The following is a 72,089-nucleotide window of genomic DNA, read 5'->3' as shown; positions in this document are numbered from 1 at the left end:
TTCTAATTCTATCATATACATAATTCTACCATCGTGGATGAATTTGAGCATTCTAATTGGATTTTTTGCTATCAAATACCATCTAGGTCATTGTAGCACCTGGTTCCTGGTACGTAAAATTTACCTAAGTATTTTACATTTTTAGCCTTGGACTCAGCGAGTTGTAGGCCCGACTCGCTGAGTGGAGACGGGTTTGGAGCACGTTTAAGTTGGTGACTCAGCGAGTCCAGATTCTGGACTCGGCGAGTCCCAGCTGTCTGATGAAACCCTAAATTTCAAGGGTTTTCACCCTATTTAAACCCTCTTATCCGCCCCCAAGCTCGCCCCCATTCACCCTCAGAGCTCTCTACTTCGTCCAAGCCTTGTTCCTTGTGAGATTGAAGCATTTTGGTGTGTTTTCTTGAATATTTTGTGAGGGAAGGGGAATAGATCAAGAAGAGAAGAAGGAGGCCAGGCATCCTTGTGTTATCTCAGTGATTTCCTTGAGGAATAACTCAGTTTCCCTCTGTTTTCATGCTTATAGTCCCTTATAGCTCCATGAAAGTCCTTCTTGAACCTTTCCCCAAGCTTGATTGTGTATTAGGGTTTGTAATATGTTGTTTAGCCTCTAGATCTAGGCATGATTGAGCTCCAGGAGCTTGGATCTACTGCCTTTATGGAGCCATATTGCATGAAAGCCCTAGATCTACTCTTATGGTCAGACAAAGGGATAGGGACTCGGCGAGTTGGCAAGCCAGCTCGGCGAGTCGGGTCAACTGGCAGTTGACTTTGACTTTGACTCTTGGTTTGGTTAGGGGTAAATGGTCATTTTACCCTGAAGTCGGTTGGCAGTATTTGACTAAGTGTTTTGTGGGAATTATAGCCGGAGGATTTCCGGATCAGCAGCAGCAGAAGACAGTCAGTTCCTACACCGATCAGCAGCTACTTTGAGGTGAGTTACCTTCCAGTAGCGGTAGGTCTACGGCCACAATGCCGACCCACCAGTAGGAGTTGTATGATAGATGATTGTCTCTGTGATATTCATCTAGGGTTGCTACTACATGTGTTATGTTATTGTGCTAGTATGATACGATGCTATGTACAGTGACAATAGGGGGGAGATAGTCCCCCAGATTACCGGTCGATAGGGCCGAAGGGGTGGTCATGCCCAAGCCATGCTAGATAGATTATATGATATATATGTTATGTGGTAGTAGTAGGGGGTGAAATAGTTCCCAGTACCCGGTCGAGAGGACCGAAGGGGAGACCAACACCCAGATATGCTAGTCAGTATCCGTTCGAGAGGACCGAAGGGGAGGCAAGCTCCCATATATACTGGTCAGTATCCGGTCGAGAGGACCGAAGGGGAGGCCAGCTCCCAGATATACTAGACAATATCCGGTCGAGAGGACCGAAGGGGTAGGTCGGGCACCCAGATATGCCTGACAATATATGTATGTTATGTGATTGTATGGTATGTGGTATGTTGGGGGAAACTCACTAAGCTTTGTGCTTACAGTTTTCAGTTTTGGTTTCAGGTACCTCTTCTTCGAAGGGGAAAGAGCTGGCGCGGTAGTAGCCCATCACACACATGCCTTGTATTCTGCACTATGAGATCTTCCTGGGGATTTGTACTCTGACGTTATTATGTTTTATGAAAATGTTTTTCTAGACATGCGATATCTTTATGAAATGTTATGATCGGTGAATGTTTTATTTCGAATGTTTTGCTAAGTATATGTTTTAAAAATGAAATTTTTGGCTTGTATTTTTGGGATGTTACAAGTTGGTATCAGAGCCCTGGTTTGAGGGATTCGGACACACCTTCGGGGGTGTCTGAACTCAAATCGAGGGATTAAAAGATTTTAAAGAAGAAAATGTTTTCTAAAAAAATGCTAAGTGAAGAGTTTTAAGAAGGAACAAGTGTGTGATGTGCGCGACCGGCCGAGCTCAAGTAAATATTCCCGAAAATACCCATACAAGCTTATGTTATGTTTATCAGTTTCAGTAGAACAGCATCCTAGACTAAGACTAAGGATCTAGGAGTGATGCCTTATGTGCCTGCTTTATGTGCTTCAGTGTATGAAAACTGCATGCTAGAATTGAGTAGACAGCAGTAGGATAGCATGTTTAGGTTATGCCTGATAGTATGAGTTTGGCATTGTATGCTAGTCAGTTTCTCTTTATGAGGGCGGATTTGCTTGAGATTGTTTCCTGTTGTCTGAATGTTGCTTGCTTTGTGCTTCGTGGGACTCTAAGTGATGGGAGTTAGACATTAGGTGAATACGTCACGTCACATGTGATCAGGGTTGAATAATCTTAGAGTGCTGGATTTGCTCTATTGCGCAGCTCTTGTCTGAGTCTAACTGTTGTAGAGCCGAGTCTGTTACTCGAATGATTATCTGAGCCTCACCACATGTGATGGTATTCAGTTAATGGCTAACTGGCATTGCAAGGAGGCCTTCAGCAGTTGAGGATCGGGTAGAGTGGAGTTAGAGATTTTCCTAGGGCAAGCCTAGGATGAGTATAGCGGTGATCAGCGGTAGTGAAAGGGACCTGCTGGAGTCAAGGCAGTCCTTGGAGAAGGTACGGATAGATGTGGAAGGTAGTATGGGCCCGTACTACTGAAAGCAGAGGATCTGCACCCGAACCGAGGAAGGTCAAGATAAGACCAGGAAACTTGTAGTAGGTGTGATCCCTCCAGAGGTATCAGTATCGCTAACAGTTATTATTTATGTATTTCAGAATGGTGGTACTACGCTCGAGGCCAGCAGTTGGCAGTACAGGAGAAGGATCGGGTTCGGGATCAGGTTCCGAGCCAGTAGATGAGGGGCTACGCGAGTTCATCGCGTCAGAGATCACCAGAGGCATCCTTGAGTCGACCCCGATTATCTTTGGGTCAATCAAGGAAGGGATATTGGAGTTGATGGAGGATCGCCTCAGGGCATTCAGGAGCGACATGGCATCTGGCCAGTCGGGATCTCGCACACTGTCCTTCAAGGACTTCTGGGGCAGTGGTGCGCCGGATTTTCACGGGGCAAAGGACCCCATAGCTGCCAGACGATGGATTGCAGACACTGAGTCTGCACAGTTTACTAGCTTTTGCTCTGTTGGGTCGAAGGTGACATATGCAGTAGGATGTTTGAGAGATCGAGCTAGGGATTGGTGGGAGTCCGTTGGTGACTCGTTGCGAGCCTTGGCTGTTGAGGCTATGACCTAATCGGACTTCGTGACCAGGTTCAGGGCAAAGTTTGCGCCGGATGTTGAGCTTCAGCAGCTGGCCAGGGAGTTCCTATATATGAGACAGACGACGGAGACTGTGGAGGAAATCACCGCCAAGTTCCGGGAGACGGCGTTGCTGGTGCCCAGTACGCGGGTGATGAGGATATGAGGAGGACCCGTACGAGCTGATATTCGGGAGCATGTCAGTTTTTCAGCTTTCCCTACCCTGGACTCTATGATTGTCAGGGCGAGAGAGAGGGAGATAGATCTGGAGCACATCCGGAAGAGGAAGGCGGAGGAGGGGCATGTTATGGGGGCTTCGGGGAAGAAGCCCAATGGATCAGATGCGGGGCCGAAAGGCCAACAGGGGTGGGGCCGCTGCAGGAAATATGGCAAGACGCACGAGGGAGCGTGCAAGTTGGGATCGTCAGGCTGCTACAAGTGCGGCAAGTTAGGGCACTTCAGTAGGGATTGTACCACCCCTGCACCTGTGGTTCAGTCATCGGAGTTGTTGTGTTTCCACTGTAACCAGAGGGTCCACAAGAAGGCCAATTGCCCCCAGTTGACAGCATCAGCGCCGGTTAAGGTGCCAGCTCCAGCTACCCTACGGATTACAGATGGCCGGCAGGGCAAGGCAGAGGCTCCAGTGGTGAGGAGCCGGGCGTTTCAGCTGACGACAGAGGAGGCACGCACCGCACCCGATGTGGTGACGGGTATGATTCTTTCCCTCTACTTTATTTTTATGATGTTATGATATTGATATGTGCTCTGTGTATATGCATTAGGATCGTTCCATGTGAACGGTATTCTTGTTCAGGTGTTATTTGACTCAGGTGCCACCCGATCGTTTGTTTCCCTTGCGCTTAGCAAGAGGTTTACTGAGTCTTCGGGCATGTTGGATTGCCCTTTAGAGGTAGAGATTGTCGATGATCAATCGGTGCGAGCGTCACCAGTATTCAGGGATTGTGACCTAAGGTTATTTGAGGAGCACTACTTGGTGGATTTGGTTCCTATTCCGTTGCGTGGGAACAAAGTGATTATAGGCATGGATTGGTTGAGCCCTAATGGGGCGGTGATAGATTGAACACAGCAGTTAGTGCGGATCAGGACCCCAAGTGGGGGGGGGAGTTGGTGATCCATGGCGAGAGGCCACAGCGTGGACCTGCAGTGTGTTCAGCAGCGAGAGCTAGGCGCTACCTTCAGCAGGGTTGCGCGGGATATGTCGCGTATGTTATGGATACCCGGGAGACGGGTAAGGCGACGGTGAGCGAGGTCCCAGTGGTGCGAGACTACACTGATGTGTTCCCGGAGGAGCTTCCTGGAATACCTCCGGAGCGTCAGGTAGAGTTCAGGATCGACCTAGTTCCTGGTGCGGCTCCGATAGCCAAGGCACCCTATCGGTTGGCTCCTCCCGAGATGCAGGAGTTGTCTACGCAGCTGTAGGAGCTGCTAGACAAGGGATTTATTCGACCGAGAAGTTCACCCTAGGGAGCCCCGATCCTGTTTGTGAAGAAGAAGGACGGGTCGCATCGGATGTGTATTGATTACCGGGAGCTGAATAAGGTGACGGTGAAGAACTGTTACCCACTCCCGAGGATTGATGACCACTTTGATCAGTTACAGGGAGCATCTTGGTTCTCCAAGATCGATTTGTGTTCAGGTTATCATCAAATAAGGGTCAGAGAGGATGATGTACAGAAGACCGCATTTCGGACGCGTTATGGCCATTATGAGTTCGTGGTGATGCCGTTTGGGCTCACCAATGCTCCTGCCGCGTTCATGGACCTCATGAACCGCGTGTGTAGACCGATGTTGGATCGTTCTGTGATAGTTTTCATTGATGACATCTTGGTTTATTCCAAGACGCAGGAGGAGCACGAGGAGCATCTGAGAGAGGTTTTGGAAACCTTGAGGAGGGAGATCTTGTACGCCAAGTTCTCCAAATGTGAGTTTTGGTTGCGCGAGGTGCAGTTTCTTGGGCACCTCGTCAACCAGAACGGGATTTCAGTAGACCCGGCCAAGGTGGAGGCCGTGATGAGGTGGGAGGTTCCGACGTCTCCATCCGAGATTCGGAGTTTCCTAGGATTAGCAGGCTACTATCGGAGATTCATTCAGGATTTCTCCAAGATAGCCATACCCCTGACACAGTTGACTAGGAAAGCCGTGGTCTTTCGATGGGGACCTGAGCAGCAGGCAGCGTTCGAGATTCTGAGGCAAAGATTGTGCGAGGCGCCAATCTTATCCCTGCCTGAGGGTGTAGAGGATTTTGTGGTATAATGTGATGCGTCTATCTCGGGCTTAGGCGCAGTATTGATGCAGAGGGGTCATGTCATTGCTTATGCCTCGAGGCAGCTGAAGCCTCACGAGGCGAACTACCCGACGCATGATTTAGAGTTGGGAGCGGTGGTTTTCGCCCTCAAGATTTGGCGGCATTACCTCTACGGGGTTCGATGTACTATTTACACGGACCACAAGAGTTTGAGGTACCTCATGGATCAGCCGAATCTGAACATGAGGCAGCGTCGGTGGTTGGACGTGGTGAAGGATTATGATTGCGAGATCCTTTACCACCCGGGGAAGGCCAATGTGGTGGCCGATGCGCTTAGCCGTAAGGCAGCACCGATCAGGGATGTGTGTATGAGGATGAAGGTGGTGAATCCACTGTTAGAGCAGATTCGGGAAGCCCAGCGGGAGGCTATGAAGGAGGAACATCGGAAGAGCGAGCGAATAGTGGGTCAAGTCACCTCCTTTGATTATGATAGCCGAGGATTATTGACACTACACCGTAGGGTGTGGGTGTCGTATCACGAAGGTGTGCGCCAGATCTTGATGGAGGAGGCGCACAAATCCCGATTTTCTATTCATCCAGGGGCGACGAAGATGTATATAGATCTTCGTCTAGACTATTGGTGGCCCTGCATGAAGCGGGATGTGGCGTGGTACGTGGAGCGGTATTTGACCTGCAGGAAGGTCAAGGCCGAGCATCAGAGACTGCACGGAAAGATGCAGCCGTTGGACATCCCGTTGTGGAAATGGGAAGATATTACGATGGATTTTATCACGAAGCTTCCCAGGACTACGCGAGGAGTAGATTCGATTTGGGTCATCGTGGATCGATTGACCAAGAGCGCCCACTTTATTCCGATCCAGGAGAGTATCTCGGCCGAAAAGTTGGCTGATATCTATATCAGGGAGATAGTGGCGCGGCACGGGGTGCCAGTGTCAGTAATATCAGACCGAGATGTGCGGTTCACTTCCAGGTTTTGGAAGAAGTTTCATGATGAGTTGGGCACTCGTCTGCATTTTAGCACCGCCTTTCACCCGCAGACGGATGGTCAGAGCGAGCGGACCATCTAGACCTTGGAGGATATGTTGTGGGCATGCGTGCTAGATTTTGGTGGTAGCTGGTATACTTATCTTCCCTTAGCTGAGTTCTCGTACAACAATAGCTACCACGCGAGTATTGACCGTCCTCCATTCGAGATGTTGTACGGTCGGAGGTGCAGGACCCCGATATGTTAGGGTGAACTTGGCTAGAGGGTCATGGGGAGCACCGAGGTGGTGCTCAAGACGACCGAGAGGATCCAGCAAGTTTGAAGCAGGCTTCAGACTGTGTAGAGTCGGCAGAAAAAGTTACGCCGACAAGCGTCGTTCAGACCTGGAGTTCCAGGTCGGGGATATGGTTCTCCTGAAAGTGTCGCTTTGGAAAGGCGTCATTAGATTTAGGAAGCGGGGCAAGTTGGGCCCGAGATACATTGGTCCGTTCAGGGTTGTAGCCCGGGTGGGCAAGGTGGCATATAGGCTGGATCTGCCAGCCGAGCCCAGTCAGATCCACAGCACTTTCCATGTCTCCCAGATACGGAAGTGCCGAGTGGATGATTCAGCAGTAGTGCCGCTAGAGGATATACAGGTTGATGACAGCTTGAATTACATTGAGCGCCCAGTCGCAATCCTCGACCGGAAGTCGAAGGATCTGAGGAACAAGAGGGTGGAATTAGTAAAGGTGCAATGGCAGCACCGAAAGGGTTCAGAATGGACTTGGGAGCCGGTGGAAGAAATGATGGAGCATTACCCCGAGCTGTTTCATGATCGAGCAGCAGACTTCGAGGACGAAGTCTAAAATAAGTGAGGGAGATTTGTAGCACCTGGTTCCTGGTACGTAAAATTTACCTAAGTATTTTATATTTTTAGCCTTGGACTCGGCAAGTTCTAGGCCCGACTAGCCGAGTGGAGACGGATTTGGGAGCACGTTTAAGTTGGCGACTCGGTGAGTCCACATTCTGGACTCGGCGAGTCCCAGCTGTCTGATGAAACCCTAAATTTCAAGGGTTTGCACCCTATTTAAACCCTCTTATCCGCCCCCAAGCTCGCCCCCCTTCACCCTCAGAGCTCTCTACTTCGTCCAAGCCTTGTTCCTTGTGAGATTGAAGCATTTTGGTGTGTTTTCTTGAAGATTTTATGAGGGAAGGGGAGTAGATCAAGAAGAGAAGAAGGAGGCCATGCATCCTTGTGTTATCTCAGTGATTTCCTTGAGGTATAACTCATTTTCCCTCTGTTTTCATGCTTATAGTCCCTTATAGCTCCATGAAAGTCCTTCTTGAGCCTTTCCCCAAGCTTGATTGTGTATTAGGGTTTGTAATAAGTTGTTTAGCCTCTAGATCTAGGCATGATTGACCTCCAGGAGCTTGGATCTACTGCCTTTATGGAGCCATACTGCATGAAAGCCCTAGATCTACTCTTTTGGTGCATTTTGAGCCCTAAAACCTTCATTGGTGTTTATTTACACGTAAAGTTGGAAACTTTACGTGTTAATCAAGCCCTAGAAACCAAGATCTATGAATGGCATGAGCTGGATTCAAGCAAAATCGAGTTTATAGTATTTGCATGTTGCAGACTCGGCGAGTCGTTCATCGGACACGGTGAGTCGAGTCGTGAGTCCCCGAGTTTTCCCCCTTTTCGTGTTGCGGTTTGGAGTAGTGAGTCATGGGGTGTGACTCAGTGGGTCGGAAGCCAAACTCACTCATGAAGTAACTCGGCGAGTCAATGTCATGACTCGGCGAGTTCAAGGCAATCTTCTTGCCTCAAGAACAGACTCGGCGAGTTGTCCATACAGCTCGGCGAGTCGCATCATAGAGTGTTCTTCGGATGAAGATGAACTCGGCGAGTTGTTCATACAACTCATCGAGTAGGATAAAGGACTATTGGCCTTTGGTTTAGAAGGAAAACTCGTCGAGTCAATGCCTAACTCGACGAGTAGTGACGGGTTTATGGTCAGACAAAGGGATAGGGACTCGGCGAGTTGGCAAGCCAGCTCGGCGAGTCGGGTCAACTGGCAGTTGACTTTGACTTTGACTCTTGGTTTGGTTAGGGGTAAATGGTCATTTTACCCTGAAGTCGGTTAGCAGTATTTGATTAAGTGTTTTGTGGGAATTATAGCCGGAGGATTCCCGGAGCAGCAGCAGCAGAAGACAGTCAGTTCCCACACCAATCAGCAGCTACTTTGAGGTGAGTTACCTTCCAGTAGCGGTGGGTCTATGGCCACAATGCCGGCCCACCAGTAGGAGTTGTATGATAGATGATTTTCTCTGTGATATTCATCTAGGGTTGCTACTACCTGTGTTATGTTATTGTGCTAGTATGATACGATGCTATGTACTAGTGACAGTAGGGGGGAGATATTTCCCCAGATTACCGGTTGATAGGGCCGAAGGGGTGGTCATGCCCAAGTCGTGCTACATAGATTATATGATATATGTCTTATGTGGTAGTAGTAGGGGGTGAAATAGTCCCCAGTACCCGGTCGAGAGGACCGAAGGGGAGACCAGCACCCAGATATGCTAGTCAGTATCCGGTCGAGAGGACCGAAGGGGAGGCAAGCTCCCAGATATACTGGTCAGTATCCGGTCGAGAGGACCGAAGGGGAGGCCATCTCCCAGATATACTAGACAGTATCCGGTCGAGAGGACCGAAGGGGTAGCTCAGGCATCCAGATATGCCTGACAATATATGTATGTTATGCGATTGTATGGTATGTGGTATGTTGGGGGAAACTCACTAAGCTTCGTGCTTACAGTTTTCAGTTTTGGTTTCAGGTACCTCTTCTTCGAAGGGGAAAGAGCTGGCATGGTAGCAGCCCATCACCCACATGCCTTGTATTCCGCACTATGAGATCTTCCTGGGGATTTGTACTCTGACATTATTATGTTTTATGAAAATGTTTTTCCAGACATGCGATATCTTTATGAAATGTTATGATCGGTGAACGTTTTATTTCAAATGTTTTGCTAAGTATATGTTTTAAAAATGAAATTTTTGGCTCGTATTTTTGGAATGTTACAGTCATAGAATCCAATCCCATTTCATCATCAATTTAAATACCCCTAATTTGGGTGTTTTAGGGTTTATGTAGCTTTTTATCGAAATCATCAAATCCATCAATGGGATGATTGGAATGAGATTAAAATCATGGAAACCACTCAAGGGATGTTAGAAAACCAAAACCTAATCATCAATTCAAGCAAAAATTGATATTGGGGTTCAACCCCAATCATGAACTCAAAAATAGAGTTAGATGAGGAGAAATTATGCCTATAAAGCATCTGATTCCTCTTCCTTTTGCTTGGATGCACAAAACTCCACTTGAATCAAACTCTAGAAGCTCTTGAGATCAAAATAGCCATTAGAGGATGTGGTGAGATGCTCAATGACGTTTTTCTCCATATGAGGGGATGGATGCATCTTATTTGTCCAAAGTTTACAATTTAGTCCCCCAAGTTTGCTTCTTTTAGCCAAAACCCACCAATCCTCAATACTTGTGATTCTAATTTAATTTTAGACATAGTAAGTCCTTCACCATCCATTATGTAACTTTTTTAGTCCATCCCTTTAATTGAGTCAACCCTTTGGTCAAATAACTTTATCAATTTGACATTTTTGGCCCTTTAACTTTTAAAATGCTATTATTTTCACTTTTAATTTTCTAAACTTCATATAAAATAATGATATGATTATTCCTTGCTGATTTAAATATATAAATCATCTTTTATTTATTTACTTTATTAATTTAAGAACCTAGTCTTAAATTTTTGGTTGTCACATACATACTCCTACCTATGCCTATTTATATTCGTAGTCGTTGTCATGAACCTATAAGTACTATATTATTCATTTATTCCAGTAAAATGTTCTTATTGGTCTACTTAAGGAAGAGGTGTCTAAAATACACACGTTGGTGAGGTTGTTGCATTTCAGAAAAGTTATATGCCAAAATGTTTCAGCCTACCTGACTGTCTTGACGTGTTGATCCTTATTTGATAGCCATGAAAGCATAGTTTGGGATTAGTGAGGTGTAACGCCCCGATCTTCAGGTATTAATTAATTAAGAATTTATGGATAAAGCTCTACTCGACGAGTTGGTTGACCTACTCGTCGAGTAGCAGCGGGGTGAGAACGCGTGTTTAGTGACCTACTCGGCAAGTCCACTATTGGGACTCGGCGAGTAGGAGCTGGCAGCTGAAACCCTAAATCCTGGGGTTTTCACCCCTATTTAAAGGAGCCTCAGCCTCCTTTGGGCTTCCTTACAGTCTTTGAGAGCCCTTAAAACCCTAATTCGTGTGTGTGTGCCTTGGTGTGGGTTTGAAGCTTGGAAAAGAGGATTTTGGAGGAAGGAAGCTAAGAGTGCAAAGGAAATTGAAGCATGAAGGAGGGGGAAAGGGGTTTTGCCTCAGCTAGCATCTTTTGAAGGTATCAAAGTGACATTCTAACTTCCTTTTCTTTCCTCTTGTTGAGTTCTAGGGCTTTTTATGGATTTTCAAGTTGGGATGTTGAGCTATGGGCTAGATCTGAAGTTGTAACTTCAGATCTAGACCCTCCTTGGGTGCTAGAGTCATAAAGTTGCTGTATTGGGTGTGGTTGAAGTCCCTCTTGGACTAGAAGCTCCAGTAAGAACTTAAAATAAACATTTGGAGCCTTTATAACCATGCATGTACGTAAAGTTTGCAACTTTACGTGTTAAGTATGCCCTAGAAGCCTGGATCTGTGATTTGGAGCCGCTGCATGGCTCAAAACAACTCTGTATGGAAAGAGGACTGGATGGACTTGGCGAGTCGCAAGGATGACTCAGCGAGTCACACGAAGATGGCCATTGAACTCGACGAGTTGGATGAACAACTCGGCGAGTCCGATGAAGATCACCATAAAACTCGACGAGTTGAAGAACAACTAGGCGAGTCGGATGGCTTTTCCCTTGGATAGTCATGCGTGTGTACCCATCGAGTTGCAAGGAGGAAACTCGACGGGTGGCCCTTAAGGATTTATCGGGATTCGAAGGAACTCGACGAGTCACTCCGATGACTCGGCAAGTTGGAATGTGCTCCGTGGACTTGGCGAGTGGCCGAGTGCACTCGGCGAGTTGAGGTCAACATGGACTGTTGACCTTGATCAGGAATTACTAAGAGATTATGGGGTGTCTCATAAGAGTAAGAACTTATGAGTATATTGTGTTGTGGTTATAGGTGGTGGAGTCGGTGTCAAGTGATCCGATAGTTGGAGTTTGCATTTCAATCGACATATGCGAGGTGAGTTATCCTCACTATATCGATAGGGTCTACGGCACCAAGGCCAGCCCTTTATGATTTACATCCTGGTTTAGGATGGTTGCTTTGTTATAGCCATGCTAGATTTCATCCTGGTTTAGGATGGGTGTTATAATATTGCTTTGTTAGAATTTATCCTGTTTAGGATGGTTGTTATACTAGAGGTCGGTTAGATCGGTTGTTATGGTATGCTACATATGATTCTGATCTGTTAGATCGGAATCAGGATAGATAGTATGTTATGCTTTTATGATCCGTAAGGATTGGTATGTTAGTGACATGTTAGGCCGATACTCTAGTTACGAGTGAAACTCTATGATTAAGGGTCAATGAGATAGATATGTTTGCTATGTGTATATGCAAGTATATGATATTATGCGTACATGGTTAGTTTCTTGTTGGTTGGGTTGAGGCGGTCCTGCTTTGTGCTGAAGGCCAACACACCCTCTGAGCGGTCCGGGGAGACTGTAGGCCCACGCGGCGGACCAGTCATGCCGAAGGCTCGGGATAGATTCAGATAGACTGTAGGCCCAGTAGGGCGGACCAGTCCGGCCGATGGTCCAGTATGTATGTTGTTTGACTGATCGTTATGGCTATGGTTTCTGCCAGTGTGGTATTGGTATTTTGGGGGTAGCTTACTAAGCCCTCGAGCTTATAGTTTCAGTTTATTGTTTCAGGTACTTTAGGAGAGCGAGGGAAGGTGAAGGCGTGACCGTATCGCTCCTCATCCTCGTGGTCTATTTTGGGACACTCTGATGATAAATGAATTGGAAATGTTTTGTAAAAACAATTACTATATGACTCTTTTGTTAGTATTAAAAGTTTAAATTTGGCGTAAATTTTATGGGTGTTACATGAGGGATCTAATTATATAGTTTCAATGTCCAAATGGTCAGTAACTAGTATAGTATATTATAGGTTGTGTTCATCTCGAGATGTCTACAAAAATACCTACATAGTTGTTTCGAGATTGTTCAGATGACTTTTCTCGTTGTACTATAGATTACAGTATGTATCCTATGTATGTTAGGAGGTATTTATACTTTGTATGTTGTTAGCAAGTAGACTAGCTTAGTAAGTTGCTTGTTGGGTTAGACTATTTATATATGTTGTGTGTGTATATATATATATATATATATATATATATATATATATATATACACACACGTTGATATTATGAGGAGTTAATGACAGAACGACGAAAGGTTGTGGGCCTATAGACTCGTGTTGATAACGGAGCAATGATAGGTTGTGAGTCCAAATACACATGTCAGTGGTGGAATGATGAGAGGTCGTGAGTCGTTGTGTATATTCACTGTATATGTATTGTGATATATGGTATTTTGGGAAACTCACTAAGCCTCGGCTTATAGTTACGAATTAATTCTTTTTAGGTTGTTCCTCTGCTCATGGGAAGCCTCCAACATGAATGTACTCGCATCGAAGAAATAATACGTTTTATACTTCCACTTTTATGTTTGATAAATGTAACGAATTTGATCTTTGAATATAAATGGGCTTTTGGAGTTATTTTATGTATATTTTCAAAATGAAAAATTTGTGATGAAAATCAGGACGTTACAAATTGGTATCAGAGCCCTAGTTTGAGGAGTTTGGACTCACACTTGCATGTGTCTGAACTATTAGAAAGTGATTCCTAATATATCCATACTTGCTATATGTGTTGTTATACGAACTATTAGAAATGCATGCTAGTATGCAGGCTAAGCATCTTTTTAGGAATTGCATATTACAATTTCCTTAGAAATTGCTTGAATGTGCTACTTAAAACATGTGATGATATTATGTACTTGCTAAGTGTATGCTTTAGAGTTATACATAACTAGGATCCTATAGCCTTAGAATACTTGATTTAGTTTTACTTAATGTTTCTTCTTTGGTTGTGGGCTTAGAGTAGAATCATTAATCTTACCACCTATCCTATCCTGGATTACGTACGAATTGCATACACAAGGCGGCTATATGCAATTTAATAGAGGATGGGATAGCAGCAGCCATAAAGGAGATAACTCCAAAAATGTTCAGGTCTATCAAGACCGAAATGATCGCCATTGATGTCGTCACAGCAGTTGTTGTTTTTGTTGATGGACCATAGGGAGGTAAGGAAATGCCCTATCAAGAGTTCACTAACACAAAAACCTCATAGTTTTGTGGTTTCAAAGACCCAATTTCTAGCACGAGATGGGTCGCAGATATTGAAGGATGTTTCTACACATGCTCTTTCCTGGAGATCCAAAATTTCAAGTTCGCATTGAACCTTCTTCCCACGAGAGAGAAGGATTGGTGGGGTTTAGCTTCTAAAGCTTTTTCTCCTGCCGAGAAAATTACAGTAACATGGGAACCATTCACTAACATGTTTACCATGGAGTATGTTCCATAAGTAGAGAATGAGAATCTAACTTAAGAGTATTGGTCGTTGAAGCAGACAATGGAGTCGGTGAGGGAGATCACCAAGATGTTTACTGGGAGGGCACTGTTTTTTCTAAAATAACCAGCCACTGAGCAGTTATAGATCAATATCTAAGTATGATGAAGACCGAGATCAATGAGTTCATGTCGAACAGTCAACACCAGACCTTATTAGAGCTACAGTCATATGCTAACAAAAGAGAGATAAAGATAAAGACCTAGAGAAAGGAGAATAGACAGACTTCGGTCTAGTCTCAACTAGCGGCTAAGTGATTTAAGCCCGTAGATTTGAGGTCTGAGGGATAAAAGAGTCACATGTGTGACAAGTGTGGGAAATCACACGAAGGAGTTTGTCCAGCTTCTAGATGCTACAAGTGCGGCAAAGAGGGACATTAAAGTCAAGATTGTAAGCAGGGGATGCAGGGGTTGCGTGTTTTTTAAAACTGTAACCGGATGGGACACTTCAAGGTTGAATTTTCCCTTCTGAGATCAGCAGTTGAAATGCAAACTCCAACACTTTCAATTTTTAGGCTCACTGGTGGACGCCAGGAAAAACTGAAGCTCTAAGGGCTAATGGGTGAGCTTTTTAGCTCATGGAAGAGGAGGCCAGAGCGGCATAAGGCGTTGTGAATAGTATGTATTCCTTGTTTTTTATAATATTGCTTTATACCATTTAGTAATTATTTACTGTTATATATGGGATTAGGTACATTATTAGTCAATTATATGCCTACCTTAGTATTATTAGATTCAGGGGCGACTTATTTCTTCATACCACTTAAGTTTAGCAAGAGCTTTGATGCCACCGTATTAGAGCTAAAGCATCAAAAGTTTAACATAGTTGTACCGCAAAGATTTATGGCGTCAGTTTTCTGATAGATCTCATTCCCATTCCTATGAAAGAAATGAATATAATAGTAGGCATGGACTGTATTGACCAATTCAAGGCCCTGATCGATTGTAGAAAAAAGTTGATGTGTGTCTATACTCCAAGTGGGGGAGAGCTAACCATCTGAGGTGAGGGTGCTAGAAGTAATACAACTTTTTGTTCCACCTCAAAGGCCAGGAGGTATTTATAGCATGGTTGCATGGGATTCTTGGGTTACGTTGTCGACAGACGAGAAGAGAAAAAAGGGTCCATTGTGGAAGTACCGATAGTTTGTGAATTTACTAATGTTTTTCTTGAGGACTTATCAAGTGTGCCTCCGGAGAGGCAGGTAGAGTATAGGATTGGTCTAATCACTAGTGTGGCACAAATAGCCAAAACATCATATCGTCTTGCACCACCAAAAATGCAGGAATTGTTAACTCAGATTTAGGAGTTTATGGAAAAAAAAAAACATTCATTCGACTAAGCAGTTAACCTTGGGAACCACCAATTATGTTCGTTAAAAAGAAAGATGGGTCTCACAGAATGTGCATCGACTAGAAGGAACTTAATAAACTCACCATGTCGTCTATGTATGACTCAAAGATTCTTCCTATTTGTTGTTCAAACACCTTATCCACCAACCTATGGTATGTCGCCCCGCATTTTGTAGTCTGAAAGGTATTTTTGTATAACAAAATGTGCCATTCTCGGTATAGAAAGTTGTCTTATCTTCATCAGTCGCTCCCATTTTTACCTGATGATAACCTTTGTATGCATCTAAGAAATATTTCTACTTGAACCCTCCCAACGACTCAATTTTATGTTCGGTTTCTAGAAGGGGTAGCTATCTTTTGGGCACGCTTTGTTGTGATCAGTGTAATCAACGCACATTCGCATCATACCATCTACAATTTTTGCCTAACACTGGGTTGGCAATTCAATTCGGGAATTGTGTTGCTCCCATGACTCCTGCCTCTACCTACTCCTTAACATCCTTATTGACTTTCTTTCCTTCTTTGGCAATGATGTTTTTCTTCTGCTTGATAGGTATATATGATGGGTTGATGTTCAAATGATGCTCTATTAATGATCTAGGGATCCCTGTCATGTCCACGGGTTCCATGCGAATATGTCTGTATACTCCTTCAATACGAAAACTAGACCTCTTTGTAAAGCTTCAGGCACTTCGGAACCCATTTTAATCTTCTGGTCTTTGTTCTTCTCAGAGATAACTACTCCATCGGTGTCCACCAAGGAACTTCTTTCTTCGAACATTGGTTCGCTCAGGTTGGGGTGGACAACATGACTACATTCAGGTGGGCCCTCCTCAATAAAAAATTTGAGTAGACCATGAACTTCTTTCTTCAACATCACGCTTTGGACTATTGCAATGCCCTCCTCGGTAGGAAATTTGACTAGACCATGAACTGTGGATGGGACTACTTGTAATTTTCACAGTTCGGTTCCTCCTAACAGCATATTATAAAGAGAGGGCGCTTTTATCATGATAAACTTTGTTAGGATTGTTTTTTGAATACTATCTCTATAGTCTTCTAGTGTGAAAGGTAGCGAGATTTTCCCCATTATCCATACAGATTGGCCAGCAAAGCCTACTACCGGTGATATAGCTGACTTGAGATACTTTTGGACATCTTTAGGTAATCCTCTCAGGAAAAGCTTGTATATGATGTTGACGGATTTCCCATTGTCCACATAAACTCTTCGAATCAAAGTCCTTCCTATGGCTACCTTGATTATCAGGGTTCGGTTCCTTGGTGAGCGAAAGGTATCGAGTCGTGATGATGGAACTTTATGTTAATTATCTTTGTTTCTTTGTCGACTCGGTATCATTTCTGCCTCCACCTTGTATCATGGCAATCCTAGTGTCATATGTCTGAGTCTCTTCTTTTTTTCAAGGTTCGCTCCACCACTTCAAGTGATCGGTTTTTCTCCTTCTCCCTCTTGAGGCTTTCACAATCTTTAGTAGCACGCCCTAGCTACTTATGAAACTTGTAGTATTTATTCGGGTCCCAATGATAATTTATGCTCCTCTCATTATTCCCTTTATTCGTTTTCCGTGGGGTATATGCCTCCTATCAGTATGGTTAGAAGCGATTATTCTGCTTACTTCTTCCTTTGTGGGGAAAACTTTGATTCTATTATAAAGAGATCTATTGTTAAATGGGGTGAGTATGGTTTAATCCACTCTTCTTGTCTTCTTTTTCCAACCATTGCCTTTCATCCTTGCTTTTTTTGCACTCTCTGCTTCTTGGCTTAGGAATCGATTAACTTTACGTATCATTTCTTCGAAATTGACCCATTCCTTGCCTACCAGTTTCCGAAATAATTCTCCATCCATGGGACCGTAGGTGAATGTGCTATGATCATAGGATCGTCCCTCGCTGGCATCTTTCTACTGATCTCGTTAAATCGTTTAAAGTACGCCTTATTCGATTCCCCTCCACATTGACAACAAGATAATATTGCATATGCTTGTTCTTGGAACCTTTATTGGATGAAGCTGTTGCAAAACTTATGACATAGTTCTTCAAAAGTTCCCATGCTTCAGGGTGGCAGGCTTGCTAACCAGTATCGAGCAGATTCATCTAATGTTCCTGTGAAGTATAGACTCTACAATTTTGGATCCATTTGGATCATCTTTATGGCCCACTTGAAGTTCGATACATGATCATCTAGGTATCCCGTTCCATCATAGGGCAATACTTTTGGCCCTTTCAATCCTTTTGGGATGAGCGTCTCATTAATGTCATCCATAAAGGGTGAACGGAAGTTTAGATTCTTGAAGGCTTGATGGTACTGTTTTGCTTATACCACCTTCGGGGGGGGGGGGGGGGGGGGGGGGGTTTCTCGCTCCTTGTGAGTGTTCCTCTTGGTCTTTGCATGGCCAAAACTTATCTCCTTTATTTTTTATTTTTTCTCATATTCCCTCGATTCTCCTTCTTCTTTGTCTCAGTCTTTCGTTTGGTCAATGTGAATAGAAATTCGATCTCGCTACTTTTCTTTTTGAGTTTTTTTTTTCTTTCTATAGTCTTCTCATAGCCCTGAAGCTTTTAAATGCTTCAAACTCTTCTAACTCCAATTATTTTGTTGTTTTGCTTTGCTGACTCGTTCCTCCTTCTTCAACTAAACCCCCTGTCGCTGCGTTCTTATGTCTTACCAAGGTGGTAATTTTCATTGCTTCTCCTGGACCTTCTAGGTTCTGCATTCTCGTGACAGGACTCACATTAGCTACTGGTGTTTTTTCGTCGACTATTTGTGGCGGAGTCCAACGGATGACACCACTGGGTCGTCTTCCATTGATTATTCTAGAAGTGTTAGCTTGACTCTTTCAATTAACCTAGAAGATACAAACAAGTTGTAAGCCAATGACCGGGAGGGGATCGCGGGCCAATGCTCTGGCGATCAATGAAGACTCTGAAAGATAAGTGAGCGATAGGAATTAGGTCGTTCTCTGAGTGAATTGAATATTGTGTACCTTGGAAGTGAATCGAGTCATCTATTTATAGTAGAGATAAAATGGTGTCGACCTCTTTATGTTACGAACAAGCATGTCATCTTGTCGCATTTACGACTATATACCCGAAGGTAAGTTTTATCATTAACAAGTTCTTCTTCATTGGTTCGAGAACCTATCAATCATATATTCATATAAAGGTTGTATATTTAAAGTTCATATGTACTATACTAGTGTTGTGATGTCGCATCAAACTTCTTCTGTCGCTTTCCATACCCTAATAGGTTAATTTCGGTATATAGATTAGTTCGGTACATATATAGTTCGGTACACATATACTAGTTCGGTATATATATACTAGTTCGGTATAAGAAGGGTGCATATAGCTATTAAGCTATGTTATACCCTATTAATAATCAATCCTTCAACCTATTTTCCAGAAAGAAAAAAAAAATTCACTTTAAAAATCAAATAAACCCAAACAAATGAACATTATTCAAAAAAAAAAAAAAAAGTTAAGGATCTTATAATCATGTAATTGTAACTGAAAAAAACAAAAATAAGAACTTTTAGGCATAGCTATATTGAAACAAAGGTGTTAAACTTGGTCGGATGCGATAGTTAAAAAAAAAAAAAAAATCCTGAAGGTTGGTTTTCCTCGATCTCTTACGGAAATTAAGAATCGACTGTTGAGAATAACTTAGGACCCGATGACGATAACTCTTTAAAAAATCAATCAAAAGTTGGCCAACGTTTCGATTTCTGGAAAATTCTTTCCCGCTTTCTATCGTAGCAGTCACTGATATTTGCTTTTCGAGTATCAACAGCGTAAAGCAACAACCAGAGCAAATAATTGAATTGCCCACTTGTCCAAGTCCATTAGTCCAATTCTCGTTAAGAGTGTTTATCATATTGGGCCCACTTTATCAGATTAGGCCTCTTATTTGGGCTAACATATTATACAAGACAAGTTTTGGGGCCCTTAAAGAGTTGGGCCATGAACGGTTGCCCGGGCTGCCCATGTCCAGGGTCGGGCTCCCGGGCTGCCCATGTCCAGGGTCGGGCTCGGGCTTGGGCTTGATGATGACATTTGGTCACATATTCGATCATGGATCGTATTTGTCATAATTCTTTTGTTAAATTGTGACTAAATCTGTGAATATAGTTGGAAATCGTAATGACAATTAAGATAAAATATGGATAAAAAAAATACAATAATTACATCAACGACCTTTAGCCATAAAACGATGCCACACTGTTTTGACAAAACTGTGACCATTTATCATTTTTGTACCGGTGCTATATATCTAATTTTAAAATCTATTTAATATCTTTTAATAAATACTAAAATTTAATAGTATCTCATACTAACATAATTACTCTTGTATTTATATAGTTGAATATTAATATATTTTATAAAAGGAGCATTAATTTCAAGTATCTAACATTAAATGCATTCATATATATACTAGTGATATATCAAATTTAAAAATCTACTTAATATCTTTTAATAAATACTTAAAAATTTAATAGTATCCCAAACAATTATAATTACTCGTTTATTTATAGTTGAATATTAATATATTTTATAATAGGAGCATTAAATTAAAGTATCTAACATTCAATATATATATATATATATATATATATATATATATATATATATATATATATATATATATATATATATATATATATATATGTGTGTGTGTGTGTGTTTGTATGTTCTCAGAAAAGCATATAAAGCAAAATGAAGAATGCCCAACGCACTTTTCTTTTCTTCATGTTGCTTATTGTTGTTTCATATGGTACAATCACTTTTACTTGTTTTTGAATTTATAAGATTATTTGTTTATTGTAAATTTTAAGCTTGTTTTATCTAACATTTGAGTTATTGGAAATATGTTTGAAGCGATGACATTAAGAGTAATGGCAGTTCGACCCACTTCTCTACCAAACTGCAATACTAAAGATGATTGTGCACCGGTTTGCCGTGGTTGTGGGTTTTGTGCTTGCTTAGGCGGAACATGTGTTCGTGGATGCCCGGGCCCACCAACAACAATTTAGTTGATGGAGGTGTTTTGTAAGAAAATTGAGTTTGATTAAAAAGCTAAAATCCTTTTAATATATATGTAATCTTAGTAAACTTTTGGAGTACTGGAATGATTTTTGTGGCTTCAATCTGCACTAGAATGTGATTTCTCGTATACCTCATAATTGGTCTTTCATGACACATTAGGAAAACACCATATTTATATATTTGAGATTACATAAGAAGATTAATACAGCCTCGACACCCACTGTAATCAACCTTAAGCTTTTATATATATATATATATATATATATATATATATATATATATATATATATATATATATATATATATATATATATATATGTGTGTGTGTGTGTGTGTGTGTGTGTGGAGCAGTGAGCACTGATCATTCAAAGTGATCATTCAAAGGCAAGTTTCACATCTAGAGGAGTTTAAATGAAAGTCAACGACGTTTTTGCATTCTTATTATAAACAGCGATAGGAATGATTAAATAAGTAATTACCAGGTGACATAGTCAATACGCATTGAGTTTTACTGGTCTATCTCATAAATAGGTGAAACATCACAGTCACATGACATCAGAAATTTTAATATACAGGGTGAAGATTATTTCAAGTATAATATTTTGGTTAGAAAGCATAATACGTACGCACTGACTAATTCAATCCTGTGGTCATCAGCCACCATGTCCAGTCCTTATTAACTTGAAATCAAGTTTCAATTAAAGAAGTTGCAGAAGTTGAAAGGTGCTCAATATGTCAACCAATGGCGGCTCTAATTGGTTTTCTTTGGTATGATCATGTTCTTCATATCTCTATATATTATCTCTATATATCATATATGTGTTTCGATTGTCTTTGTCTCCTGCTATTTGTGTACTTACAATCCTCAAAAATATTGAAGTTTTATCATTCTTTAATTAAATTGTTTCTATGAATACTATCTCGTTTGTCATTTAATGATCCAACAACACGTATGAGCATGTAATAGTCGACTCTTACGCTTTTTCAGGGTTAAAACAAGCAAATCTAGAGGAATAAGGATATGAAACAAAGATGTTTGCTTTTAAAGTATATAAAATCTCTTTTTTCTGCTTAAGGTGTACATGAGGTCAAGTGCAAATCATTTGAAGTCTTTGCTGCTGTTTATTTCTGAAATCACAAAATTATCACTTATGACAGAAAACAAGAATTTCATCAAAGTAGGATGCTTATTTATCGTGTTCCTTCCATCATCATTGATTTGGAATCCTCAGAGAATACACCAACAAATGCAGAAGAGATCTAACTTTCCCTATCAAAATTGATAAACATATATATAGCAAAAACCTGTTGTCAAAATGCAACATTACGCGTATCAGTATGATTACACAAAAACAAGAAGCCGAAAGAATCATAAAACAGATGGATAGGGTAGTTAAACACATGGGTGAAGTTCTATAATCCATAAAATCAGCATCAGGAGAATATTTCCACTATATATGCAATTCAATCAATAGTGAAAGACATCAAAGGTTTTTATTTTGAAGCTAGTGAAATGCAGACGATAGGAGACATATATGTTCACAATGAGAAAGATCTTTACTCCATTAATGTTCTTCAAGGTTCCATGGACCATGAATCGACAGAAATAATAGATGTTTACATGGAACCACTCTATGAAACTTTCTTTTGTCCATTGACAAATAAGATAATGGATGATCCTGTTACAATCGAAACAGGAATCACTTATGAGAGAGATGCGATAACAGAATGGTGCAAAAAGTTTGGTGATCCTGCTGATATCATTTGTCCAAAAACAGGCGTTAAGATAACCAATCAAGTTTTCAACAGAAATATTGCATTAATGGAAACGATCAAGAAATGGGAGGAAAGAAATGAACAAGCAATTATAAGGGCTGCAAAATCAACTCTATCTTTAGTCAGTAATAAGACCATGATTCTTGAAGCATTGCATAATTTGCAGACTTTATGTAGAAAAAAACAGTACAATGTGGTTGAGATACGTACTATTGGTGTCATACCACTTCTTGGAAGAATCTTGGGACATGAAGACAAAGATGTGATCTTTGAAGCGCTTGAGTTACTAAAAAAGTTGGCTGAAAATGTTGATGATGATGATGATGATGATGGAAAAGTAAACTTCTATCTCAAATTATGTTGTTATATGTTATAATTGTGTAAGATTTGAAGAAAAATTGAATCCTTTTTGCAGGAAATGATTGTCAAGACAATGGACTTATCTGTTATAATACAGAATTTGTCGAGTGAAGTTGAATGTATTAGGCATGCGGCTTTGCTTCTTCTTGTTGATCTTTCAAAAAGTGGAGATTTTTGTGATAAATTTGGTTCGGTTACTGGAGGATTTTTAATGCTGATTACTCTGAAGTATAGACAGCCCATTGATGAGTTGGCTTTAGAGAAAATTGATGAAATTTTGAAAAACTTGGAGAGGTCATCAAGTAACATCAAGTGTATGGCAGAAAATGGACATTGGCAGCCCCTATTGCATCATTTTCTTGAAGGTATAACTTTCAGTTAAAAATGTTTATAACAAAATTTATATTCCCTTCTATCAATCTCTAAGGGTATGTTATGTTTGATGAAATGGAATAACGAATGAATGGAATGACTAGAATATTGGAATGAGACAATGAGTCGTTACTTTCCATGATCATATTCGGTTTGCAAGTATGAATAGGATGAATTTCGTATGAACTTTATACATTAAATGTGGATATAAAAATATATAATTTTAACTCTATTCTATACATTAAACGGACTTTTATTTACAAAAAGATAAAATTAAATAATCAAAGCTGAAGCCCAAAAAACTTATAATAAAAATAAGAACTTTTTGTTAACAGAAAAATGACTAAATTAAAATAATAACATACTTTCGTTGAAAAATACATAGATAAAAACCGGTTATTTGCAATTTTTCATTGCCTTTTATGGAACAAAAGTTTACAAAATGGAGGGAAACATATTCCTTAGCAATGGTCAATTCCATTTCTTTGGGTAAAACAAATGGGTTTTCTATGAACCATTCCATTATTCCTCTATGCTAATTCGATCGTATCAAATACTATCTAAAATACTTTACATTTTGTGTTTTTTCCGGATTAAACCTCAACTTTATTTTTTTCATGAATAAGACATTGTTTTTTTTTATCTTTTTCAGTCCGACCCTTTTAGTCTTTTTTTTCCAAAAAACTTGTAAAATGGGCGGGTTTTTTCGAGAAAACTAAAAAAGTTTAGAATGTGCTTGAAAACAGTTAGAAAGTTGATGGTTTTATCCGGAAAAAACATAAAATATAAGGTTTTTTATGAGATTAACCCATGATTCAAATTAACCCATGATTCAAATATACAAAATCAAACAGGTGATGAAGAGACGAAGATGGAAATGGCGAGTTTCATTGGCGAAATTTTTCTTGGAAATGATGATGATAACAACACTTATGTCGCAGAAACTGCTTCACATGCTCTAATCGAAATGGTGTTTCAAGGTAACTCACTAGCAAGAAATGTTGCATTTAAAGCACTGAAGCAAATCTCATCTCACCATGAAAATGGAAAGATTCTTGTGAAATCAGGTGCAATAACCAACATGTTGCATGAAATGTTCAAAAGAACAATCTATAATGAGCCAACGAATTCGAAAGCAGAAGCAGCTGGGATACTTGCAAACATACTTGAATCAGGAGAGGTTGACTTAACTGACCTTCAAGTTGACCACACGATGTCATTGGATTACATCATTTACAATTTCGTAAAGGGTGTCTCCAATTCAACACCAGATGAATTGAGCATCAACTTTGTTAGAATCCTATTGTGCCTCATGAAATTCCCAAAAACGTCGGATATTATTGTGTCTTTGGTAAAAGAGAGCGATTTATGCACAAATTTGATTGAACTTCTGAATAACCCAAGTGCGAAACTTCAAATCTCTTCTATCTTGTTTTCAATTTCTCTATCGCCCTTTTTTGGTCATACATTAGCAGAAAGGCTATGTAAAACAAGAGGCCAACCTCAAAACTTGCTAAAAGACTTGCCAAGAACAATGCCACCAACAAAAAAACAAGCGGTTTCAGTCAAATTTTTGGCAACACTTCCTCACGAAAATCTTACTCTCAATCTTGCTCTACTCAACATGGATATCGTTCCTTTAATTTTGACAGAAATAGATCGTGTTCAGAAATCTGGCATGAGAATAAGCAAATATGGAAGTGATTATTTTGAAGGACTTGTGGGTATTCTTGTTAGGTTTACTTCAACTCTATACGAGCAACAGTTTTTGATTCTAGCAATGAATTTTAGTTTCACAAGAACGTTCACAGAATTGCTTATGAACACAAGTGATGAAGTTCAGAGGTTATCGGCAATTGGGTTACAGAATCTTTCATCAAAGACTGTTTCTTTATCAAAGCCAACCGATATCAAGGAACACAAGTTGAGAAAGTTTTCATTTTTACAGAAATGTTTCCCATTCAATTCAGGAAAACTTAAAACCACACCAATGTACATGTGCCCTATTCACAAAGGAGCTTGTTCTTCTCAAGAGACCTTTTGTTTGCTTGAAGCAAATGCGATTCAGAAGTTATTGACTTGCTTTGACCACAAGAATGTAGATGTAGTGGAGGCTGCATTATCGGCTATTTGCACTTTGTTAGATGAAAGAGTTGATTTGGAAACAAGTGTGAGTATTTTGATCCATGAAAAGGCTATACAACATGTTTTGAATGTGGTGAAGGAGCATAAAGATGAGTCTTTGAGGCAAAAATCGTTTTGGATTTTAGAGAAAATGTTGATGAAAGGAGATGACAACTCAACTTCTGAAATATCACAAGACAGGTTCTTCCGTGCAATGTTAATCACTACTTTGCATCATGGCCATGCGGACATTAAGTTGATGGCTGAGAGAATCTTGAGGCATTTGAATACAAGGCCTAACTTTAATACGAATTTTACAATGTAATTCTACATACTTTTTTGTATAGCATACAATACTACTTGTAAAGTTTCCATACATCAAGAATCAAATTATTGTTTGTGCATTAGAGACAGTTCTCATGGGATCTGTTGCCATGCCTCACAGCTTTGAAACATGTCTTTGGAAGAGATATTCAAACCCTTATAAGGAAAGTTTCGTTTCCCTTTCTAGCCAAATAGTAAAAAAATGCCACAATAATTGATGAATTAAGTAATTAATAGAAAGTATAGAAAACAAATATATGTTAGCAAGATGCAAACTTTCTCTAATTAAATGGCCGGCATACAAAGGCACAAGTCGCAACCAAAAGAGTCATTGGACGTTTTGTCTTGTTACACCAAATCCATGATTAATATTTTATAATTCAAGATTAATGACACGCATCAAGAAATATAAACATATGTTATGATCGAGTACATAGCTGTTGCCAATTGGCTTTGAGATAAAACCCCAAATCATAGTAAAGATTAAAATATAGCACAGGGGGTTAAGGCCGGCAAGTAAGATGACGTCATCATCAACTATTTTGCTGCTTTTCTATTTCATGAAGAACACGTCTTTCTGTTCTCTAATATCAAATTAACTAAACCACCATTGATATTGTCAAAAAGACACAAGTTTCTACTTGTTTTATAGTACTATATAACATGCAAATGGACGTCTCTTGTATTCTGAGATGGGATTTAGGCCTATAAGTTCATCAACTTGATCAAGTTTGATACAGTTTTCACATTCCATGGCTTCTTTCTCGATGGAGGATTTTGTGGGAACCGGGTCTCTAAAGAAACTTCTTCCAAAGCTATTAGATGATGGCTGGGATGATGTTCCAACTTTAAAGATAATGAATACAGAAGACATGAGTGCAATCAACATGAATCAAGCACAAAAAGTAAGCTATAGATATCACATATTGTTCTCATTATCTTCTATGAAAGTTGTACTTTTTTTCCGAATATTTTCTTTTGTTTTACTGAAGGATGCGTTGGAGATGAGGTCATACCTTCATGATCGATCACTAATGCAATACGCAGATAAGCTAGAAGCTTCAGGAAAATGTCTAGCAGAGCTTCTAAACCTCGGAATCTCAGACCTTTCTTCTCAATTCGCCATGAAAAGAGGACACATCGCACGCTTCATGGACAGAACCTCACAATGCGAAGCTGATCCAATCCCATCGTCGTTTTCTCTCCCTGCAAGAAAACCAACGAACCCACCTTCGCGAAACCCAAGTATGTTCAAGAATCCATCGATTTCTACTCGACCAAAATTACAGGCTATGTCAACACGAAGCAACATAGCTTATGATTCAACAATCGAGCAATCAATCGCTGATTTCAAGATCAAAGATGGGTATATCTTCAAAGGAGTTGTCGCTTCCTTACCTGATGAGCCTAGGGCGTGTGGTTGTATACAGCAACCTCCCATTGTCGATGATGTCGCTCCATATTCCAGTATCGAGAATATTTCAGTTCAGAAGCTAACACCGGAGTATAAGATAGGTATGGAGCGATTAGTCAAAACCAAGACACCGCCGATGAGAGTTTCCGACTTGTGGCGGGACAAACCATCGCTCCTCCTTTGCATCCGCCGGCCGGGATGCATCATGTGCAGAGCTGAGGCGCATAAACTTTACTCAAAGAAACCCATATTTGATGCACTTGGGATCAATCTCTTTGCTGTTCTTCATGAACATATAGAATCAGAAGTAAGAGATTTCTGGCCACGATATTGGGGTGGGGTTGTGCTTCTTGACAAGAACATGGATTTTTTCAAAGCTCTTGGTGGAGGATCATTGCTTAAAGACAAATTCATATCAGGGTTTCTCTTTAATCCTCGAGCTCGTGCAAACTACAAGCGTGCGAAAGCTATGGGAATCGAGCAAAACTTCAAGGGAGAAGGCGAAATAAAAGGTGGACTTTTTATTGTTGGCAAAGGGAAAAGTGGAATTGCCTACCAGTTTATAGAGCGAAACTTTGGAGACTGGGCACCACTTGCTGAAGTCATTGAGATTGGTACAAAGTTGCAGGTATAATTCAGGAATGATTGATAGATCAATTTTATACCTCTTGTTTCAAGAATGTTGTTAATTAGTTTTGCTAACTTCATGATATTTATGCAGAACCAACAACTGAATAGGGAGAATTCGATAGCATCACGGGACTTTGAATGAAGGGATATGAAACATGGTCGAATCCATACTCGTCGTTACGTTAGTTCTAGTGAGGTTATACAGCAACCTCCCATTGTCGATGATGTCGCTCCATATTCCAATATAACCTCCCATTGCGTAGTCAGATTACTGGCTTTGCACTTCAATGCAGATCTCCTATTTGTTTGTTTTTTTTTCCTTTTCTTATGATTAATTATTTAATTAACTACTGTTTATTCTAGTTCTTGCTTTAATTAGAAAATCAAATTGTGTTGGGGATTTCTTCAAAGGATGTGGTGGTAGTTAATGTAACTTAGATAGCCAACTAAATCGTGTTTGAGACACTATTTGAAAGTAGTATTTTGATCTTTAACACTATGTTCCCGAGGTTAATTTAACAAAGAAAAAAAAAATTGATGGAAGTGAGAAGAAAGTAAAATAAATTGGTATTCATCATATTTATTAAATGATGAAAATGGAAAGAAATGGAAGGAAAAGGTTCTTTCCTAACTTTCCTTTAATTCTCAAAGTATTTTGAGATAAATGAACACAACATTTAATTTTACTTTCACTTCTTTCCAACTCAAAAATACAAAAGACAATTTTTTCCTTTCATTTCCTTTTTCTTCTTCTCGCCTACTCTCTTTCTCATTCTTTTTTTTATTTGCTCAAACTCATGATCTATGCCTAATGATAATCCAATTGAATAACAACTTCTGAGTTTAGGCAACAAGCTAGAAGTCAAATGACTAAATTCGTGTAAATTAAAGGTTGTTTCTTTTAAAATTTTAGAATTAGAGAACTTGAATAATAATATATGCCAAGAAATTTATAAAATATGCACTTAGTAGTCTTCAAAACTGTTTATATTTCACAAGACTACCCCTTGACCTGCCTGGACATGTCAACATGACCGCTACAAGGATGTGTTCATATGTGAAGACTTGAGAAAATGTGTTCTTGGTGAGCAAATGTGCTCTTGGTGAGAAGGTGCTCCCAAGATGAAAAGATGTTAAATCCTGAATTTGTTGGAGCATTCAGAGAATGGGCTCCAACCATGCTAAAAGGCACTCTAGCTATAGGATGTGTTCAAGGTATGTCAGAGTGCGCACTAGGCTTGTCAGGATGCACTCTAACTTCGCAAAAGCAATGCTTAGTTGTTGAATGCGCTCCGACAGCTAAAGAATGTGTCACTTGTGACATCCTCTAGTTTTCGGAACCAAAAAAAATTCTTTACGCTTTAAAAATCATGATACTTTATTTGCGGAAAAATACCAGTATATAAAAATCTTTTGAGTATAAGATTATCTCAAATAAAATCCTAAGGATATCATAATCGATACAAATACATAATTTACAGCATAAACACCATTGCATACTTTCTCTTAATCATTTAGCATCCTAACCAAGTTCCAGTTGCTTAAGTCTTGATACATGTGATACGTACAAACTTACCGGTGATATATATATATATATATATATATATATATATATATATATATATATATATATATATACTGCAAAACCAAGTGTTACCAAACAATATATAGATTTATCTCCGACTTGGATATTTATAAATCCTCATACCTATACATGCCCACCTCAATCGATCCTCATAGATCCTAGTCCATGATTATCAAGAAGATAAACCATTTCAGAGCAAGGGTTTTACTACACAGCTAGCGGCTTCCTTGGCTAGTAAAATTCATAAAGGCATTCGAGCCATCATAGTATTTGATGAATATTGTATTCCATTTCATCTACGTCTGTGGGTTATGAACCCACACTAGTAACGTAATTCATAAGACCATCTAGAATGATCAAGGATTGTCATCTTACTCTGGTAGATGACTAGACATACAATTGTAGTTGCCTGATATGGACCCACCATTCATGGTCATCCAAAGAGGAATACTAGGTGTACTCTGCTTTGTATTTCGTATCATCGACACCTGAAAGTATCACGGAACATAGGTTTACTCTCCATTCCTAATTTACACACATTCTCTTAATGAGACTAACCAATATACAACTTAATTAAACTAGGAATCTATAATAAGTCTTATCTCATTAATGGCCAAAACTACTAAGCTCCCAATACCATCTCTGTTTGTTACGGAACCGAACTCCACTCTCCCTTCCTAACTTACACACATTCTTCGAATGAGACTAACCAATATCCAACTTAGCTAAAGTAGGCTTCTATAATAAGTCTTATCTTATTAAGGGGATCGACAACCACCACGATCCCAAGATATGAGAAACAGAATCGTTTCCCTCATCTTATTTCCTTTTCCTTTCTCACCTTCTCTGATTGTTTGTTTCTCAGGTTACATCCCTAAAAATAAAGGCTTATGATTTGAATATGTGTTTACAAAATATTATACATCATGTGGTCACATGTCTTGGTGGTTGCTTTATTGTCATATTTATTAATGTTTAAGTACTTTCTTGGGGATTGGTTGTTGTACTATTAGACTTTAGCATGGTAGCTTGAATTCATCATAAGTTGCTTCAACGGGTGTGTGACTTCCTCGCAATGTTATTATTATCAAGTAATGGCTTTTCAATATGTCATTACTTACTTATGAATTACTTTTTCAACTGTATAGATTGAGTTAATTATTATCATTTCTTTTGTATTTATTTCAAAATTTTACTTTAAAAAATGCTTAATGTTTACACCTTGATATTTAATTTTTTTTTAATCAACATGCGTAGTACACATGTCTCATGCCTAGTATTTAATGATTTTCAACTAAAAGAATCGTTTGTCATCCTGTAGGATTAAATAAACCATATCAAGAGAATCAACAAACCTCATCTTGTGGGTAACTATAACCGTATGCATATGTGATCCATCATCATAAAAAAATCTCTCCTACACCAAAACTAATATTACAACCGTGATAAAAACATGCATTATATGGTCTATTCACATATTCATAAGCATTCAGTGGAGCTTAAAAACTATGTTATGTGGACGTCCTCAAAGAACAACAGAGATAAAAGTTAGATATAAAACAAATCTCTATAAATAATGTGTAAAACCTATGAAAAGTTGTGTGTCCAAACACTCGGTTGTGGTAATAACCCAAGAAACTTACGAAAATTCACAAAAAACCCACAAAACTTAAATATGAGATTCTTTCCAATAAATACAAATGCAATGTGCATTTAATTCTAATAAATACATTAGGTGAGAATATCGTGAGACGTGCACAAGTAATATATTTTTTAATTATCTTATTAGAATATACAATAGTGAATATAATTCATAATAATGTTGAATAAAAGAATGAAGCGTTATATCAACAAACAAAGCAAACCAATTTCTTGCTAGTGTGATGTTACTTGTTAAATAATGAACCAACAATGCACTTACTAGAGAATAACATAAGTTATATATATTCTAAACAAGATCACATCCAAGGAAATTCATCTTCGTACTAGCTAAGATACTTTTAATTTATTTTTATTTTAAATTATTTTGAGTTGATCTAGAAAAGTCATAGCTTATAGTTCGTGATTGCTCTTTGAGTACAAATATGGATTAATCATTAATGCTGTTTGTTGGCCTTATTTTGCAGCATTAATAGTTTTTCATTTTTTTCTTTTAATTTGGAGATCATTATGTTGGAGTATGTGACTAAGCCAATAACTAAATTGGTATATACTTAATTAAAAGCAAAGTCCTTTTTAAGTTACCCTCAAAACTAGTAATTAACGGGATGACTTTTGGAGAGAGAGAGAGGTTGATTTATTGATTTATTATATGATTAATAAATAAATATTTTGTTAATATATTATGAGATTAATATATTAACTATAAATAGTATCATTTAATTAATAATTAATAAGAAATTAATTGGATTTAATGTTGGGATTAATTTGATTAATTAAAAGTGCAAGGACTAAAGTTGTTATTGTTCAATAGTTGAACAAGAGAGGAATTCTAGAAAGTTCCTAGGGTTGTTCGAAATTTGGAGGCTCTTTAGGGTTTCTAGATTATTCCATATGGATAATATGGATAATTAGGAAACTAGATAATTCTATATTTGAAATAATATTATTTCATTTCAAATTAGGGTTTCTAGGGTTTCCTATCAGCTATAAATAGGGTCCTTTGGCATCATATTTTCATCCACTAATATTACAAGAAGAAGATCCAAATTTATCATCCTCTCTCCTCTCTCCTCTCAAGTTTTCCATTGCTAGGGTGTAGGTACAAACCATTAGAGACATCAAGCTTTTGGTGTTAGCTTCATGGCTTCAAAAGAAATGAACTACTTTGGTTATTTGCTATAATAATTAAGAGATATCCCTTGTTATTTTCGATAATAGTAGGGTACTCTTAGCTCTTGATATTCAATAGGTTATTGCTTTCAATAGAAAAAATTTAGATCCAAATAGGTTGCATGTGAACTTAAGGGTTAAATTTTTCCGCCACATGCTCTAATTATAACCTATAAAACCTATCAGTGGTATCAGAGTCATAGTTTTCAATTGATTATGCATAAAGTTGAATAGATCAAAATTAGGGCTTATAGAAATTAAACCCTAAAGGCTTGAAAATTTCGATTTTAGCTAGGGTTTCTGAAACCCTGGCCTCCACCCTCAGATTTCGAAACTTTGCTAGGGTTTTTAGGGTTTATCTAATTTCCTTAATTATTACTTTAAAAGCCTTAAAATGGAATAATTAAAATTGTATAAACCAATCCCTAATTTTTGAAAATTATTAGGGTATTGGATAAGGATTAAATTTGAATTATTTAATTAATTTTTTAATAGTAGATAATTATTTAATTCATAAATGATTTAATTTAATTTAATTAATATTTAATTATAAGATAAAGATTAAATCATCAATGATTTAAATTAATTTAATTAATACTTAATTAAAAGATAAAGATTAAATCATAATTGGTTTAAATTTAATTTGAATTAAAAAGTTTAATTTAGATAATTAAAAGTTTAAACCTTGTATTCTGAAATGTTTTAAAATACACCTTATATGTATATTATTAAAAGTTAATTACTATATGTATTAGAAAAGTCAGTCAAGTCAATAGTAGGTCTCATTCACGAAATTAGTTATAAACATAATATAAGGAAGCGTCCTATAAAATGGTCGTTGAATGGGTGTCTATTTTTATCCACCTGTCACGATCGAGATTCTAGACTCTTCCGGAGTACTCAAGAAAATGGGAGAACTTACAAGTATAGCACATTAGACCCTAGAACGTCCTAGATTTCTCTAGGACATCAAAGAATGATTTAGAACATTTCATGAAGACTTGTAAATATATGTAACTTGGTAGAATATTCTAGATTAGTCAAGAATATAGGACTAATGTAGTAATATCTAGAAACTTCCCAAGAGGGGGAAGGACAAGTATAAATAGGGAGGAGCTCATTTGCTCCAAACCATTGGAAGTTCTCTTGTATTCTCTCGAGCTCTCTAATAGAAGTTTTCTTTCGTTTGTAGAAACTTCAAAACCTTTATTCTCTTGCTTACTTAGTCGTTTATTCATCCAAAAGAAGTGTCGTAGCCTGACTTAGTCGAAGTTACACTAAGTGGCACACGGTGATTGTGTTGTCCCGTGACACGTGGTATCAGAGCCAGACTTCGTACAAGCAAGAGATCATGACTATGGAAGCAGGAAGTAGCAAAGTAGCAAACCTACCCCCTGTCGTCGAAGAGAGAGGAAGAAAGTCCAAGAAGAGGGAACAATCGATAGATGCCTTGGCAAGCTTAGAAAACAAGCTTACAAGGACGGAGATCAACGTCGGGGAGATCCTTGAATGGAAGGATACCGTCGATCAATTCGTTGCGGAGATAAGTGACACGAGCGATGGATTGAAGGAGACCATCGGTGTCATCAAGGAAGAAGTCCTTGGACTTGTCAACACCTTGAGAAATGAGTTTCGTGAGAAGATAAACGCTTTGGAAGATGATGTGAAGCTATGCAAAGCAGCGATAGCCGGAGGATCTGTCACGAAGATGACGCCACACACAGAAGCACCTAAGCCCTCGAAATATGGAGGTAAGCGTGATCCTAAACTACTTGAAAAAAATTTCTGGTCCCTAGAATGTTATTTCAATGCTATCGGAGTAAAGGATGACAAGTACAAAATAGACACCGCCGTTCTATACTTGAGTGAAAATGCGGCACTATGGTGGAGGCGGAAGCATGGCGACATTGAAAAAGGCTTATATGTCATAGACACTTGGGACGAGTTTAAGAGACAACTCAAGAAACAATTCTGCCCCCATAATGTTGAGGACGTTGCCATGAAGAAACTCCGAGGATTGAAACATGTCGGGTCTATCAAAGATTATGTAGCAGAGTTCACCGCCTTGATGCTGGAGTTACCCGACTTACAGGAGAAAGACAAGTTATTTTACTTCCAAGATGGACTACAATCATGGGCTTACAACGAGCTCAAGAGGAGGAACGTCCAAGATGTTGACGAAGCTATAGCAGTAGCGGAAGACCTTATGGACTTCCGAAGAGATACCCCGATTAGGAAACCTAGTGGGGGAGAGAGACCGACAACTAGGCTGCAACAGAAGGATGATAAACCCGCTGCAAGACCATCAACTTTCAAGGGGAAGGTGAGTGAAGGGGGGCCTCGAAGGGAAGTCAAGTGCTACTTATGTGACGACCCCCACCTAATCAAAGATTGTCCCAAGAAGAAAAGCTTCAATGCGATGGTCTTCGAAGAAGAAAAGGAAGGGAGAGACGAGGCACAACTAGGCTCAATGCAACGCCTCAATTCGGTGGCAAAAGAAGAGACCCACTCAAAGAAGGAAAGAGGACTCATGTTTGTTGAAGTTAGTATAAACGAGAAAGTCACTAAAGCCTTAGTAGACACAGGTGCGTCCCATAATTTCCTTTCTAAAAATGAAGCTGAAAAGATGAACATTCAATACACCAAAGAAATAGGCTGGTTGAAAGCTGTCAACTCTCCTTCCGAGCCTATTCTTGGAGTCGCTTATGGGGTAGTTATTGAGATCGGAGGATGGAAGGATCCTATCGACCTAACCGTAGTACCCATGGATGATTATTCCATGGTCTTGGGGATGGAGTTCTTCGACCAGGTATGCCCTTTCTCGTTCGAAGATCAAACCATGCGTATCACCAAGGATTCAACGATACACATCGTACCCTTGGAAAGAAGCAAAACGGAGTCCCGGATCTTGTCGGCCATGCAACTCAACAAGGGACTAAAGAAGGGAGAAATGACATACTTAGCAACGTTAAAAGAAGAAACCACTCCTCTCAATGAAGAGATGCCAGAGATAGTGAAAAAAAAGTACTAGAAGAATTCAAGGACGTGATGCCGCCAGAGTTACCAAGGAAGTTACCACCGAGAAGGGAAGTGGATCACGAGATAGAACTCGAGCCCGGAGCTAAGCCACCAGTGATGCGTCCTTATAGAATGGCTCCACCGGAGTTAGAAGAGCTAAGAAGACAATTGAAAGAGCTACTAGATTCCGGATTTATCCGCCCCTCAAAAGCCCCATTCGGTGCCCCAGTCTTGTTCCAAAAGAAACATGACGGAAGTCTAAGAATGTGCATAGACTACCGGGCCCTGAACAAAGTAACGATAAAGAACAAGTACCCAATCCCACTGGTAGCTGATCTATTTGACCGACTCAGGAGTGCTCGATGGTTCACAAAGCTGGACTTAAGGTCGGGTTACTGGCAAGTACGCATAGCAGCAGGGGACGAACCAAAGACGACGTGTGTGACAAGGTATGGCTCCTACGAATTCTTAGTCATGCCTTTTGGATTGACGAATGCCCCTGCCACATTCTGCACTTTAATGAATAAGATATTCCACTCATTCTTGGACAAATTCGTAGTGGTGTACTTAGACGACATAGTAGTTTACTCTGAGTCGTTAGGGGAGCACGTTGAACACTTGCGGTTAGTCTTCCAAGTACTCAGGGAAAACCAATTATACATATAGACAGAAAAGTGCTCCTTTACCCAACCAGAAGTAACGTTCCTAGGGCATAGGATCGTTAATGGGAAGATCCATATGGATACCAACAAGATACGAGCGATCCAAGAATGGGAGCCACCAAAGAATGTTTTTGAACTACGATCGTTCCTAGGCCTTATAAACTACTATCGAAGATTTATATTCAGATACTCAGCTAAAGCCACTCCCCTCACCGACCTTCTAAAAAAGAAAGTTTCATGGGAATGGACGGAGAAGTGTCAAATGACGTTTGATCTTCTAAAGAAAGTTGTCACGGAGGAACCGGTCTTAAAGCTACCAGACTACACGAAACCATTCCAGGTGCAAACGGATGTGTCAGGCTTCGCGATTGGAGGAGTGTTATTACAAGATGACCATCCAGTGGTCTATGAAAGCCGGAAACTAAATGATACAGAACGGAGATACCCGGTACACGACAAAGAAATGACAGCAATCGTACATTGCCTTCGAGTATGGAGACACTATTTGCTTGGGAGCCGGTTCGTTATCCAAACCGATAATGTGGCGACTAGTTACTTCCAAAATCAGAAGAAGATAAGTCCTAAGCAAGCTCGTTGGCAAGATTTCTTAGCAGAATTCGATTATGTCATGGAATATAAGCCGGGACAAACCAATGTATTTGTCAACAAGATAAGGTCGAACAGGCCAAACCGGCGGGATTATTGGAACCACTACCGATCCCCGAAAGACCATGGGAAAGCATATCGATGGATTTTATTTCAGCATTACCGACGTCCGAAGGGTGTGGATCAATAATGGTGATTGTAGATCGATTCTCCAAATATGGAACGTTTATTCCAGCCCCTCGGGATTGCACAGCTGAAGAAGTAGGGCGACTATTCTTCAAGCATGTTGTCAAGTATTGGGGACTTCCTCGAAGCATTATAAGTGATAGAGATCCCCGCTTTATAGGGAAGTTTTGGAGGGAGCTATTTAAGCTAATGGGATCAGAACTCCACTTCTCGACTAGTTTCCACCCTCAAACCGATGGCCAAACTGAAAGGGTGAATCACTTGCTCGAGATTTATGTAACATCCCAAAAATACAGTCTGAAAATTTCTTTTAAAATTAGTAATAAAACCATATTCATCAAACGTCATATAAGAGTCATAAAGAATTTATCTCAAAATATGTTAACAACTGTCAAATATATCAGAGTATAAACATCCCAGGCTGAACAAATGGTGTGTGCACTGCAATCTTCCCGAGCTCCTCTTTTAAAAACTGAGTACCTGAAACCAAAACTGAAAACCGTAAGCACGAAGCTTAGTGAGTTCCCCCAAACTACCACATACCAAACAATAACATATCAAGCACATACTGGGGCCTTGCCCCCTCCATCGAACCGAAGTCCGAAGCTGACTGACTGGGACCTTGTCCCCTACATCAGACCGAAGTCCGAAGCTAACTGACTGGGGCCTTGCCCCTCCATCGGACCGGAGTCCAAAGCTAACTGACTTGGGCCTTGCCCCTCCATCGGACCGAAGTCCGAAGCTGACTATCTGGGACCTTGTCCCCTCCATCGGACCGAAGTCCGAAGCTAACTGACTGGGGCCTTACCCCTCCATCGGACCGGAGTCCGAAGCTAACTGACTGGGGCCTTGCCCCTCCATCGGACCGAAGTCCGAAGCTGACTGAACACAACATATTATAACATATCAACTGGCATAAACTCACATATACTGCATACTACATCGGGTCGTAGCCCGGAACACATAACACATAAATCCTGTCTGAGCCACGAAGGCATCAAACATAATAACTACTGCATCAGATCAAAATCCGAAAATTACTGCTAGCTAAACGGGCCGGCATTGTGGCCTTAGACCTGTTCCTACTGGAAGGAAACTCACCTCACACTGCTGAAGTCCCGTAGACACAATCCCACACTGCTGAAGTCCCGCAGACTCCACCCCAGCTGCTGGCTGACAGATTCCCGAACTGTCAACACCCAATAACACCCAATTAATAATTGGGTTCTAACACATAGCTAAAAATACATGCTTTGGATAATTACTACATTACCCCTAGCTTGGCTTACCCAAGCCCAAGGCCCAATCCATAGGCCCAAAATCAACTAGGGATCAAAGCCCAACATATGGCCCAATTTTCCAAATTGGGCCCAAACCTCTACATGGACATCCCTTAAGGCCCAATTGATCAGTCCAGTCCAACATGTATCATTCTAGGGCCCAATATCTTACAACCATCTAGGCCCCAACTATGGGCTATCTATGGCCCAATTTTCCAAATTGGGCCCAATCCTTCATATGGGCCTTACCCTAAAGCCCAACTAATTACTCCAACCCATTTGATTATTCTCGAATGGCCCAACACAAGCCCAAGTGAAAATTAGGGTTTCACATCAAATGATAGCTAGGGTTAAGTGTTTCTTACTTAACCCGCTAAGGACTTAACACACTAGGGACTTAATCCATTAAGGACTTAATTCATTAAGTCCATTATTGCTTACATTAATTCCTGCCAATGATTATTATTTAATATTCACTTATTAAATAATTCTCGTGTGTGTGCTAATAATCTCTCAAATATTAGTATTTTCTCAATTAGCTCATTAAGGACTTAGTCCATTAAGTTCTTTACTCTACTAGATAAATAAGATGGAGTGATTGGGCTAAATACATAATCCCATCTCAATGGCCCAAAAGTGGGCCCAATAAGTCTAAGGCCCAATTACTCACAATTAGGGTTTTCTAAACCCTAATTAGGGTTTTCACTCAAACATGGCCCAAAAGGCCCAAAACCAATCTCTAAGCCCATTAGGGTTTGCTAGCGGGGCACCACCCACTACCACCTCGGGTAGTGGTGGTCGATGGCGGCTCACGGCGGCGGCCACCACCTTACGGTGGTGGTTTCTAATATTTTTATTAAATCTTTTGGAAATTACAATTACAATGAATTACACACACACACACACTAACTAACTAGCACACACACACACACAACCACCCTAGTGGTGGCCGGCGGTGGTACAAGGCGGCAGCCACCACCTTAAGGTGGTAGCTGTGGCTATTCATCGAGAATCCCGACTAAACAACACCCAAACACCACTAACTGCAATAAACACACCCACACATACGTCTTCTGTTGCGAACGAACTCCGGCCACCTACTTGGTGGCGTACAGTGGCGGTGGTGACAAGAGATGGCGGCAACAAAGGCTTCCCAGTGGGACAGCTATACCACGAACACTACCACAACATCGACTGAGCTATCCCCGAGAACCGACGACCTATTAGCTTCACAGCAACGCATAGCAGCGGCATAGTCGGCCGATGGTAATGACGGCAGTGGCATTATTGGCAGTGCTACAGCGGCGCTCATGGTGGCTGGGGCAGCGACACAAATCAGTAGACCTTCGAGATGGAAACCGCTGACCGGAGCAATGGAAACGAGCCTTCCATCGACGGTAGCAACGATGTAACAGTAGCGACGGCAGCGGAGAGTGGATGCGACTTGACGGCAGGAGGGTAGCGGTGGTCACTCGGCGATTTCCGGATTCACGACGGCTAGGGAAAATGATTGCGGTGGCTGGAAGGGAGGTGGGGTGAGAGCGGCTGCCGGAGGAGTTCCGATGATGGCGGCTGCATAAATGGTCTGTAGGGTTAGGGTTTGGCCGGATGTCACGCTTTATACCCGACTCCACATACCTCTTTCCCATATTTACAGTTCTAGTCCCTCCCTATAGAATCTTTTCAAATCTCATCCAATAGTTACTCTTTTGACCCCAACTTCTAAAATTCTTTTCATAATAAGGCCCAAAATTACTAAACAGCCCCTCCTTCATAATTTCTTCTCAATTTGAATCCAATACTTACACTTTTAGCCCTTGACTCCATAAAATCTTTTCAGTTTAAATCTTTAATTTGCCAATAAATCCTTAAGCCTTCACTTCTTTTCAATTTAAGTCCCGAACGTACACTTTTAACCCTCGACTTTCAAAATTCTTCACAACTTAGTCCGGGACTTAAATTTATTAATTTATTTAAATAAACGGGGCGTTACAATTTATTTGAGGCACTTTGTCAGTGCAAACCAACGGGATTGGGCCAAGCTAATCGATGTGGCCCAATTTTCATATAACTTACAACAGAGTGAGGCTACAGGGAAGAGTCCTTTCGAGATTGTAACAGGCCAACAACCATTGACGCCCAAAGAGCTAACAAACGGTTACAAAGGATCAAGCCCACCTGCATACAAGTTTGTCAAAGGATGGGACGAGGAACTCGACATAGCAAAGTCTTACTTACACAAGGCAGCTAAGCGAATGAAGAAATGGGCGGACGAGAAGAGGCAGCCAAGAGAGTTCATAGTAGGGGACGAGGTGATGGTAAAACTCCCACAAAGGATGTTTAAATCCACCCGAAAGGTACACAAAGGCTTAACACGAAGATACGAGGGGCCATACAAAGTTCTCGAAAAGGTTGGGACACGATCATACAAGCTTGAATTACCATCCTACTTAAAGATCCATCCAGTATTCCATGTAAATCTTCTCAAAACTTACAACCGCGATGAAGAAGATCCATCGAGGAGCAAATCACATCGAGCCCCAGTAGCAAACGTGGTCTCATATGACAAGGAGGTGGATGAAATCCTAGCAGATAGAACAGTTCGTAAACGAGGCTTACCCAATTGGATAGAATATTATGTTCGATGGAAGGGACTACCCGATAGTGAGTCCAGTTGGGAACGAGAACAAGATCTGTGGCAGTTCCAAAGCAAGATCGAGGAGTACATATCTAAGACTTGACGAGGTCGTCAAGAACTTAAGTGGGGTAGGGTGTCACGATCGAGATTCTAGACTCTTCCGGAGTACTCAAGAAAATGGGAGAACTTACAAGTATAGCACATTAGACCTTGGAACGTCCTAGATTTCTCTAGGACATCAAAGAATGATTTAGAACATTTCATGAAGACTTGTAAATATATGTAACTTGGTAGAATATTCTAGATTAGTCAAGAATATAGGACTAATGTAGTAATATCTAGAAACTTCCCAAGAGGGGGAAGGACAAGTATATATAGGGAGGAGCTCATTTGCTCCAAACCATTGGAAGTTCTCTTGTATTCTCTCGAGCTCTCTAATAGAAGTTCTCTTTCGTTTGTAGAAACTTCAAAACCTTTATTCTCTTTCTTACTTAGTCGTTTATTCATCCAAAAGAAGTGTTGTAGCCTGACTTAGTCGAAGTTACACTAAGTGGCACACGGTGATTGCGTTGTCCCGTGACACACCGCTCTCCTGTGTGGAGGGCCGTTAGTCAAACGAGTTTGATAGGACATAATCTCATTAAAAATATAATGATATAAGAGAACTAGAATCCTCTTTAAATAAATCTCACTCTAGTTACTTTAGGAAAAATGTGAAAAGTATGTTAATCCATAAAAACGCACATCATACTTTAATATGTCGTTAGTGGAGCATGTGTGGTTAACCGGCACACTAATAGGGACTTTAATGAGAAACGATGGGCATCTTGAAAATTATCATTGTTACTGGAGTTTGTGCGTCTAACCGACACATTAATTGGGGATGATAAATGACATTGAGGTTACCAAGCGTGTTTGCATGGTTATTCACATCTTGCTTGTAATCCTTGGCATCCCAATCACAAATGGAAGAGAATAATCTGATACTAAACATGTCATTGATAAGATTCAATGAATCTCAAAAGATATAGGAATTTCATAGATTGAAATTGGTGAATTGTTTTACCTACCCTCATAAGTTCATAATAAGATTACGACATCCCTCTTCTTAGTTGTGAAGTTTTATCTTGGATCCTAGCCTTGAATATTAATTTTGGGTTAAAATATTAAGGATTTTTATCAACTAACTAAAACTATTTCTTCATTGTAGATGTCGACTCCCGTTGATGCTACTGCTACTTTGTCCTCCAAGAACAACTCAACATTCACTCTCCTCTCGATCCTTTCCAAAGAGATACTAGTTGATCCCAACTATGTGGATTGGATGTGAAATCTCAAGATGACTCTTCGATATGAGAGCAAAGAATATGTCCTCGAAAAAACCCTTCTTGAAACTGTTGAGTCAACTTCTACTCCTGAAGAGCTTACCAATTATAAGAAACACTATGACGGCGCAACAAAGGTCGCTTGTATCATAGTTGCAACCATGGCACCTGGGTTGCGAAATTCCTACGAGGACTACTGGGCGTTCAAGATGTGCTTGGATCTTGCAAAAAAGTTTCACAAGATAGCACGTCAAGAAAAGTATGAGGTCATCAAAGAATTAATGGCATGAAAGTTAAAGGAAAGATAACATGTCTGCACCCATATGTAGAGAATGCAGAGATATGTGGAGCAGTTAGAAAAGCTCAATGTGTCTTTTGACCAAGAGTTTTCCATTGACATGGTTTTGAGCTCTTTAACTCCCAGTTATGACCAGTTTATCCTAACTTATCATTTGAACAATATGGAGACCACATTGACTCAACTCCACAACTTGTTGCAAACTGCTGAGTCGGAGATGAAGAAGAATCAAACGCCTTCTGCGACAAGTGCTCCTGTCCTTTCCATTGGATAGAACAGAGGAAAAATGAGAAATGATAATCTTCAATCCAACTGGAAGGTCAAGGCCCATGTTGGAGGGTCTAGCAGTGGGTCAAAGGCAAAGCCCAAAAATGATATTCCAACGGTGTATGATCTAAAATACGCTACTTTCTACTACTGCAACAAAAATGGCCATTGGAAAAGAAGTTGCCCAACTAGTTACAAGACGTCAAGGATGGTAGTAACACCCATTTCATGTATGCATCAATTCATTTAATTTTCAGAATTTTATTCTTAGGAGACCACGGCCCAATGTTATTTTTCTTAACCGCAGATTTAAATGACCCGCCACGGCGTGGTAGCCGATTTTGGAGAAACCCTTATCCCTGGGCTTTGTTCTCTATATAAAGGACATTGTGGATAGGGTTTCATTATCTTTCAGCCTCCATCTCCCTCTCAAGACCAGAAACCCTAACCCTAGCCTCCCTTGTGTGATATTGAGCTTTTTCGTGGTGTTTGGTTGCATTTTGAAAGAATAAGGAGAAGGTGCTAGCCTAAATATCAAGCAACAACTCTTCCCCATCCTTGGAATCACTCTTTGGACCATTTGTAAGCACTTAAATTTCCATCTTGATGATTCTTTGGTTATAGATCTAGCTTATTAGCTTATTTTGGTCCATAAGTGATGTTCGGTAGGTTTGACGTGATAAAGGTTGCAACTTTATTAATCTTTTGAGTCCCATGAGCAATATATCTTGCTGATCTAGACTTTGATTCAGATTCTTAGCCTTGCATGAATTTTGGTCACCTTTTTGCTCATTTTGACCTAGAATGAAATCTTGACATGCAATGGACATGCATGTCTATAAAGCACCCAACTTTATATTAGATCTGGTATTAGAAACTCCTATGGAGTTGGTTGGACTAAGGAATTTCAGGAAAAGTGCTTAATGGTTAACCCCATGTCATGATTTTGCCTTTATTAGACCTTTGATTAGAGATATTGTCTTATTAAAGTGTCTTAAAGGATAAAGTTTCAAAATTTATCCATTAAGCATTGAGAAGGAGTAGATTCGAGTTTTTGAGCCTTTGGTTTTGAGTTAAAAGCAGCTTAACTTAATTAAGCTAATCAGATTGTTCCCCATGGCATGGCACTAGGTTTCCATAGCGTGACGAGTAGGGACCAGTCGACTATTTTGTCATCTTACGCCCACGGTGTGGCCAAGGAAGGCCATGGCATAGAGGATTTTTTTGATGGCTTGTTGACTTTTTTAACTTGGGTATGGATCGAGTTTAGACTCGTGGGCCACAGCATGGCCAAGGTTGGTCATAACGTGGAGGTTAAATGAATATGAGTTTGACTTTGACTTGAGTTGACTTTTGGCCAACCCTTCGCTTGGGAAGTTAGACTAAGGGTGTACCTTGTATGACTATCTAGTTGTGGACTAGCACTTGTATTGTTGATAGTGAGAGCATCAATAGTTGAGTATCATCTGAGAGGTGAGTCTTTTCACTATACTCGAGGGTCGAAGGCACCAATGACGTCCCAGTAGATTATGTTTGTAGGATGATAATTTTCTTTGTATCACTTGTTGATATGCATGTATGTGTTGTTGTCTTTGTGACTCTTGCTGATATAATTGTATGCTTAGTTGTAGGGGTGAAATAGACCCATTACCAGTTAAAAAATACTAAAGGAGGTGAAATAGACCTAGTATCGGTTGAAAGATACCTAAGGGGTAAAATATACCCAATACCGGTTGAAGGATACCAAAGGGGGTGAAATAGACCCAGTACCAGTCAAAAGATATCGAAGGGGCGAAGTAGACCCAGTACTGGTTGAAAGATACCGAAGGAGGTGAAATAGACCCAATACCAGTGGAAAGATACCGAAGGGGTGAAATAGACTCAGTACTGGTTGAAAGATACCGAAGGGGGTGAAATAGACCCAATTTAGCTTCGAGCATTTATGTATGTTTGGTATGTGGTATTGTGGGGAACTCACTAAGCTTCGTGCTTACGATTTCATGTTTATGGTTTTAGGTACATCTGGTTTCAAAAGGAAGAGTTGACTTGATCGCACTACATCCCCTGAATATTTTATTCTGCTATGATTGTTTATGATCTTACTCTGATGTTTTGAGAATACTTATACTCTACTCGTTTTTTGGGATAATGAAAGAATGGTTTGACTTGGTTAAACGAAATTTTTTACTCGGTAATTCTAGGATGTTACAAGTTGGTATCAAAGCCTTGGTTTGAGGGATTCGGGCACACTCTCGAGTGTGTCTGAACTAAAACTGAGGATTTCTAAAAATCTTTTAAAATAAAATGATTTTCTAAAAGGTTTTCTAAGAAAAGGGGTGCGATGCCTACAATCAGACGAGCTCAAGTAAGCTTTCCCAAATTACCGATACATGTGATATGATTATTGTTTTGGTATGAGTATGTGAGAATCACATGCTAGAATAGGGCTAAGGATTTGCTCTGGATTTGCATGATAGAATTCTAGGAGAGATACCTTTATATGCCTATTGATTGAGCTTTTGGAACTTCATGCTAGAATGGATTTAAGATTGGTTGATAGAATGGACTGATTAAGTGAGGCATTGGTTTAGATTACTCGATGCTCGAATGCTTCTTGCTCTGTGCTTTTAGGGACCTCCAATAATATCGGCTAACTATTAATCGAATACATTAGGTTACATGTCATGGGGATTAGATAATTTTAGAAGGTTAGGTGTAACTCTGTTCCACAACTCTTGTCTGATTCCGACCGTTGTAGTGTGAGACCTTGCAGTCGAAGAATTTTTTTCTAGTGCATGTGGCATGTAATTGTATTTGTGAAGTAGTTAGGAGATATTATAGGGTGTCTCTTATGCAGTTTATGGCAAAGAGTGGAGTGAAGGGAACCCTAGGAACGCCTAGCAAGAATGTTAGAATGTGATTCTGTGAGCATTTTCAAAAGAGAGATTCTAAAAGGAGAATCTAGGAAGATTGGCAATGTTGGTAGAAGCTCCTATCATCGCAAAATCAAGTTAGTTGGAGGATGCTCTATTATGTTTAGTGGCCTATATAATGTTACTGCCCAAATGTTGCTTGCTTTGTGCTTTATGGGACCCATATTAATGTGGGCTAACTATTAAATGAATATGTTAAGTTACATGCTACAAGGGTTACATAATCATAGAATGATTGATTTGGCTCTGTTGCACAGCTCTCGTCTCAGTCTAACCGTTGTAAGGTTAGGTCTTTTATTCGAAAGATTATTTAAGTTTTGTTGCATGTAATTGTATTCATGGAGTAGTTAGCTGATATTAGTAGAGGTTCTTCAACACTTAATGGCAAGGTCATGTGGGAATCCTAGGAGAGCCTAGGAAGTACCTTAGAGGAATTGGTGTGCTATCTAGCGGTGTATATTAGTTTGAGAGCGGGTATATGTGATTGGATCGGACGGTTGTGGACATGAGTAGTTACCTAGAGGATCCGAAACGATTCTTGAGGAAAGTATAGATAGGTGTGGAAGGTAGTATTAGGCCCATACTACTGAAAGCATAGGATTCGTACTCCAATCGAGAAAAACTTTTGGGGATTCTAAAGAGCTGATTAAGGGGAGATTGTATGGTTCGGCACCATGATTCATTGCAATGTGTTTTCGTCTTTTTAGTTTAGCAGTTGTGGTTGTTCAGGCTGAGGATGGGTTTGGTGATTTTTTATGCCTTAGTAGTCATGTCAGTTTGGGATTGAATGGTGCATACCTAGGTGGATTAGTTGATTCGAGGTCTCGAGGGACTTGCTCGAGGTAGTGCCAGTTGAGTCACGGGACTCAAGAAGGAAGCGATTGTGAGGATCGACTGGAGGATTGCAGCCAAAGGCTGAGTGATTGACATATGGATTGGGATGCCACTATCTATGTCAGAGGCTATGTGGTTGTGGTTTTGGGGCAGCAAGTATGTCAGTGTGGCAATGCACAATGGATTCTTGTGGTATGGTTGCCTTGAGATGAGATCAAGGGTCTGCTTTCTTTGAATATAGACAGGTCAGTTGCTAGTTGATTGTTTTAGGTGATTAAGGGAGGTGAATTGGGAATGAGAACTTTGTTGTCTCTAATGTATCTAGACTAAGAGAATGATGCTTCTTATATTTATGAGTAATGCTCGTGATGAATTGTTTATTGGGGATTTATAGGCGAGGTGTGTGGTAGACCATTTGTATCTAGATAAATAATCGGACCTATGAATATACCATCTTAATTATTTCTTGTGCATCTGCAAAGGATTCTTGATGTTAGAGGCGGTTATGATTGGGAAGTTTCTGAGGTCTCCATTTGAGATTTAGAATATATTTTATTTTTCTTGGTCTTCATCTAAAAGATCGTCTTGTGTTGTGTTATACATTCCAAGAGTCATGGATGGTATGTATCTGGTTAAGCCAGTTTGAGTATTGATTTGTTGCAATGTCAGTTGGTGGTAGTTTGAACCCTAAGTTGGGGAGAACTGGGTATTATGCTTTGAGGATCATCGATATGTTAGAGTATATGGTTTCAGAAGAATGGGCCATATGGATTTACAGTCTGCGAGACTTTGTTTCAAGATTTGGTCAATATGGGGGATGCAGAGCAAGTTACCATAAGATGTGCGTGCTCAAGAATTCATGAGTTGTCCTTATGGTAGGAAGTTATTGGAAAAGGAGCTCACCGAGGCCAGTGGTTCCTTTCAGGAATGCAAATGGATAGATCAAGAGGCGCTTAGGTTGCTCAGGTTAAGTATAAGTTGTCGAGAGATTCATCAGCTCGTTGTTTGGATTGTTATCTATAGTCTAGGTTGGGCAGTTATTGATCTGTAAATCAGATTCAAATTTTGGTGTGTTTAGTTCTGCATGGTTGTTGGTTCAGTAGTGTATTGGATCATTAGATTCGTTTTTAACGCATTCTTGATCGTTGTTCATTTCGTACATCATCAATAATAGAGGTTCTTCAAAAGTTTCGAGTTGTATCATTTGAAGTTCAATGGATGCGTCAACCTACAATCAAATTATGTATGTTGTATATTTTGTTTCAGGGTATGGGTACCCTCAATTGTTGGTTGTGGAATTATTGTTCATACACTACAAGAAAAAACCGAAATAACTACGGAAAAATTCCGTAGCTAAAACATGATATTCTGTAGTTAAGTGTGATTAGAGACGAAATTTGCTACGGAACCCATTTGTTGCAAAAATCTTCGTTACTAAACTATTGTTACGGAATCCGTAGGACCTTCGCGACGGATTTTGCAACACACTTATTCCGTAGCAAAATAGCTATAAACTATATCCGTAGCAATAACGTAGCAAATTAACTACAATTGTTGTCCGTAGCAAATTAACTACAACCTGATCTGTAGCTAATTTGTCACAAACTAACTACAATTGTTTACTGTAGCACATCCATAACAAATTATTTACGACCTGATCCAAAGTTAATCTGTCACAAATTAACTACAAACCATCCACGTAGCTAATTTCCATAGCAAATCCACTACAGGTAATGTCGTAGCAAATCTTCCATAGTGAATCTACTACGATCTAATTATGTAACAGATAGTTGGTAGTAGATTTCACGGTAGTGGTTTCAAGCTTTTCTTCCATTATTCACATTTTTGTTACAATTTACAATAACATCAAATTAACGTACACACAAAATAATACACACACAGCATCAAACACACCCTCCATGGCGCTCCTTGAGGCGGCAGCCACCATGGCCGGCGGCCATGGTGGTTCTTCCTTGGCTTTCCTCCGGCAGCAGTAAATCCGAGACTCCCACCAACTAGTGAGTCACGGCTGAACATACACACACATATACCTACGAGCTTGAAGCATCAACACACAAAATACTCACAGAGACCTCGACTTCTTGTTTGGAAAATAACCCATCACCACCACAGGTGGGTGGCGACGGCAGCAGCTCAAGAAACAGTAATAGCGACGCTACACCGGAACGAGAACGGAGATAGAGAGGAATGACACAGTTGGGGCTGATTCCATGTTGATAGCAGCAACGTTACCGGTCTCGCCTCCCCTGCTTCCGGCGTCCCAAGAGAAACCCTCGCTGCTCACGACTTCATTGGCAGCAGTAGGATCGATGGCAGCTTCGAATCGACAGCAACGACAGCAAGGAGCGGAGAAGAAGAAGAACACGGCATCGACAGCTTCTCTCTCGGGAATATCCTTCGACCAAACACGACAACAGAACCGACATGGGTTTCGGTGGTGATGCTTGACGGCTCCAGCAATAGCGGTGGAAGGTAACTCGACAGAGAATGGGAGGGGGTAGCGGCGCTGAAGGTGTAGGAGGGTGAAGACAAGGTTGGCGACTATTCATAGCTAGGTTTAGGGTTCACAGGATGATGGGTTTTATATCCCGAGTCCCATACCATCTATCCCATATTGACAATATTAACCCCTCATTCCCCAAATTCTTTCAAAACTAACTCATAATTTACCTTTCTAACCCTGCTCTCTATAATTCTTTTCAAATCAGGCCCGAACTTACACTTTAGCCCCTACTCCATAAAATCCTTTCAATATAAGTCCAATATTATTCTTTAACCTTCGAAACTCATATTCCAATAATTATTAATTGATTTTGGACTTAAAAATATACAACAATACTAGGATTACTTCCCGAGACTCCTGCTTTATATTTAATTACTCCATGAAAATCAGGATGTTACAAAACAAATGGGATGTGACCAGCCCCTACCTTAAAATTGAAATTTTTAATTAAGTAATTAGTAATTGCAATTCGAGTTTCGGTTTTAAGGGTTTAAACTTTACTTGAGAAACCTCCAAACACTAAAAATTGCATATTGGAAACTTCTATTGTATAATATGTTTGGTTTTTATATTATAGTATAATAGCTACGACCTATGATCTTGTAGCAAATTTTGTAGCGACATAGCTACGGATTTTGACTTCGTTACAAATTTCGTAGCAAGCTAGCTACAAACTTCGATATGGTAGCAAATTTTATAGCAAAATAGCTACAGATTTTGATTTCGTAACAATTTCTGTAGCAAAATAAATACAAACTTTAATCTGTAGCAACAGTTGTAGCAAAATACCTACACCTTTTAATTCTATAGCAAATTTCGTAGCATGATAACTACGGACTTCGATTGCGTAGCAAAATTCTGTAGTTATTAAAATATTAGCTATAGAATGCAATTCCGTAGCTAATTCCGTAGCAAATATACCTACGTCTAACTAGTTCGTAGTATATTCCATAGTAGAATAACTATGGTTTTCAATTCTGTAGCAACATTCCGTAGTTATTCAAATATTACCTACAAAATGTAATTCTATAGCAAGTTCCATAGCAAAATAGCTACGAGAAGCCATTCCGTAGCATAATCCGTAGCAGAATCACTACGGATTTTACTTTCGTAGCAAATTTCCGTAGTTATTTCGACTTTTTCTTGTAGTGATAGCAGGCTCGAGTTTGGCAGAGTTCCTTAGTTATTGGAAGTTTGTATGTTGGGGCAGCGTTGTTTAGTTTTTGGGTGTGGGTTTGGATCTACATAGAATCCAATTTTGACATGTCGCATCAGCAGGGTGGTATCTGGATTGACCCGACTAGGGTTTTGACAACATTATTGAATAATTTTGGAAGTTTAACAAGCTAAGTTACGTATTAGTAGGAGCTGTTCAGTTTCGATCAAGGTGTAGGATCTTTGTTTCGACCATTCATGAGGAGGTTTTTGTTAGCGCTTGAGGCTCATCATTTCGGTTAGATCTTCTGGTACCACACCCTCTGGTCAAGGTTGTAAGGAAGAATGAATGTAGTAGATCTAGGGTTGGTTATGGGTTCCCTTGAGGGTGTATATTGTGATAGTTCATCAAATATGGTCATGATGGAGGTGTATGTGGATGGAGTATGATAGCATGAGAACACTTGGTCCAAATTTATTGGTATGGCTCTTACTTGGTTAGTAGACTTTAATTAGAGCAAGAGTACAACTTCCTATCTCAATTGTTGGTTTTGTTCAACCATGATTTCGTCTGATTTTGCATATGTAAGCGACATGTGTTGTGAAAGGAATTGTATGTTATAGAAGGTATGGATCATGTTGTGTTGAGAGGAATATTTTTTGGGATACTGGAAGTCGGTGGGTTAATGGTTTAATACCTTTAAGCTCATGTGGTGTTGTTTGTGAGTTTTCAAGGAACTGATGGTAGGCCATGAGGCTGCTAAGTGGAAAGAGGCAATGGATAGCACGATCAAGTCAATGTATGAAAACCAAGTTTGTAATTTGGTTGATCATGTACCAGGTCGAAAGACAGTTAGGTGCAAATGGATCTTCAAGAAGAAGACCGACATGGATGGAAAGGTACGCACTTTCAAGGAATGACTTGTTGCGAAGGGCTTTACTCAAACCCAAGGGATTGAATATGATGATACACTCTCACCAGTGGCTAAGATAAAGTCTATCAGGATAATTCTTGCCATAGCTCCCTTTCATGATTATGAGATATGGAAAATGGATGTCAAAACCTCTTTCCTAAACGGGAAGTTAGCTGAGGATGTTTACGTGAGTCAGTCATATAGTTGTGTACATGTAAAGTTTCCTAATAGATTATGTAAGCATGAGAAATCCATTTATGGATTGAAACACGCATCTCATAGTTGGAATCTTTGCTTCCATGAGAAATTCAAATAATTTGCTTTCTCAAGGAGCGAGGATGAGTCTTGTGTGTATGTCAAATCTAGGGGGAGTATACTAACTTTCCTGGTATTGTATGTTTATGACATACTCCTTATGGGAAATGACATCTCAACCTTGCAAGAAGGGAAATCATAGCTTGGGAAGTGTTTCACCATGAAGGTTCTTTGGGAAGCAGCCAATATTCTTGGGATAAGGGTTTTGAGGGATAGAAAGAAAGGACTTATTGGTCTTAGTCAGAGTACAAAGGGATAGAAAGAAAGGACTTATTGGTCTTAGTCAGAGTACAAACTTAGATAAGGTACTAAAACTTTTTCGTATAGAAAATTCCAAAAAAATAGGAACCACTTATTCATAGTACTATCAAGTTGAGTAAGACTCAAATCCCGGTACAGATAAAGAAATAGTTGACATGAGTCGAGTCCCATATGCTTCGGCTATAGGTTCAATCATGTATTCTATGACATGTACTCGCCCTGGTGTGTCTTATGCTTTGAGCATGGTTAGTCACTTTCAAGGAAATCTCGGTAGAGCTCATTGGACAGCAGTGAAGAACATTCTCAAGTATTTGCGAAGGACAAAGGAAATGTTTCTAGTCCTTGGTGGCAATGATACATTCGAAGTAAGTGGATATAGTGACACCAAATTTCAGACAGATCGAGACAACTTTTGTTCTCAGTCGGGTTGGGTGTTCTTATTGAATGGGGGAGCAGTTACTTTGAATAGTTCCAAGAAGGAATAGTGGCTAATTCTACTTGTGAATCAAATTACATCGCATCAAGCGAGGCATCAAAGGAAGCAGCTTAGTTGAAGAACTTCATTGGTGATCTCGGAGTAGTTCCGACCATTCAAGAGCTATTGGAACTTTTATGTGATAATGAAGGCGCGGTTGCTTTGACCAAAGAACCAAAGGATCATGGTAGATCCTAGCATGTCGACGGAAAGTACCATTACATCAGACATAGAGTTGAAAAAGGTCATCTTCTGGCAAAGAGGGTATCTTCAGAAGATAATCTTGTAGATCCTTTCATGAAGGCTCTGAGTAGGGTTAAGAATTACCAGCATGCTAGGAGCATAGGTTTGAGATATGACATTAGTTTTAGTAGTTAGTTGATAGTTTGAAACTTGTAACAAAATGAATATGGTTGATTTTGGTGATTAAATAATAGAGATTATTTATGAGTATGGTTACTACCTTTTTCGATTGTTTATTCTTGTGTTTCACTTAGCATGTTTACTTCCTGAATGATTTGATTATTCTAAAATCCACGTTCGTTCATACTTTTGGAAGTAAATAGTGAATTGTCATGAATTAAATTGTAGATTGACTTTAGGAGTTAAACATTGCAATAAGATTTGCTACAATGTTCATGAGTACTTAGAAATTGGGGATTTTGAGTATAGGATAAACCCAACTCAGAGAATTACTTCATGGATTATATCACAAGTAATTCTAAGATGATAATATCTTTTATTCTTAAAATGGAGATATATGAGTTGTAATTTACAAATCGGTTGTTCATTGGTATTGCGAAAACGCATCAGTAACATGATGTTATAAAACATGGTGTTATGCATGATTTGGTGAGTAAAAAATACAAGCATATAAGTCAAAGTTTATTCGTTCCTTTTGCGCTAACAGGAAAAGCAATATCTTTAGGCCCCTCGCTGATTTTGTGTTGACATTATAGTATAGGGCTCAACCATGACTGAATTGATGTATTCAATTAGTAGTCTTAGAAGGTCATCACAAATCAGGAAATCGGGAAACAAAATTTTAGATAAGAGATTGATTGTAATCCATGTCTCATGTGCATATGATATCTTGAAGAACGAAAGAATATTTAATCACTTATCTTAGGATCGTTGTCTGATTAGATTAGAGTCTGACAGTTGCTTTCGAAAGCATACTTTTTTATTTAATTTAGAAGTTATACTTGCAATTGTAGTTACAGACTTATCCAAGTGGGAGACTATTTGATTAGGTGTCTAATCCAATAACTAAATTGGTATATACTTGAATTAAAAAGGCAAAGTCCTTTTGGGTTGCCCTCAAAACTAGTAATGACGGAATGACTTTTGGAGAGAGAGAGGTTGATTTATTGATTTATTATATGATTAATAAATGTAAATAAATAGTTTGCTAATATGTTATGAGATTAATATATTAACTAGAAATAGCATTATTTAATTAATAAGTAATCATAAATTAATTGGAATTAATTTTGGGATTAATTAGATTAATTAAAAGTGCAAGGACTAAAGTTGTAATTGTTCAATAGTTGAACAAGAGAAGAATTCTAGAAATTTCCTAGGGTTGGCCGAAAGGGGAAAATTTGTTGAGTAAATATAACTTCTTCAATGAACTTATAAAAAATATTCTAATTATTAAGAACTCAATGACACCTTCTCCCTCAAATCAGACAGACAAAGAAGGGAATCCATTGAGTTCTTACGTTTTCATGTCTACAAGTCAATTCATCCGATCACTACATGGATGAACAACCCTTTGGAGGCTCCTTAGGGTTTCTAGATTACTCCATATGGATCATATGGATAATTAGGAAACTAGATAATTCTGGATTTGAAATAATTTTATTTTATTTCAAATTAGGGTTTCTAGGGTTTTCGTATCAGCTATAAATATGGTCATTTGGCATCATATTTTTGTCCACTGCTTTTACAATAAGAAGAGCCGAAACTATCATCCCCTCTCCTCTCTCCTCTCAAGTTTTCAATTGCTAGGGTTTGGATACAAATCATTAGAGGCGTCAAGCTTTTGGTGCTAGCTTTCAAGGCTTCAAAAAAAACTACTTTGGTTATTTGCTATAATAATCAAGAGGTATGTAAACCCTAATCCCTTGTCATTTTCGATAATAGTAGGGTACTCTTAGGGTTCTTGATATTGAATAGTTGATTGCTTTCAATAGGGAAAACTTAGATCCAAATAGGTTGCATGTGAACATAAGGGTTAAGTTTTTTGCCACATGTTTTAATTATAACCTATAAAACCTATCACATTGCAAGCTGCATGTTTTCCTTCATCATAGGCGAAACACCAACTATCAATATCAACTTGAAAACAACATATTCATGTGTTGTTATGTGGAAACACAACGAATCGATATCATAGTGAATGACCAAAATTTTGAAAGAAGCAAAAATTCACATTGCAAATATCATACAAGTAACTAATAGGTAGAATCTTCAAACATTTAAATGGACCAAAATACATTGCATGGTTGAACATTGCATTCGGAACAATAAAAACATTGCTACTCACGAGGGAAAAAGGTGATACATGAATCCTTAGCGAGCATTGTTTGGTAGGGGTCGTTGAATATATCATAAATATTTCCCAAAAAGCATAAATTTTATATTGTACTTAGGAATGTTTATTTGTGATGTTTTATGTGAAAAAAAGCAAATACCAACTTCGCGAGCAAATATTTACGATAGTCGTGGTCATTTTGTTAAAGTTCATAAAAACTAGTTTTGTGGTGACATAGTATTACCATTTTACATGGTCATTTTAGTGAATAACTCTACATTTGTCGAAAATATTAGGGTCATTTTATACTAATAACCATGAACTTTCATGATGTAGTGTAGATTTGTGCATTGGGGCTTGGGTCAGGCACCACCCGGCCAATCCAGGCTTTGACCTTGACTGATCAAAGGCTGAGCTAGGTTAATTGGGCCGGGGCACTACATGGATCAGCTTTCGGGACGGGTGGGACGAGTCGGGGCAATTGGATCAAAAAGTCTGCATATTCAAGTTTGCAAAGACTGTGTTTGAGCATTGTTTAAATTGTAAACTTCTAACAACCTACTTCAGCATTGTAAAGCATTTCATGTTATCTCTTTGTAATCTAAATAAAACCCACAACCAAAAGAATCGTTCAATGGGGGCATCTACCACCTGAATTTTATGTTTTCAAAAGCTTAAAGCTACCCTTTAAAGCACTTGAAAGTAGTATTTTGCATTGTTGGTATTTCTTCACATCATAAGTTTAGATTATATCATTTGTTAAAATGTGTAGCCCATTATAGTGGTGCACAAAAAAACCGGTTCACGATCTGAACCGGTGTCCGAACCGAAAACCGGTTCACCTCTGAACCGGTCCAAGCTAGAACCGATCCGATGCCGAACCGAACCGGCGGTTTGAACCAATTCGTATTTTCGAACGACAGGACCGGTTTCGAACCGGTTTACAATGAACCAGACTTCCGAACCGGTTTTGGACCGATTATGAACCGGTTTTTGAACCAATTATGAACCGGTTTTTGGACCCGTTATGAACCGGTTTTTCGAGATGTTTGAAGATGTTTTTTTTATGTTTATTTTTTTATGTTTGAAGATGTTTTTTTTATATACTTTCGATATAAATATCCAAAAAGAAAACCCACGAAAATTACTCCGAAATGAGTCTAAATTCAATAGACATGCACAAACCAAATTTGATACACATTACATACATACCTATTGTTAAGTGGGTTTTTTAATTTTTTTTAATACGTCAACTATTAAAGAATTCTAACCAATTGGCGACGCATATATAACCTATAATATCCCAAAAAATAAAACAAACAATCAAAAAAAATACAATTTCTACCGGTTTTTTTTTAACATGTTCAAAGAACCGGTTTAGGAACCGGTTTAAGATGATCCGGTTTGAAGTGAACCGGTTTGCAATAAACCGAACCGGTTTGTATAGGATTGGATAAATTTGATGGTGAACCGGTATTGACTTGAACCGAACCGGTTCGGAAAAAAAAAACGGTTTGTACACCTCTAGCCCATTATGAAGAAAACATACTACCTCATTTTCTCACTTACAAAAAGATTATCAAACATGTATTTCTTACTTGTACTCTTAAACTAAATTGTTTGACACCCAAAACAGGAGTAATCATCAAATTCTAGTTATACTTCCCTCTTAAACATACTACATCACTCAAGCCTACGTTTTAATTGTTGTGCCTTTAATTAGTCGATTACCATGACACTTAAACAAATATTATAATCTACCATACACTTAAACAACCAAATAAAAATTAGAGTTATAAACCCAGGCCTTAACGGGCCTCTTTTTATGAAGGCTGAGCTGGGCCGGGGGCCCATTTGTGCACCTCTAATGTAATGCATCACATGGATTGCAATTTGCACTTGAAGTAACAATTTGAAACGTCAATCTAATCAAAGTCTCTTGAATTAGTACACACACTGTTTACTATCAGTGTGTTTCGAAAAGACTTTCAGACAAGAAAAGAGTACTACTCCTACTCCTACTCCCCTCTCTTTTTAAAGAAGTGGGCACTGGTCGCTAAGATTCTCTGTACAAAAAGTCCATACAACTAGTAAAATACATACGAAAGAATCCAAACACATAATCATTATGCCTACACCCTACCCCCTAACTAATCCATTTATTTCTCTTTCACCTTCTTTAATAACACAAATCTTGACTTTATTAAACTCTTTGACTAAAACATGTCACAATTTACTAAAAAGACACCATCTTCAAGTAAAACAAAAACAAACTCTTCTACTACAATTGAAGATCACAAACATCAACACACTAAAACTAAACAAAGATTTTTGACAAAATAAAACGTTCCACACACACATGCTGATACTTCTGCATTTCAGTTGCTTTACAATTTAAGCAAAAAAAAAAAAAAAAACTCTTTTTTTTCAACTAATGAGCAACTCGACTCCCATCTTGCTATTATATGATTATATGTATCAACCTTCTTTTGCTGTTTTCTATATAGAGATTAACCAAAAAGAATATCCACTGATTAATTACATGACAACCCTTTTCTTGAAACCTAATATATCTCTTTTAGGGTTCAGCTTTCAGATGACTTGGAGGTGTTGATCCTGCATAAAGAATATATAATTTTATAGTTTTCTTCTTAGCTAAAAAGTTAATTAAATTTAAATAAAATACCTAAATTTTGAGTACTACTAGGATTTAATCCCATTTGGACTATGTTATTCAGCTCATCATCCCACGAGCTAGGTACCTGTCTTTACATAATACAGATAGAATGACTTAATGGGTTAAGTCAAAAGACTGTTTTGATAGTTGCTGATTGAGTCAGATCTGATTAAAAGAGAAAAGGTATAAGTTTACCTGAGAAGTAGGATCTTTATATACTCCACCAATAGCCATTAAATGGGAATTAATTGTTCTTCTCACTGCATCTGATGAGCTTCCTAAACCAGAAATTCCACCTTGCATGATTGCCATTTGTGATGGATTATAAGCCATTGCCATGTCAGCACCAAAACCAAGTGTAGCAGAAGGCACCCCTCGCGATTCAAGCATCTGTTAAAAATAAATCATTAACATTTATTTATTTTTTTAAAATGAAATTAAAACTTAAGTTAAAATAAAATGTCGTACATCTTTTGCTATAAGTCCTTCAAGGTTAAAATCCATTCGGGGATTAACTGTAGCAAGCTTCATCGACAAAAACTACAAAAAAAAAAAAAAGGAAATTTTATTTACGATTTTACATATGTTTGAATATTAGCAATCGAAATTTTTTTTTTTTGTGAAGATCATACCTCGACTTGTCTTTGTAGTGACTGTACATAGTTAATAATTTCATCTAACATAACAGCTTTTCCTGTGACCTTAAAAAACAACCAATATAAATAAGAAAAATGTAAAACAATAAATAAATAAAAGACTTGTGTTTCACATAAATTTAAGTAACTTACCTTGCTACATCCAGGGACAAGATCTTGAAGAAACTTCATTCTTTCGCTAATTTTCTCCCTTCTTACCTATAATTATTGTATATTAAATGCTTCAAATTAATTCATTAATTACTATAGACTTAAAGTATTAAAGACTGTATTTAAGTGAAGTCTTACTCTTTCTGCAAGACTATGGCTATTGGTAGCTTGGCCTCTTCTTGCCCTTACATGAATGTATTCTTCTTTTTGTCCATCGGATGATTGAGATACTTGTTTTCCATGTTTACCACTTGATTTATTCGCAATTGAATTTGGATTCTTGTCACCCATTTGTTGGATTTCAGTGTTGTTTTTTGTAGATTCGTTAGGTGTTTGTGGGGATCTTTTGACTTGGTTGTAATCAGTATCCTGTTGTTTAGAATAAGAACAGTAAAAAAAAAGTCAAAGTCAAAGATCATCTTTGATCAAGATAAAGTAGTAATCAAGATTCGAGAGAGATACCTGATCACTTCTTCTTCGTTTCTTTGAGCCAAGTCCCTCGTTTGAAGTATCATCTTGTCCACCTTCACTGAATTCAGCTTCACCGGGAAGATTGTTGCCGGAAAAACCAGAACCGCCCTGTCTGGCATCGTTCTTGGGTTGACTTCCATCGCAGTCTACAGGAAGTGGAATGTCTTTAGACCCTTCGCCAGATGTCGATTTGAACCCGTTTACAAAACCCTCTTGAACTGGTCTACTAGAATAAGGACTTAAAGATGATTCAGGTCCATTGCCAAAAGGGTTTATCATGTCTTCGAAGTTACCTGCACTGAACGAGGACAATCTGGCTGCTCTTTCAATGAAACCTGAATCGGCTGGAAATTGGGATAAAGTGTGAGGAAGCATGGTGGAAGTAGCAGCTGGTGGTGGTGGTATGAACATACCGCCTCTTTTAATGGCGGAATTTGGTGGGGGCCAAGACATGTCGAGGTTTCGTGAAGGGGTGTGGAGATTTCCTTTTCGGAACCCAAGTGAGGATGATGAAGTGGTCGGATTGTTCTGTAAATTCATATCGCAGAAAGCTCCTAAGTTTTGAGGATTTGTGGGATTGTGATCCCAAATGGTGGGTGGCGTATGGCAAAAGGAATCGATCATGGAAGCTGAAGAACACGGAGTGTTGTTGTTCATGGGGTTGCTTGAGGTAACCATGGCCATCGATGTGTTTGTAAGATCACTGGAACTGTTAAACGGCCAATCTGAGGATAAATTGGTGGAATTGTAATGCATTTGTTCATCATCATCTCTGTTTCTCTCTTCAATCTCATCCTCCCCAGCCATTATATCGCAATAAATAAGTCAAAATCACAAAATGTTTGACCACCCAGATAGAAAAGAAAGAAAGAAAAAACCCTAATCTCGAAGCGTATAGACAACAAACCCAGATGAATTAAAGCTCCAAATCAAAGCAACTTCTTAAATGCAGATAGAAAAGAAACTGTACCATGAGAAAACCCGAAGGAATCGGAAGTAATAAAGATGAAATTTATGAGAGTGAAGAAAACAAAAGGTTAGAAAATTAATAGTTAAAACATAGACAAGACACTTCCCGAAAGGATCATTGGAGTTGAAATGTGTAAAATTAAATCAAATCCCCAAATTTACACAAACAGATGCCTCCTCCAATGACAAGAAAACTCATTAAAGAGCTCAGAAAAGTGTTCAGGGAGTAGTTAATTTACGCACAGACGCAAAAGAACATCGATTCAGTATCATAAATAACCTCTCCATTCATTTCATGATTCATTCTGACCAAACCCTAATCGGAGGAAAACACAACCAAAAGTAGGAAGCGAAAAAAGATACCCAATTCAGAGAATCTGAGCAACTTTTGGTACTATGCTCTTCACTGCCCACTTGAAGACGAATCAAACAAAAAAAACCCAAATCTTTTTCTTCAGATTAAAACATCCCCCTCAAGATATCGAAAGAAACCCCACAAAAATTTCACAGATCAGTAAATATACATAATAGAAAGAAAGAAAGAAGAAAGAGAAATGGGTGTTTGAGGAAAACTGGAACAGAAGGTTTACTAATGGCAAAGGTCCTGCATTTATGCCCACGCCTGCATGAAAAACAGAGCTGTTGATGATTAACCACCGCCACTGCAGCTGTTAAAAAATTATGGTAAATCTTTTCCACAGAGATAAAGAATTGATATTAAATTCAAATGTGTCATAACACTGAGTTGTATGTTGTGCATTAATGGATGTACCTTGTGACTGAATCTGATATGGAAAGGGACCAACCCAGTATTATACATTTATACTAGTATACGTATTGTTAATGTATATTGTTGGGTGGCTTTATGTGTAGCACCACTTTCTGTAGTGTAAGGATATTGGGTGGCTTTATGTGCGATTCTTTGACCCCCTCATCCCTTTATTTTATGTTTAGCAAATCCCCAATATATCACTATTTAGATTTTATGTGTTTTTATGCTATTTATATAAGTTATTAGTTTTTATTAGTTTGTACATACATAAATTAATGTGGTATTCAACACATTCTCTTAATCAATTCAATATCAAATAATATGAAAACCCAAATGCCTTATCTATTTCAAAAATATGGAATTTTTGAAGACTAATAAAATTTCAAACATTTCCTTTTTTTAATTATGCTATAGTGGATGTACATTTCAATTTCCAATCTTCCTGTAATGATATAAATAATAGTTTTTGTAATGAATCGTTGTAGAATGTTGTTGTTTTCCAAAGTTATATTGAATCAAAAGATGCCATCGGTTAACGAAGTCGGACACGTGGGAGTTGCATGTTGAAGACGCGCAAGACGTGGTCTAGAAGAACAACCTTGCGAGCAGGTAAAATTTGGTCGTAATCACAGAGTTGTCAGAAATAGAGCATCGCATGGTGACTAAGTGATCATCAAGTTAAGAGATGAATGCAACTTTTGATCTTTGACCTATAATATGTGGTATGCAATAAAAGGATCGTGAATTGCAGGAACTCAGACTTATTTAAATAGTTAGGCAAAAGATAGACTCATTAGTAGGTTCTTACATATAATTTGGCATGCAAATGAAAGATTTTTAAAATGCCATGAAACAAATGATTAATTAGCTTGATCATTGTTGTTGGTAGATGAGATAACAATATTACCAAAAAAATTAGGAATTTGTACATGCTTCATGATTTGATGACAACTCGAGTGAAAATGTGGCGTATACTAATCTTTCATGCGATTTATCATCCTCCGAGAAGTAAGTGTTCATTACTAGATTTTTAAAGAAATTGTTATGAAATCGATACGCGTTCTTTATAGGATATTGTTGTAAAACATATACAATCATTTCGAGTTGTGATATGCACACATTAATTTTAGGAAGTTATGCTTTTCTGAGTTATTATTTCAAATAATGTGGCATTCATTCAAATTTCAGCAAGACCATAAATTCATTTTCAAATTTCTAAAATCGTCAAGAAGAGCATACACCATCCTGTTCAATCAAATTCAGATTTGTAACATCCCGATGATGATCTATTTTCAACTTTAACCCTAAGCATGAACAAATATTGCATTTTAGTCCTTATACATAAGAAAGAGTGCAAGATGACATATAGTGGCATTTTGGCAATTTCTGGCTAGAACTTATATGTTAGGCGTACTCTTCGTACGCATGGCGTACATACGAGGGACATAGTACGTTGGGCGTACTCTTCGTACGTTGGGCATACGTATAAGGGTTCCAAACCCTAAATTTTAGGGTGTGAACCCTGTTTAAACAACTTTAGGGCTCCAAGACCTTCACCCTAATCAACCTCCAACTGAGAATACGACCCTCTAGCAAACCCTAAGTGAGAAAAGTACTTTTTGAGCTCATTTGTGTGCTTTGTTGGTGTTCTTGAAGAAGAAGAAGTTGTTGCAATGACCTTGAAGCTTGGAAGCAACTTAGATTTGGGATTCTCCACTTGCTAGCAACCTCCAGGGGGTAAAAGGCTCATAGCTTGATCACTCTATCTTGTAGATCTAGTCATTTCTTCATTTAGGGCATTTTTGGTCCCAAATATGGTGATTCTTGAGCATGAAATGTTCTTAACCAAATAAGTCTTCCTTTCAGACTATGTGAGGGGCCTTGAGTCATAAAAATGTGGTATTCATGCTTAGTTTTACTCCATGCATGCTATAGAAGGTCTTAAGGCATTAAGATGTTGAGATTTTGTGTATTAAGCACTTAATGGACATGCAAGTTCATAAAGTTGGAAACTTTATGACTCTTGGTGGTATTTTAGCCTTGGATTTGCATTTGGACGTGTTAAGTTGGAGAAATAAGCTCTTAATATATTAAGAAGGGGACTGAACGTATGTTCGGCATACTGAAGGGTACGCTACGTGTACGGGGATTTGGTCCTAACGCATTGGACAACTAGTACGCCCCATGTACATCCGGAGTACGCCCCTGTGTACATCCGGAGTACGCCCCGCATACGAGCCCCATGTTGACTCGGCTGGGTTGACTTGGTTGGTTTGAATCGGTTGACTTGTTGATTTTGACCAGTATGACTTAAGGGTATTTTGGTATTTTGAGCTATAATTAAGCCTTGGTCTCCATCTGTTGATTAGGTGACCCGTAGAGCTGGTATTTGGAGCAGTATCTTATTCAGCTATTCATCATACTGTCAGGCGAGTCTTCCTCTTTGTTCTTGTGGGTCGAAGACACCAATATCGGATCATGTTGGTTATGTATCCTGGTATCTAGGATGTTGCTATACAGTAGTAATATGTGGATTTGCCTGCTAGATTGTTAATTGGTTATATGATTATCTGTTGTTGATTATATGTTAATTATTATGTGTATCTCGACATGGTATGATGGGGTTGAGACTGTACTGCTTTGTGATGTAAGTCAACAGACCGGGACATTCCAACCATAAGGTTATGGGCTAGGGCATTCCAACCGGAAGGTTATGGGCCAGGGGTAATCCAACCAGGAGGTTGTGGACCCGTTATGTATTGGGCATTCCAACCGTAAGGTTGTGGGCCAGGGGTAATCCAACCAGGAGATTGTGGACCCGTTATATGTTTAATTATATGTTGTATGGTTGTGTTTTGGGAAAATCACTAAGCTTTGGCTTACAGTCTTTAGTTTGTGGTTTCAGGTACTTCCGAGGATCGTGGAAAGGCGAAGGCGTGATCGTATACAACTTTTTGTTTGTCACTAGATCTCGGGGGAAAACTTTGATTTGAAATAATACTTTGAAAACAATGACTATTTTGTAAACAGTGATCATGAACGGTTGATTTTTAAAAATTTCAAATTTTTGTGATTTTTGAGTGTTACAAGATTCAGCAAGAAGCAATAGAAATTGTTACCATTTCAGCAAGATTCAAGTGAGTGTGCCGATTTATGGATTGTAAACTGATTTCAGCAAGATTCAAGAGGTTGCACAACTTCAATAGGATTTGTGTTCAAATGATTTCAGATTCGAAGAATTTAGGTTTTTTTTTCTCTAGGTTTGTGTTTAAACAATTTCAAATTCAAACAATTTTCAAAAAAGAATATAGGATTCATATTCAATAATTTCATATTCTAAGGATTTCTTATTCAAACAATTTAGGTTTTTTTGACTTTCAGATTGAAACGATTTTATGAGTTATACGTTCATTTTCTAAGCTCCAAACATGATTTCTAAACCTAAATTTTAACAAAAATATAAGTATGTCCTTTCGAATATGTGTTCGTGTCCACGAGTGTGTTCTTGAGTGGATCATTGGAAGGATTTTGAAAGAAATTAGGACGAACATCCGAATGTGTGTTTAGTATTTTTGCAGGTTGTCGGGAAACTTTAAGATTGCCAGAAAACTCATGTTTTGTCGGAAAGCTCAATGGTATATCGAGCACAAAATTTCATGACTAAATATATACAACACCTAAAGTTGGTTAACCTTACAAGTTATTATCTTTAAAATTAACAAATATTTATGTGTTGTAGACCATGAAACAGTAAGTATTGGTTTTGCTTTAACTTTACTTAGTCGAGCCAAGTCCAAATATATTATATATAATATCAATCCTCAAATATGTTTCCCTCTCTCTTAAAAAGCTTCGAAATTTCTCTTGTAAAACTAAATTTCTGAAAATAATCAAGATTTCTTCTTACTTAATTAAAAATTACGATATTAACACAGTATAAATTAACAAAATATGAATAATAAATTTTCATCCATTGGTTACAATTTCTTGGTAAAAGGGCAGTCACTACGGATTATTTTAATGATTGGGTAGGCACCATATTTTATTAGATTGAAATATTATAAGTAGGGTTGCTTTATATATATATATATATATATATATATATATATATATATATATATATATATATATATATAGAGAGAGAGAGAGAGAGAGTCAAATATAAACAATAAGATATTAGGAACCTTACGAACCCCATTTCACGATTATTAAAGTGTAAATATCAAGGTTTTAAATAATTTAAGATGTAACATGGCGGCAACAGGGCCGGTCCTAGAGCACAGGCAAGCTGGGCGACCGCTCCGGGCCTCGCCAAATCTCGGGGCCCCCGCAAAGTTACAATTAATGTATATGTATATTGGTATAGATGATATAAAATATTATATGCAAGAAATAACCAAATGTAATGTTGGTTGAGATGGTTGACGCATCTTGATTGAGGTTTGTGAGGTTCTGTGTTCGAACCTTTTCCTTAGTATTTTTTGGAATTTTATAATTTTTATTTATTAATATAATACAAGGAAAAAGGCCCAACATCGTGTAGTTAGAGATTAGGGATTTTTCTTCTTCTTAAGACGATGTCGGCTTTCTAAGAGACGACACTTCAACTTTCAATAAGCAATAATTTGATGTCTCCTCGTAATACACGGCTTCACACTTCACATTAATTTTCAAGATGGTAGAATCGCAGAAGCATAAATAGGTGAGCAAGAAACCACAATGTTGTCATATTATTTATCTATTTGTTTGGAGGGTGCTTAGTGATTAAATTTTCATGATATTCAGATTTGGGTTTCTCTTTACTCTTGCTGATAGATTTTTTGCCCAAATGGACAGCAATGCCCCTGGCTCTATTTATGTGGCATTTGTTTATGTGTTTCTCTACGATGATTTGCTTCTGAGATGGAATTGTTTATAAGATTTTGCTCTTTATTTTGGGATAATCTATGCCCTGGCTATTGGATTTTTTTTCCTTATGGACGATTTTTCCCGTGCTTTAGTTTTGTTCCTACTGTGGTTTTTTGCCATGTTATCAGCTTTCCTCATTGCTTTCAATTTGTTGTTGTTTTCGTGTTTGGCTCCTTTGGATCGATTATCAAGCTCGTATTCTTTGTTTGTCCTTAGTGATGTTTCTTTGGTGTTGTATAAATTCTTTACATCTATTCTAATTTTCTAATTTAAGAATTCTATTTTTTTTTTCTAATTTTTGTGTAGGTAAACTGAAAGAGGAGTAAACAACGTGATGGGAGGATGGTTCAAATGACGATTATACCCACTTTCACTTTGGTTTGTAAAATTTTATATTGTGGGTCTGATTATATTGGTTGCAAAAACCAAAACTTTGGCCGTAATGGTGATTTTGGGTGTAGTAGCTGTAATGTTGTGATGTAAAAGATGCATGGATGTAGTCAACTATAATCATTTTTATACACTGACATTTAAGCTTATACCATATACTTTGATAATGAAAAAAATGGGATTATTTGCTTATTGTTTTAAATTGTCATCATATATTCCATCAACTTTGAATGTTGATAAAAGGGCCTCATTTTTTTAATTTTTCCCAGGCCTCAAATTGGCTTGGACCGGCCCTGGGCGGCAATGCCAAACTTCAAGTTTTATGAGTCGTGGCAAGGAACGACGTTTGTTAAAGAGTAACTTAAGGCCTCAATTATTTATATAATTACTTATTTTATATATTATATTATATTATTATTCATTTTTATATACATATGACTTAAGGCGATGTTTTGTTAAAGTGTGACTTTAGGTATAAGCCTTGGAGTTATGGTGAAATCATGACGAGTTTTTTAGAATCATGGTGAATACTGATTAAATATATAAAAAACCTATTTTTTGTCTTTTCGGTAAGAAAATGGCAAAATTGTCATTTTTACAGCCAAATATTTTCATTCATATACTCATTAACTACTTAATACAATCATTCATATTTTAACACAAAATTCACAACTTAATACAATACATTTACGACTTAATACAATACATTCACAAATTAATACAATTCATTCACGGTTTAATAAATAAATTTTATATGTGAATACAATATGTTTACACATTGTTACACAACATTCATGAGATCAAATAAACCATTCATAAATTCATGAGATCAAACACCTTGTGTGCATCTTGTTTCCTCTTTATGTAAACACTATCATCGAATGCCAAATTAGTGTGGCAGTGTTGGCCACCATGAAATACACCACACACATACATCAAATCTAACATCAAAATGCACAAACACACCATATATATATATATATATATATATATATATATATATATATATATATATATGGTAGTGGTGTTTCACATGAGATCGGAGAGAGAAAGAAATAGAGGCGAGTTGGTGGTGTTTCAACAGAGCGATGAGGCAACAACGGTGGTGACCATTGTGTGTTATGTTTTATGTCATTAACATATGTGTTCTTTATCATAATTTGAACGATTGATTTATTTGGGGATTATATGTTTTCCTTTTGACAATATATAACATCAATTGGCTCATGCAACAAGGGTTGGTACTTGTTTTACTTTGTTTCATATGATCGATGCAGGTAGCTTATGTATTGGCTTGTGAGATGGGATGCTTTTGGGTAGTAGAGATTTTGTTTATAGATATCACTTGAACATGTACTTTATTTCTTACTTTAAGTACTTTTACTTCAGCTATGTTTAAATAGTGTTGGAGTTATGTTTTTAGTAACATTGTGGTTTAAATGATTTTTTGTAATAATAGAAAGCTATGTCTTCCGTCGTGATTTTTCCATTTAAAATATGTTAAAATCAATGAAAACAGTTATAGTAAAATTCACGGCGGTACAATTTAGGGATCCTTTATTATGTCAATTGAAATGTTATAACATGTATTTGAATCTCCTTGATTTATTTGATTTGTATTTGAGGCCTATAATGCAAGGGTCAAGAGTATATTCCTTTGAAGAGTTGGTTGTGCAGTTTTGTGTATAGACCTGGTGACACTAGGCATATCACGTGTTCAAGTAAAGAAGATAGGGTGGTACTTTGCTAAGCTTTGGAGTAAAGTGAGTTTACTGTAACTGTCACACCCCCGGACCAGACGGCAGAAACGTCCAGAGGCGGGTGACTTCCTTGTGCAGTATCATAACAATTGAATATAAATGAAACAGCGTAATCCAAACATCATACATTTAGACAACTAACTTACGTTGTTTAAATGTTGTATTCGTCATTCGATTTACATAAAAGAGATATAAGTGGAAAAATTCCAAACTACAGCTAAATAGTTATGCATCCGCATCCCTTGTTACCTGCTTACTAGATCCCTGAGAATACAAGTCGTTTTGAAAAGCGTCAACTAAAAAGTTGGTGAGTTCATAAACGTTTTTGTATAAAATAGTTTTACAATTGTTTAGAATTGTTCTCAATGTAGTTTCAGAAAATCTGATATTTTCTATGAAATCGTTTGAAGCCTTGCTTGGAAAATCATGAGTATATGTGTGCATGTCGTTATTTTGGTTCATCCTTATAAGGAGTGATTTTAAAAGTAGTGTAATTTGTAAAGGCAAACTGTGTTCGAGAATATTTCTTTTGAGTAATAATAGCCAACCGTTTCCAGAAAATCCCCTATTTTCAAAAAGAAGGAATGTAGTTGTAAATCTTGTTTTCCTTATCGAGTAAAATTGAGTGTGCATTCTAGTTTATCGTTATCGAAATCGTATAAAAATCGTTTTCTCTAGAAAATCCTATATTTCCTGCTATAAAATATTCGTAAGTTTTGTTTCCAACTGTGTATAGTTGCATATGTGTGTGTTAGTTTATCGTTTACAAACGTTGTTCCTAGAAAATCCTATGTTTTCTTATTGGTAAAATAACAGTATTAAGACTCTAATACTCATTAGGTGAAAGAAATCAACATGACGATTGTGGACATTCTACGCAATGAAAAAGGACAGTCAACACAACAAATGCGGACCATCACTACCATGCTTAGGACAGTCAACACAACGTGCCACAATTTATTTATGAGGTTTTCCTTACATAAATTTCTAGCTAACATAACGTATTGTAGTGAGTCGTTATAACCATACTAATATGATTGAGACCTGTTTTGGCGTTTCTCATGTGCCCTTGTTTTGTTCCAAGACATTTGTCACCCTAGACTGGCCGATCTAGCTGTAGTGAACAGTGAAGGTGCGGGGTGTCAACCCCGTATAGATCTATACACAAATTATCGTTCTCCCTCCAGGAAACTCTAGCTATAACTCCTTACAGGACTTTAGACGTACACTAATATTTTTATATTTAGGTACTTTTGAGATTTGTCTGACTAGAATACTAATAACCTTTTGAGAAATCGTTTGAGATCCATTATTTGTTAGATAAAATAATGATATTCGTACTCATTGAATAGAAATATCGTTTTCGTTCCATCTCGTTTATTATGCTTGTTAAATGGGTGCCTCGTGTTCGTTCTGTTTCATTTATTGAAAAATAAGCCATTTTGAACGTTTATCAAAATGACCCAACATTATCAAAATTGACAAAAATGGTCTTTCTTTTCTATAAATTGGCGGCCCAGGCCCATATTAGTCGAAAGGAAAGTATCAAGTTATAATTTGTGTAAATTCTTGACTGTAGGTTATGACACACATTTTCTGTTTTATGACATATAGAACATTACTTATGTCCCTAAAGGTTTTACGACAGTAGTTTATGACATGCAAATACTTTTGTCATGAAAACTCTATTTTCTTATTTTGTTCTTGGTAGGATTATCTTTCATTAAATAATTATAAATAATCTCTAATAGTTTTGTTAATCTGGTACAAAGTCATGAGTATGATATAATGTTCCAAGATAACCCTTATGTTTATGTTTAGCCAAAAGTGATCCAAAATATTATTATTTCCATAACTTAATCACTTTCAAAATATTTTGTCCCACAGCTTGTTTAAGTTAGTCTTGAAGCAAATCCTTATGGTTGTTGTTATAAAAATTCGTGACTTATACTTGGTAACCTACTAATGCTTGTCTTCAAGCATGATTTGTGGAAACATAATCCAAACTCTTGAGACTTAACCAAAATCTCGAGTTTTTGGACTATTTATAAGGGGTTTCATACTTAAGCACAAGTAATAATGGCATGCATACACAATAGATTATAATTTCTGCAAGACTTTGACTTGTATTCTCCCTACAAAAACAATGAAACTTTGAGAAAAGGTGGGGGGTATGAAGCTCACCTTGAGTTGTTTGATGAGTTGTTTGGAATAATGGAGTGAAGATCTCAAGCTTAGTCCTTTGGCTGAGATGAGGAACTTCCTAGGAGGAATGTTGTCCTAAAGGTGATCATCACATACTATTATGAATAAAATAATATGGATTCATTTTGAAAATTTCATAAAATGTTAGATGAGTGGAGAAACTTACTTAAAAACTCTATAGAGGAGTTGAGAAATTTAGCTTTCAACCAGCTCTTGTTCTTGCTTTTGAGATGAGTTTTTGAGAGAATATGAGAGAGTGATAGAAGTGGGGAAGTCTAAAACTCCTACACAAACGTTGTTTTAAGAGGATAAAAGAAAAGGTGGGAGACTTAGGTGCATGGAAATCTGATGGTTCATGCTTTGCTATTTGGTGGGTAATACCTTGGTTACTGTGATTTGCATAGATAATAGGAATTATATCAAGTCATAAAGTCAAACCTTCTTGTCCTTATCCCATTCTTATCTTGATTGAAAATAATCTCTTTATAAATCTTAGGCCTTATTTTATATAAATATGTTTAAAATAATTAATTTTGGCATAGAATAGGGGTTTAAGATATGAAAAATACGAGTTTGGTGTGATTTCCGACGTCGAAATGCCTTAAAATGATGAAAAAGTCCGAAATTGACAAAAATCTAGAGTGGAGCCTTGTTCCTGCGAGGATCCGAAGTCAGCTCCATATTTCCGGAGTCACTAAGCAAATTCCAGTGTCAACTACTAATTTCTAGAGCCACAACATGTATTCCAAAGCTACTGGGTGAGTTCCGAAGGCGCTCCAAATTTCCGGAGCATTTCTCTCGGATTCGAAGTCAGGTGCGATTTCAGGAGCGAAGCCAACAGTCCGGACCAGAGGCGTGAAGCGGGTCGGGTATTCCGATATGGGGCTAGTCTTCCGGTGTGAGGGGTCCGAAATAGGGGAGGTTCTGAGATGCAATTCCTCTTGGCTCCTTAGAAGGCATTCTAGACTAAGAGGGTTCCGGACCAAGAGGTTTACGACCAAGAGGGTTCTTTTGGGTTTTCTCCTTATGTTTTGAGTTGTTTTTGACTGAGGAAGGTACTTAGAGAGATTTGAGAGAGATTTGAGATACATGGAGAGATTTGGGAGATATTTCACATACTTGGAGAGATTTGGGAGAGATTCGATATACTTGGAGAGATTTCACATACTTAGAGAGATTTGGGAGATATTTCACATACTTGGAGAGATTTGGGAGAGATTCGATATACTTAGAGAGGTTTCATATACTTGGAGAGATTTGGGAGAGATTTCACTTACTTGGAGAAATTTGGGAGGGATTCAATATACTTGGAGATAGTTGCATTCTAACACTACATGGCTCATTAGGAACTCATATTGTACACTTAAATGTGTTAGCACAAGTCTCACAATAGTCCTTGCTTACCTGAGGACGGAATTTCCTAGCCAAAAACGCTAGTTGTGAAAGTAACATCCTAAATTTTTTGATCACGTTCTTAAAATAACAAAGTAAATAAATGAAAGATGATTTATATAGTTAAATCATCAAGGAATCATCATAACATTAGTTGATATGAAATTTAGAAAGCTAAATGTGAAAATAATAACACTTTAAAAGTTAAAGGGCCAAAGTGTCAAGTTGGCAAAGTGATTTGACCAAAGGGTTGACTCAATTAATTAAAGGTGCTAATAATGTTCTATAATGGATAAAGGAAGACTTGTTATCTCAACCTTTTAGGCAAATATGAAAATAAATAAAGTAATGGTAAATTTGACAAAAGATGTAAACTAGAGGGATCAAATATAAAAACATTGGGGAAATAAGATGCATCCATTTCCCCTTATTAATAAAAAACATAAAGGGGAAGATAAGGAGCTCCCTCATGGTGTTTTTCTTCCATTTTTCATCTAAGGTTTGATCCAAGATAATATTTGAGCATCCAAGAAAATGAAAAGAGGAATCAAAAGCTTTCTAGTTATAATCTATTCTCTCTTACCACTAAATTTCAAACTCAAGGTTTGGGGAAAACCCTAATGTTGAAATTAGCTTCTTCTAATGGTTAGGTTTTGGTTTCTTGTAACACTCGTTGCGAGGTAATTTCATTTTTAGTCCTTTTGTTGTTTTAATTGTAGTTGGCTACTTACGCTGGGAGTACTAGCGTTGTACGTCATGCGTAAGTCAGCGAATGAGTCAAGGCAGAGGAAGGAGTACGTTGGGTGTACATAAGGGTACGTTGAGTGTACTCGTACAGTTCCTAAGCACTAAATTTTAGGGTTGTGACCCCTATTTAATCACCTTATGCCCCCTTGGACATCCTCTCATCCAACCTCTATTCCCTCTAAACCCTAAAACAAATCCCTAGCTTGTGTATGAAAGATTTGAAGCTTGGAAAGTGATTCTTGAGTGTTTGTGCTAGAAGGAAGATCATTCAAGAGGTGATGGTGCATTTTAGCTTGTAGATCTAGAAACTTCATCTTCTTGTGTACCTTTTAAAGGTATGAAGTTCAAACCTTAGGACTTATGTTGTTAGATCTTGTTTTGCATGGTATTATGTTTCTTTTGTCCCAAGACTTGGATCCTTGCGAGTATGGAGTACTCCAGGGCTTTTGAGTTGTCCTTTCATAAGTATTCGAGTGTTGTGATTCATAAAAATGCTAGCTTGACCTTCTCATTTCCTTCATGCAAGTGTTTTTGGAGCTTTTGGTGATGTTGAAGTTAGGATTTTTGAGTTTAAGCTCTCTTTAGCCATGCAACGGCTTAAAGTCAAAGAATTTATGGATTAGGATATTCTTTAGGTGCCAGATCTGTGTTTGGAATGAATGTCTTAATGATTAAGACATTAATAAGGGAGTGT

General features: G+C 38.4%; 3 protein-coding genes across 4 annotated transcripts; 2 read left to right on the top strand and 1 right to left on the bottom strand.

Annotated features, from left to right (window-relative positions):
* The first annotated feature begins 21,131 nt into the window (after nt 1-21,131).
* On the top strand, nt 21,132-25,696 carry LOC145071114 (Armadillo/beta-catenin-like repeat family protein). The gene is made up of 4 exons (XM_079018025.1): nt 21,132-21,419; nt 21,640-22,764; nt 22,843-23,152; nt 24,014-25,696. Exons 2-4 carry the CDS (start codon nt 22,165-22,167, stop codon nt 25,606-25,608), a joined length of 2,505 nt encoding a protein of 834 aa, XP_078874151.1. The 5' UTR covers nt 21,132-21,419; nt 21,640-22,164; the 3' UTR covers nt 25,609-25,696.
* A 560-nt stretch (nt 25,697-26,256) lies between these two features.
* Nucleotides 26,257-28,147, top strand: LOC145071128 (uncharacterized). The gene is made up of 3 exons (XM_079018039.1): nt 26,257-26,512; nt 26,600-27,649; nt 27,743-28,147. The coding sequence occupies exons 1-3, from the start codon at nt 26,360-26,362 to the stop codon at nt 27,791-27,793; spliced, it is 1,254 nt and encodes a 417-aa protein (XP_078874165.1). The 5' UTR covers nt 26,257-26,359; the 3' UTR covers nt 27,794-28,147.
* Nucleotides 28,148-56,610: 28,463 nt separating this feature from the next.
* LOC145066164 (basic helix-loop-helix (bHLH) DNA-binding superfamily protein) lies at nt 56,611-59,857 on the bottom strand. 2 transcript variants are annotated; one of them, XR_013688652.1, is made up of 8 exons: nt 58,244-59,857; nt 57,920-58,150; nt 57,764-57,829; nt 57,608-57,676; nt 57,444-57,515; nt 57,171-57,365; nt 56,985-57,064; nt 56,611-56,914 (listed from the first exon to the last, which is right to left on the bottom strand). XR_013688652.1 is itself a non-coding variant. In XM_079013366.1 (8 exons), the coding sequence occupies exons 1-8, from the start codon at nt 59,057-59,059 to the stop codon at nt 56,877-56,879; spliced, it is 1,563 nt and encodes a 520-aa protein (XP_078869492.1). In that variant the 5' UTR covers nt 59,060-59,856; the 3' UTR covers nt 56,611-56,876. The 2 variants fall into 2 exon arrangements, 1 of the variants encoding a protein (XP_078869492.1); XM_079013366.1 differs by having other exon boundaries at nt 56,985-57,060; nt 58,244-59,856.
* Nucleotides 59,858-72,089: the final 12,232 nt, after the last annotated feature.

The sequence above is a fragment of the Lactuca serriola genome, chromosome 8 (assembly GCF_051521515.1).
Source record: "Lactuca serriola cultivar US96UC23 chromosome 8, Lser_US96UC23_V15, whole genome shotgun sequence".
Lineage (NCBI taxonomy): Eukaryota > Viridiplantae > Streptophyta > Magnoliopsida > Asterales > Asteraceae > Lactuca > Lactuca serriola.
The sequence above is the reverse complement of the archived record's forward strand: the minus strand, read 5'-3'. Positions and strand labels throughout refer to the sequence as shown.

Bases quoted from the DNA above. Each gene is read 5' to 3' on its own strand.
- LOC145066164 (XM_079013366.1), bottom strand. From the start codon at position 59,059: ATGGCTGGGGAGGATGAGATTGAAGAGAGAAACAGAGATGATGATGAA. The intron at 57,677-57,763 runs GTAAGTTACTTA...TTGTTTTTTAAG, and splicing joins TTGTCCCTGGATGTAGCAAG to GTCACAGGAAAAGCTGTTAT. The intron at 57,366-57,443 runs GTACGACATTTT...TATTTTTAACAG, and splicing joins AAGGACTTATAGCAAAAGAT to ATGCTTGAATCGCGAGGGGT.
- LOC145071128 (XM_079018039.1), top strand. From the start codon at position 26,360: ATGGCTTCTTTCTCGATGGAGGATTTTGTGGGAACCGGGTCTCTAAAG. The intron at 26,513-26,599 runs GTAAGCTATAGA...GTTTTACTGAAG, and splicing joins ACATGAATCAAGCACAAAAA to GATGCGTTGGAGATGAGGTC. The intron at 27,650-27,742 runs GTATAATTCAGG...ATATTTATGCAG, and splicing joins AGATTGGTACAAAGTTGCAG to AACCAACAACTGAATAGGGA.
- LOC145071114 (XM_079018025.1), top strand. From the start codon at position 22,165: ATGCAGACGATAGGAGACATATATGTTCACAATGAGAAAGATCTTTAC. The intron at 22,765-22,842 runs GTAAACTTCTAT...TCCTTTTTGCAG, and splicing joins ATGATGATGATGATGGAAAA to GAAATGATTGTCAAGACAAT. The intron at 23,153-24,013 runs GTATAACTTTCA...AAAATCAAACAG, and splicing joins ATTGCATCATTTTCTTGAAG to GTGATGAAGAGACGAAGATG.